Source organism: Bacillus rossius, chromosome 1, assembly GCF_032445375.1.
Source record: "Bacillus rossius redtenbacheri isolate Brsri chromosome 1, Brsri_v3, whole genome shotgun sequence".
Lineage (NCBI taxonomy): Eukaryota > Metazoa > Arthropoda > Insecta > Phasmatodea > Bacillidae > Bacillus > Bacillus rossius.
The window spans coordinates 211994184-212060706 of NC_086330.1; the positions used below are offsets into that span (position 1 = coordinate 211994184).

General features: G+C 35.2%; 1 protein-coding gene across 1 annotated transcript; it reads left to right on the plus strand.

Annotated features, from left to right (window-relative positions):
* Positions 1-2789: 2789 nt before the first annotated feature.
* LOC134527269 (mucin-2-like) lies at positions 2790-60647 on the plus strand. The gene is made up of 2 exons (XM_063359797.1): positions 2790-3007; positions 56666-60647. The coding sequence occupies exons 1-2, from the start codon at positions 2945-2947 to the stop codon at positions 59018-59020; spliced, it is 2418 nt and encodes an 805-aa protein (XP_063215867.1). The 5' UTR covers positions 2790-2944; the 3' UTR covers positions 59021-60647.
* Positions 60648-66523: the final 5876 nt, after the last annotated feature.

A 66523-nucleotide genomic window follows, 5' to 3' on the forward strand; every position in this document is an offset into this window, starting at 1 on the left:
TTCATATTTATGTTATTCAAGTTCACTATCAAATAAAGTATAAATATCATCTTATGTATTAATTTCATTATTTTAATCGCATATATGGTTTGAAACGTGGGCATTTTTATTTTCAAAAGATAAACTATGTATTACAGCAGTATATTTGCTTGCGTTACGTTGGCACAAAATCCTTTTTGAGATACTTCATCAAGTACAGCATGGCCAATATAAGTAGTGCTTGTTCAAGTATTACTTCGTCAAGTATAGGTTTATGAATTCATTGCTGGAATAAGTACAACTTGAAGAATAAGCACTACTTCATAAAGTACTGCTTATTCGCCAAACAAGCCTTCGGCAATGGACTCTTCATTCACTACCTAGAACCCTACCACACACTCATAGTTTTAAGTTAGGTTTGGAAAAAAAATCGTGTCCAATATCAGTCCATTTGTGACTAATGACGGGAACAGATGTCAGTTCCTAAACCCTCGCAACTGTTTTAATTGAAAATCTGTGTTCGTCAGTGCTATCGATGTTGTGTTGTACTTGTTTATCTTCATCGCTGTTTTATATGTTTGCTGCGTTGTCCAGGTTTATTGTCTGCCTGCATTTAATACGTCTCGTTCTTGTTAGCCCACTGTGCTCGTTTGTGTTGAATTAATTTTTCCATTACTAAGTTCTTTCAACGGAATTCTTGCGTTGTAGAATATTTATATGTGAACATTTTTTTGTCCGTACTGTTGTCTTGTTATGTACATAATATTTGTTTAGTTTCATCGTTAATTACATTTGTCCGACATCGGCTGATTCAGTCTTGTTTTGTGTGAATTTTTATCTTTATATTTTTATTTCTCTTTATTTTCGGAATTTATCAATGAAATACAGTGCAAAAATTCAATGGTGTATATCCAAAATTCTGCTTTAAATAGAAACATAAACAGCCAATAATATATACGGAATCTGCAAGTATTTATATCCCTAGGAAAATTATTAAAAATAATATTCTTCGTTATGTTGGCATTTAGACTTGCAGGCAGTTTCTGCCACCATGCCAGGGATATATCTGCGTCCAACTGCTGAGGCTCCAGCAAGCCCCACCGCGCAGCAGGCGGTCAGAAGTGCGTGTGTTTATACTTGCAGACAGTTTCCGCTACCATGCCAGGGATATATATTTGCGTCCAACTGCTGAGGCTCCAGCAAGCCCCACCGCGGAGCAGGCGGTCAGAAGTGCGTGTGTTTAGACTTTCAGGCAGTTTCCGCTACCATGCCAGGGATATATCTGCGTCCAACTGCTGAGGCTCCAGCAAGCCCCACCGCGGAGCAGGCGGTCAGAAGTGCGTGTGTTTAGACGTGCAGGCAGTTTCCGCCAACATGCCAGGGATATGTCTGCGTCCAACTGCTGAGGCTCCAGCAAGCCCCACCGCGGAGCAGGCGGTCAGAAGTGCGTGTGTTTAGACTTGCAGGCAGTTTCCGCCAACATGCCAGGGATATGTCTGCGTCCAACTGCTGAGGCTCCAGCAAGCCCCACCGCGGAGCAGGCGGTCAGAAGTGCGTGTGTTTAGACTTGCAGGCAGTTTCCGCTACCATGCCAGGGATATATCTGCGTCCAACTGCTGAGGCTCCAGCAAGCCCCACCGCGGAGCAGGCGGTCAGAAGTGCGTGTGTTTAGACTTGCAGGCAGTTTCCGCTACCATGCCAGGGATATATCTGCGTCCAACTGCTGAGGCTCCAGCAAGCCCCACCGCGGAGCAGGCGGTCAGAAGTGCGTGTGTTTAGACTTGCAGGCAGTTTCCGCCAACATGCCAGGGATATGTCTGCGTCCAACTGCTGAGGCTCCAGCAAGCCCCACCGCGGAGCAGGCGGTCAGAAGTGCGTGTGTTTAGACTTGCAGGCAGTTTCCGCTACCATGCCAGGGATATATCTGCGTCCAACTGCTGAGGCTCCAGCAAGCCCCACCGCGGAGCAGGCGGTCAGAAGTGCGTGTGTTTAGACTTGCAGGCAGTTTCCGCTACCATGCCAGGGATATATATTTGCGTCCAACTGCTGAGGCTCCAGCAAGCCCCACCGCGGAGCAGGCGGTCAGAAGTGCGTGTGTTTAGACTTGCAGACAGTTTCCGCTACCATGCCAGGGATATATATTTGCGTCCAACTGCTGAGGCTCCAGCAAGCCCCACCGCGGAGCAGGCGGTCAGAAGTGCGTGTGTTTAGACTTTCAGACAGTTTCCGCTACCATGCCAGGGATATATCTGCGTCCAACTGCTGAGGCTCCAGCAAGCCCCACCGCGGAGCAGGCGGTCAGAAGTGCGTGTGTTTAGACTTGCAGGCAGTTTCCGCCAACATGCCAGGGATATGTCTGCGTCCAACTGCTGTGGCTCCAGCAAGCCCCATCGCGGAGCAGGCGGTAAGGAATGCGTGTGTTTTGTATACTCGTGTTTACGTGTGCGCGAGAGAGTGTGCCATCCTCGATAAGGCGATGCGCTTGGCTGAGGGTGTAAGACGGGGGGGGGGGGGAACATATCTCTGTCAGATAGCCCCTGTTCGTGTCTCTAAACGTAAACCACCGCTTGTCGTTCGTGAGTTGTGGATCTTTTGGAGAAAAGCTGCCCCCCCCCCCCCCCCTTCTCACCACAGCCACATTTTTCACACTCTCTCAAAAATTAAATCTTCTTTTTTTTTTTTATTGTTGTGAGTCGATCAATATCTGTTCTGGCCCCTGCCGCAGGAAGTTTCCCAACTGTAGGCCGGGAGGAAGCACTGGTGAAACAAGGCCGCCAGTAACTAACCTTATTAAGAATATCGGCGCGTGCGCCGCGTATCGCGCCCCCTCCAGCCGCCCGCCGTGGCCTTGGCCGTCGCTCTGCCCGGGGCCGCTGGAAGCGCTGGTGGCGGGCTGGTCCTGGAGGGGGCTACTTATAAGAGGGCGGGGGGCGCTCAGCCACGCACCCCGCGGCGAGAAGTGACCATGGCAGTCCACGAGGCGCTGTTGCTGTGCGGCGCGGCGGCGCTGCTGCTGGGCGCTGCTCAGGTGAGGCTCCGACTCTCGCCCCCGGCTACATCTCCGTCATGGCTTCCGCAATTCTCACTGCGACAGAACTGAGTCCATCAATTGTTTTACGTTCAATTTATTTCAAATTTTAAAACATTTATGACAGATATTCTTTGTAATTTTAATGACAAGAGATTTAACATTGAGGTTTTTCGATATTTCGTGTCGACATATTTTTATGTATACCTTGATCAGTTTCAAAGTAATATCGGCTTAACGACAGGCAAAGCTCGTCGAAATCGTCATTGACAAGTGGACTTGTCTCACGGCCTGAGTACAATAGCCGCGCGCCTGGCGGTGACTGTCGTCAATCCCGAGTCTTCGAGCGCTGTCCTGTCCACGGTCATATAGATAGGTCTGTCTACTTCCTATCCTTTGCCTGGGCGTATCTCGGCTTAGTGATCTCGCGGCGGCCTGCTAGTAGCAGTGGAACCCGGCATTAACATTGTGTTAAATGGGAGTTTCGTAAAATATATTATTTCTAATTCCCTTGAAAAATATTTATTTTATTTTTCCCAGGTTACCATTTTTTTTTTTCGTTTGGATTCTTGGTAAATGCCTAATCTGTACCAATGACTTGAATTTTTTCCCGCATTTGTAAGGTAAGTTGAAGTGATGATTATGTAATATGTTTTTTTTATTTATGTCATGTCAGTAGCGTGGCGCAGTGGGCAAGAGCTTGGCCCTGCAATCTGCAGGCTCGGGTTCGATACTCATTGGCATAGTTATTTCTACATTCTCGTTTTCTTGTTCTCACAATATTACTCACTGAAATTCAATATGTTCAAACAGTTACATCACATAATTATGTGAGGTTTTGAATAAAATTCGAAACTGTATCTTTTAAAATAATTCCTGTTTAAATATATTAATTAACTAATTTACAGTAAACTTTACTATATTGAATATATTTACTTTGTATATATATGTATGTAGTCTAATTGTTTATGTATATTTTATTTCTGTAATAAATAGTTTAATATTGTGAGAAATAAAAAAATAAGATGTAAGAAAAAACACTATCAGTGGTTATGAACTCGAGTCGGAAGATTGACAGGCTATCTGTTTGACTACTGAACCACGCCGTTGACTTGACAATAATATAAATAAAAATTCCTGAAATAACATTTCAACTTAACTAACAAATGCGGAAACATTTTAAGTCATTGGTACAGATTAGGCATTTACCAAGCACCCAAACGAATTTAAAAAAAGTAATCTAGAAAAAAAATTACGAAAATAGTGACTGAATTAGGACTAATATATATATTTTTGAAACTCCCATTTAACACAATGGTAATGCCGGGTTCCACTGCTACTACCACCGTTAGTTTGCAGGCCGCCGCGAGCTTCACTAAGCCGAGATACGCCAAGGCAAAGGATAGGAAGTAGACAGACCTATCTATATGACCGGGGTTCTGTCAGTTACCCAGTCAGCTGTACTGTCATATTTCCTGTCAGTTGCTTAGTCAGTTGTGCTGTTAGTTGTCCTGCTAATGTACAATCAATTGTACCGCCACTAGACATTCGGTATACAATTGTGCTCCGCGGAATTTTGAAAGCCTCTAATCTAGAACAGTTACCATTTGAACACATGGATTTTTCCATAATATTATGTATGCCAGAGTTTGTTCAATAAGTGTTTCCTTTTGTTATTTTCATTGTATAGTGTTGGGGTGTTTAGCCATGATTTCAGTTTAATTCATTATATAACTTTTTATTGGTTATTTATTTACTAGGGTTTTAAAAAATTTCATTGGTCAAAAAACATTTAAATTCCGTCATGAACCGAGAGCATCTTTAATTTTATTTTATTAATTTATTAATGTGAAACACAATTTTGAATTTTATTTTTTATGTAGCTTTTTACGTAAAGCAATACATTTTAAAGTATTTATTCATTCATTTCTAAAACTAATTTTCCTAAAATCTTGGAAACATACTTTTTCCTGGGTACAAACAAATCAAATTTTAAACTTTTATAAACAAAATTCAAATAACGAAAACATTTATGACAAACAATTAATTCAAAACTGTATTCCAAATGATTACACGTGTCCATTCCATGCCGGAGTCCAATATTAATAGCTCATCAAATATGTAAAACCATTAAACAAAAATATTTTTACTTTATAAAAAATAATCATATATATCCATCATATTAATTATAAATTAATTCAAATCACGAGAATATCATGAAATTATAAATAAATAATTATTCGTAATTAAGTGTGACCGCTGAACCCAAAAAAACCTTTCTGTGTTTGTGCTACATGTTGTGCACAGACGGCATGGGTTTTTGTTGCTCGGGCAGAAGGTGAAGTTAATTCATTGTTGCTCGGGTAGAAAGTGAAGTTAAGCATTTTTGCTCCAGTAGAAGTTGAAATTAAGTTATTGCTGCTCGGGTAGAAGGTGAAGTTAAGTCAGTGTTGCGCGGGAAGGTGAAGTTAAGTCATTGTTGCTCGGGTAGAAGGTGAAGATAAGTCATTGTTGCTCAGGTAGAAATTGAAGTTAAGTCATTGTTGCTCGGGTAGAAGGTGAAGATAAGTCAGTGAAACGCGGGCAGAGGGCGTAGTTTAGACAAAGGTGCGCGTGCAGAGAACGAATTTAAGTTCTTCTCGCGTCAACCATTCAAGTCTTACAAACAAATGCATGGAATGATTTAGTCATAATTTATTTAAATTGCTATAGATAAATGAGTAACGGATTTCATGGGTCACGAATACAATCATTCAGGAGGGGTTCAAGACATGCATACAGAGTCCGTAGATCTTTTTCAGGTTACTTGAGTGTACATAAAGCAGTTTGTTGGTAAATTCGTTCACAAACTGAACCGATGTGTCCGTGCGTTGACTTTGCAAATATTCACATCAAAGTGAAAAATTATAAAAATTTTAAAATTTACACTTACATTTAAAAAAAACATATTTTTCTGTACGTGCGTTTATAATCCTATAGTATTATGCTTATATTTAAACGAGCATATATTTAGTGTCATATTATTCGTAATTTTTGAAATAATTTTATAGCGTAGAGTAAAATCCTTCAAATTTCAAAATATCTGTTGGATTTAATTATTCGCGTACATGTGTGGTTACTGCACTTGCGTCATAGTGTTGATCGGTTCTGTATTCGTGGGCAAATGTGAGATGAGTATGAAAATTCTATACACAAGTTTTGCTCTTCACAAAGTTTTGATCACAAATGTCCGGTGTTGTTTGCGGGCCGGATGGCGATCCCTCCCGCCGAAACAACACCCCGTCAGCTCGGCTTGGCCTTGCTCACACTGAGACAAACCAGTTACGAGTATGTAGAACTTAACATTGAGTGGTCATTATACTTAACACTTAAGTTTTATAAGGCTCTTTGCGCTGTTTTTCATATACGTAAGCTACAATTTTTTTTAATGAGACAAATACGTGCCACTTTCGACTCGATCTCAGAGCTCTTTTAACCATAAGGACGCCCTAAGTAAGGAACAGTTTTTTTCCCTAATTGGTCAACAAACTTTGATAACTGTTCATTTTTTTGCAAGAAGTTTTAATTCCAGCGTTTAGATTCAAATTCTCATATTGTTTTCATCAAAATTATGATTACAATAATAGGTAAGTGTAAATTCATGTTGGAACAGTATGGATTATCATAAAAGCAAATTCGCAAGTTAGCGTGTGCTCCTTAAAATTTATCATTGGAAATAAATCTTTAATCATAAGGCAGTCACTATCCAAACAATAAAACTTGCATATTTATCAGCTTTAAATGCTTTTAAAACCGTACAGGCCACCACAAATAAAAATAAACATTTAAAAATCAGTAAATATCACCAACTTATTATTTATATTGAAGTAAATAAGTAATTAACATGGCTACAGTTGAGAACTATTTCAGACGTTATGTATGCTACAGATTTCCTCCAGTGTTGCATGTTACGAACGACTGGTGGTATTTCTATATGCCTGTGATGTTATACTGTTCAAAAACTAATTTTCTGTTACAAAAATCACTCCGAAAAAATCTCTGTTTTGCCTTTATAACACTTAGTGATGTACGTCTTTGTAAGAGAAATTATACGTATAATTGTTCGTGTCAAAATATGCCAACCAGAATGTTAGAAATTTTTTTAATAAGTTTTAAAATTTGAAATCCCGTGTGCCCTTAATTTGACAGGTAGACTATCGTCATATTAAATAATAATTTTATAGGTGGACATACTGTATGTATCCATATAGATGACTAATGTTGCTTCGCATTTATCAGAAAAGTGATTTTTTCAAGTTATGATAATCCGATATCGCTATGTACTGCTATGTTGATGAGCTTAAATATGATTGTTTCTAATGCACTCTATTTCTTGTAAGCTGTTAATTTGTTTTAGTCCACTGAAGTTATTTTGACATTCAACCAAATAATTAAATATGTCAATTCTTCGTGTTCAAAAATATTTAAACGTTTAAGGAGTTTTAAATCAAAATAAAGGACAGTACAAAATATTTGTGTAAGAGAAATTATGAATATCTCACTAAGAATACCCACATGAAAAACTTTTGAATCAAAAACAATTTTTGGGTCTGTTTTATTTAAATAAATTTTATGAGCAGGTTCGTAAAATGTTTAAAACGTGAATCTGACGGAAATAAATCTCATTTTTCTTTATTTATTTGATAGGTTTGTGTCACTTAAGATACTTTATATTTTACGATAATGGTTAAGAAGAGTTAACGAGGCCGGCGCTTGGTTGGCCGGCTACGCCCGGTCTCCAGCGCACGCTGGCCATGTGGACGTTTACGAGCAAGGCCAGGGCTCGTGTTCGAAGCCACTTCCTTCTCCACAGCGCGTGGACTGTTGATCGTGGTCGAGTGAATATCACTGGACATTCACGATCGGTTTCCTGCAGTGCGGATGTAAGCCCTCCATCGCGCGGGAAGTGCTTCCTACTGCAGGAGGCTGGAAACAAACCAGAGACCCCCGAATATTATACGTGTTTTTCTATATTTTACTTCTTAAATATTATACAAAGAAAACCTTCCAAATTTTCCCCACGTGATAATATTCTTTAAATGTTTAGACATTCTAACAGAATATTAGGACGTACTCAAGCCTTCTTAAAAAATACATAGCAAATACAAAACGGGAAAAGAATGATATTGAGATACAAGACTTAATGATTGTTTTGAATATAAGCTTTCAAGCTTTTTTATTATATTCGAGCAAACATCTTAACAAATTTTGCAGTGATATGTTAATAATCAGGATAAGTTATTCCTAAATTTACTAACCAAAAGTACAAATTGAAATGTCTCTACTGCAGGCTTATGGTATAGTGCAATAATATCAGGGAATTGTGTTTCATCTAAGTCTAGTCACAGAATTGAGTAGTTAAATTCAGTTTTGAATAAAAGTAACTATTAGTAATCAAGTATTTTAATCCCCTTTTTTTCTATGTTTAGTAACATAACAATTCTTTTAATGTTAATTTAATTTAACTACGCCACACTGCATCATTTTGTGTATAAGATAATATGTTTTAATTTTTCTCGTCGTGGTATAATAAGATCCAGGAATAAGGCATTAATTTGAATTTTTATCTAAAATTATGAAAATTGTGTTTAAGACTTGTCCTTACATGAAACATATTATAGTCATTCAGTCCATGTTTATATAAATCAGTAAATTATTAATAAATGGCATTTGCCCGGCCAAGGTGAACGTCCTGGTGTCATTCTGTTACCGTGACCCTTGCCAAATTGAATTATAAAATGCTAAACTTGCAACCTGCGTGGCTGGTCACACTTCTCTGGAGGGAAGGGCAACTCTGCCGCCCGTTGAGACTTCAGGCTGAAGTTACAAGCCTTGTTCCAATTCGCCCTCTCCAACACAAAATCCTCTTCTATGCTCACATTGTGGTCTTAAATCACTACAAATCTTAGAAATTGGCGCTTTATTATTTTTAGACTTAAAAACTTATGAATTAGGCAATACTAATAATTAAACAACCAGTAGTTTAGTTTTAATCTCAACATGCACTATAATCATAAAGAAACCAATTTAAAGAATTGACAAATATTATTGGTGTCGTAATTCTTTCGCTGTAAAATATTAATAATAGTTTTTTTTATGGATGTGTAACTTCACTTCGAATGATTAATAAACTACTAAAGTCGTTAAAATTAATTATTAGTTTGAAAATACAATAATTTAAAACTATTTAATATTAATTTCATTTAACAATGACTGATTTTGTGAAAAACTTACATATAGTGTTCTGAGTTTAGGAGGGCTAACTTTAAACATATAACGTATCAAATAATAAGTTAAGAATGTTACAAAAAGGAAATCGTAATATAAAAATCACGAAACCCCAGACTAGTTAGTTGCACAGGTAACTCCACCACCCTTTATACAGGCAAATATTTATTTCATGGGCCGATAAGGATGTATTCCTATGTTTAGCGAAGGTCAGCATGCTACCCACAAGACACTAAGTTCCCGCAGTGTGAAACTGCCAAGAGAAAGTAGCCTGCTCGCTAAATATTTGACATTTTTGTTCGTGAAATATCAAATTCTTTAATGAACGATTTATGTTTTTCTAAACGGAATTTCCGTAAGTAACAAAACTTTTAAATAAGGCGTAATTTTTAACAAAATGTGAGTTTACCAAGTATTTTCAACTTTACATACTACATTTTCGTAATTATTTTGTTTATTTAGGAAATGTTGCCGTCAGTTCTATTTTTCGTAGATGTTTTTAAACGTGCTGGAGAGGGGACATGCACAGTAGATCGGGCCGGGGCCTCCGGTGCTCAAAGAACTTGATGCGCTCCAGGACACTTGTAGCGACTCAACTGCGGGGGTCGGCGTCACCTCATGAGCGCTCATGGCTGCTGAGGACCCACGATAGTTGCTGCTCAAGGTGTGCCACACAAACGGCAACCAGTACAGCATCGTAGTCATGCATATACACGCACGCTTACTATCATTCTGTTACTAACATGTGTAAAAATAACTGTCGCTAAAATTTGGTTCATTTGTACATCAGAAGACTCAACTTAAAATACGTGTTTAAGACAGTAAAAACAACTGCATTGATTAAATTGTGAATAAATTATCAAATCCGTATGTTCAAGTAAAGCAATTTTAAATGATGTGCATTTAAATATAACATATTTGGTGCAGTTTTAATAATTTAGAATTTGTGATGTAGGGTTGTTACGCATTGCATGTTTCTACCTTGTTTCTAAGGATATTTCAGCCCAAGTCCTTCTTCCGCGGTTGTCATGGACTGAAACATAGCTGCCTTTTATAAACATCTAGAAAACCTGATTTTGCAAGATACACCTCAAAGTATCGGTTGTAAACTGAAGTGCCAGCAGACGCATTATCTTGGTACGTTAAATAAACGTGAAATGCTGTAAGCACAACCAATAAGATATCGAATTCCCTGGTAATACAAAGGTATGTGTTTTTTCTCTCGTGAACGTAGGTTTTAAGATTTTTAATTTTCAAAGTTAACTTTGAAAACGCAGCAAACACGGTTGGTCCAGGCATCGTGTTTCCGGAACCTAAACGTAACGAATGTGACTAAGCTCACAGCTCAGGCTCAGCTTGAGCTCGTCTAGCTGTCCTCCCCAACCCGCTTGCAAGACTTCCCGCTGGAACCAGTAAGTAGTTTACTATAGGCCACTTCAGGCCAGGGCATTTCTTTTCTTGGTCAATGAGGAATTCCTCTAAACAATTAATAATTTTAAAGTACCTCCTTGTTCAGGAAAGCGTGTCCATTTATAGTTTTAAAAAATATCACTGTAAGAACAGCAGTATGCTAATTTCAGGTGAGGCCTAACAAACTGGACCGTAACCATGCAACAACCGGACAATTTCTTTTCCAAATTATGCTGTTAAAATATCCACTCGTTGTTTTGTGATGGACAAAAGAATACGTTATTTTTTTATACCACGGACTAGCCCCTCGTCTGTAACCCGGATTCGTGTCCCCCCCCCCCCTCCCATAATGGCAGTGGTGTGGCTGTTGGGTTTGTGGGAAGAGCTGCAGGTGGTTGTACACAGCCGTGTAGCTGGAAGCGGAACAATGGGACCACGGCCCCTGCTTGTTGTTGCCGTCCGGAATAAGTGCAGACACCACGGTTTCACAGCCGCGTGCTGGCGAGCGGAATGCAGCACCGGCCCGCTGTGCTGTCGGTTTGTAAACAGGTTCGCTGCGCAATGTGGGCCAAAGTCACCACGCGAATGCTACCAACACAGCAAGCGAGTACGCATTTTTTATCTTCCCAGTATAACGTTTTTAAAGCCTAATTGGTCATTAATGAGGAAGTCCGTTAACCTAATTTATCAGTCGTATGGATTAAAACGTGCTCTATTTCGGTAGGGATATCTGTAATTTGTTTCCGTGTCTTTGAATTCCCATATTATGTGTCTTAATTCAACACGATACTCTATCGCTAGAAAGTAGATGACATGTTCCGGATCTAAGGCATTTAAGTTTGATACGCTAAATTTTTTAACAAGAGTTAATAAAAATAAATTCAATAGTTAGGATAAGAAATGTAAACAAATGTTTTATTTTTTATTTTTACGGATTGCTTTTCCGCGTGAACTTACTTTTTCTTGCGAGTTAGCCAACATTTGGAGTGTCAATATTTGACTTTTACTACTGAATACTAAAATTACATGTTATTTAAATATACGTTTCCCTTACATACGCCAGTACCTATACGCAAGTTTTATCTGCGAAGCATTTCATTCCCTCAATTCATCACTGAACAGTTGTCATGATAGACTTATGTTGAAGCCGCAAAATTATGTTTAAGTTTATCGACTTTCCCCTGCGCCTAGCAGTCAGCATCATTCGAAACTGTCTCACTGAATATGCTGACTGCAAAATGCAGCGAAACGCGACCACGCGACTTCTACTAAACAAATAACTAACTGAAATTTTATTTTCCAGTTGTTATGAGCTACCTTTATAAGTGCACTCATTATTTCATGCTCGATAACAAACCAGACATTATAGTGTTACATTTTGTGAGTGAGAAAGTGAACACAAAAATAAAACTTGAGCAATTAACTTTTATAACAAATAATTTGCTATACGCTTCCGTTACGTCGGTGATGAAGGCATATGGTATGTCTGAAAACTAAGAGAGTAAGCAAAGTAAACCGTTGTAAATGTTCCAAAGAGTAACAGTGACCAGAGTTCGAACTCGGATCTCTCCCCGAGACTATTTGGTGCTTCGAGTGCCTTACGGCATTCGCTTTTTGAGAACAAGTCTTCTTCAGTGCAATCAAAGTATGTGTTTCACACGACGAAACATATATAATTTATCACTAGCTAAAAACAAATGCATTGTTCATCCAACCCAATTTATGTGAAAAAGGTATTTATCTTAAAACTAACAGTCAAGTTGATGCAACCATTAAGAATGGTCGAACAATTATATATCGCACAAAAAAATATTTGCTTTTATCCAATGCGTATATTTTTTAGTAAAAAACAAACAAAAACTGCTTGAGACGAATAAAAGCATGGATCTGCACACAACCCGCCTGCTGGCGAGTCACTGGTCTGGGCGCGGCCTCAGAGATCTTCCTGTTCTACGCCTCAGAGACCACAGCCACCTCCAGGTCTGAGCGACGCGCATCTGGGTGCTTGCTCCTTGCTAGCAAACCACTGTGTACTTTCCTTTGTAATGCGCATTTCTACATTATCTAACATTCTTACGACGCCCATCTCTGTAGACCACTGCAGGATATGCATGTCTTGCACTGAATCAACAGCACAGGCTCTCCTGGCCGGAGTCAGCGTCTACATTTGCCCAGGAGCAAATGTAATTCGGTTTCATCACTGCTTGCCAAGTGTAGTTTTGTCACTGATAAAATGGCTCCGACGGAATATTTTCCTTATGGCTTAATTTAACAAAAATTATGTGTTATTCTTTAACATTAAAGTATTGTAATTACTTTTAAAACGAGGCTGAAAACCCGTGTGCAGTGATGTTCTAGGCCCACCGATTATAAAACCATGACAGCCCACGCCAAGAAAACAGATATGCACGTCATATGAATAACTTGCTTGTAGTTGTGTCAAACGCAGCTGGCGTGTGTGAAGTTGTCGCATTTTTCTCTTCCTCGTGTTTTAAATATTAATTTCCTTGGGTCAGCTGAGTGGGTTTACAGTCAGCTCTGCAGCAAAACACAAAATACGTTGAAATTACTAAATTTGTACAGAAACTACCGGAATATTAACAACACTATTTTTTAATTGTTTATAAGATAAGTAATTTCAATTCTAAATGTTTTCAAATACGTTACCACAAAATTATTTTTTCCCCTATCAACAAAATATTGAAATAAATGTTAACATGATTCACATAACATTGTAAAAATATATTAATTAGTTTTAATATTTATTCTTAAATTTGTTAGTTGAATAATAAAATGTTTGAAACTATATTTGTGAACAAATTTTAATAAAAGTAACCAATACAAAAGCTTAAACACTCTAATTAAATATTAAAATAAAATTTGTAATTTAGTACAAATGGATTTACTTTATTTACAGGTACTTATTTTCATTTCTTTGAAATATGTTAAATATTGTGAGTGCAAATTTTAACGCGTTTAATTTACTTGTGGGAAGCACTTTATGCAGCAATTATAATATAAATAAAAGCTTAAAATAAAATAATTTCAAAATAACAAACAAATGGTTGCAGTATAATATGTACATTTGAAAATCTTGGTTGTTGTAGTAATTTTGAAAGCTGCTGCGTGTTTTGACTCCTAGCTGTATAGCTATCAGGAAACGAATTATTTTTCTACCCTCGTCAAAAATAGGCGGGAAATTTGATATTGCACAGCTGTAAAAAATCAAGAAGATAAAATAAATACTTACACATATTATTTTAAGATGCAACCGATGGTTCATTTTGGCGACGCCTTGTTTACACTCACTCTCGTGCTGATGGCTCGCTCGGCCGCCTGAGGCACGTGTCGGGCAACACAACAACCAACAATCACACAGCTGTTTGCGCTTGCAGCGTGCTGCAGACATATCAGCCACAACAATATCGTCCGTGTTTTTATATGAGCCTAAATCACATCTTAAATATACATTATTGTTGCTGCCGCAGCCTCTGTTTGTTGTCACTGGCACTGATTGTCCGAAGTCTCCACGCCAAACTAACAGCTTCGGTAGTCGTGTTTATACATGAGCATGGTTTAAATTATATTATTTGTGGTTATAGCTACACAACTCTTCAAGACTACCACAATACATATTTCATCACACATAACCCAAGTAGTTCCTATGCATAAAAATTATAAACTCTTGCATTTGCCTCAGTAATTTTCCATTTAAGTATTCGTAATTTTTTCAAAACATATCGGTAATTTTAAATTTTCGATCACAATTTTTTCACATCTAGAAGGTGTTGTACAGAAAATGAGCAGGCGATCTCCACCAGACGACAAAAAGATGGTTTACACAAGATGACTGCCATGATGTCATACTGGCTGGCGTAATATCTCTCTTGGCATTAGTGGTGGGAGAACATACTGCCGGTGGCTTCCTTGAAGGAAGGATCCATCACCATTTTTAATCGAATGACCTTGTCGGATAAATACCGAAGACTACATGACAAAATTATATTTTTCATTAAAATTTAATGGAATGATTTTTTTATCAATATATATATTTTCGTTAAAATTGGATACGAATTATAGATTTTCAAAATGGAGGCCGTAACGAAAACTGCAACCTTCTAGAAGTAACGAAAAGTGCAACGATGACATTAGACACATCCGTTATGTTGGGTGAAACGAAAAATGCAACCTTTTTATAATTCAAGATGACGACATAACGAATAGTGCAACGGCGAGGTCTTAATTAAAGATGGCGGAATTTCTATTAAAATTTTATTAATTAATTTTTGTTTTAAATTTTAATTTTTTTTTCTTGATTTTCTTGCTTAGAAATTACGGATTTACAAGATGATGGGCGTAACGAAAAGTGCAACGTTCCTAGAATCCAAGATGGCGGGTGTGAAGAAAGCGAAGTTTTATTAATTTTTTATTTAATTTTCAATTAAGAATTTTTTTTAATTTTCTATACATTAATTACATATTTACTCTCGCCATGAATCTAATAAATAAGGACTGAGATGTTTTCGCTAACTAAACATTTGACGTAAGTAATTTTTTTAATAAATTTCCGGAATTTTTCGGTAAAAAATTAAAGATTTAAATTTTACGATCAATGTCAAGGTCAAAACTCCCTTCCAGAAACTTATTAGAGGCATGCCCATTGGGAATTTAAGCCTCAATGGGGGCATTTCGAATTTTTGAATTTTTCTGGAGTAAAAACGGGAAATTTTCCCTAAAAATGGGATTTCTTCCCTTGAAAAAATGGAATGTTTTCGGAATTTTGAAGAAATTTGAGTCATTTTTGTCTAGTTGTGATGAAATTTGTCACCAAAAATGGCCGCCGTGACTTCAGAAGTCGGTGTGTCATTGACCCTATCCACTTCGTCACCCGCACGTACTCCTGACTCTGTAGCAGAATATAAATTACTATACTACTATAGATAGATTATAATTAAAACAATTATTTATGATAAAATAGCCGTTTGTAAATATACTGAAATTCGAAGAAAATTTTGTTGGTTTTTAAGGAAACATTTTTTATATGTTGTTAAGTAGTAATATTTTGTATACCGCCAGCATCTTCTAGTAAGATTTTCTAAGCCCAATAAAATCTACACACGAGTTGGGGAAACCGTAGTTGGTTATCGTCTAGGTGATAATGCCAGGGCTGTTATGAAACACACACCTCTTTTCATGAGTGACACCTGTTAGCGACGCAAGACCGAGGCAGGTTTAGTGACAAACTACTGACATTACTTCTAGTATAATTTCATCAAGCTGTATATTTGTATACTAAGAATAACTTTTGGAGAATTACATTAATGCATTTCTTACGCCTACTAGGATTTGAATTGCCGTGGGAATATCGCCTTCGTAAAGTAGAGAGCAAAGGAAAACCAGGGATAGCATCTTGGAACTTTAAGCAAATTTAATGCGTTATCAAATATTAAAGACCAAATTTATATGTGGTGACCGCTGATAAATTGTTATTTAAGAACAATTATAATTGGTTATATCAAAACATGGTTATGTTTCTAAAAATGTCATTAATTTTGTTACCGACGTTTGGAGAGCAGTCACTAGGCTCTCGTGTTACAAGTGATGGGAGAATACACATCTCATGACTCAAAACAACAGTTTATTAAAATATGAGCTTACTAAAGTTGCAGATGAACATCACTCCTTCCAACTTCACCTGCCGAGAAGTTGTTCATTAAATTGTAATATAATAAGTAACTTATTAAACATTTCTATCTAAGTTACCGATCCGACTATACTTGTGTGAATGCAACGGTCTGCATTATTTGGCAAGTTCGCATTACAGGTTCCATTAAAAAAAATACTGCAGTTAAGAATTTAATCACTTAAATGTATGTAAAAAATACGCATATGTATGAACCTGCAGCTATAGTGAAACGTATTGAACTACTGGTTCCAAAATCTTTGTTAAGGTACGCAACATTTTGTTGCGTACTTTATACATACCAAGTACATAAATAACCAGTGCAGTCTTGTTGACCGTACCAACGTCGCTATGTCATTTTTGCATTGCTTGGTATCAGTTCCGACGACGTACTAAACTTGAGGGACTGGAAGTATAGAATACATTTTGATCCAATTCCGTGGCCCACCCTTACCAGCACTGCTTTGTGGTTGAAGCAAAGCCAGTTGGCTCCAAGGCCCACCAATCAGTTCTTCTTCGGGCGTGCCGAGGAATCACTCTGAGTGTCCACCCCAGCCTGTGACGACCCTCGCGGCCGCACCACGACTGCAGCTGTCGGGAAGACTCTGACTTGTGTTTGGGACGGCTGACAAAGCCTGTGGGTCACCAGGTGGAAGCGTTACACGAGCTAGGCGCAGTGCGGGAGGCTTTCTGAATGCCCTACTCCCTGCTATCATCCCTTGCATTGCTAGGCCAGTAAAATAAAGGTTTTGGTGACGAATAATTAGAGGAAAGCTGGAATCTGTTTTAATATACGAAGTTCATTCGTAGTAAGAGTATCCTAAGTTTGCGTTGGCCGCCATTTTGAAAAATACTGTAGATTTTTTTAATTTTTTCCTGATTTTTCTCAAATTATCCGAAAACGAATTTTCCAATCAAAAAAATTGTTCCGAAGATAAATGTAGCTTATTAAATTACGATTCGAAAGAGTACAAATTACATTCAAATGAGTTATTTTGTTACTTACTTAACACATTTTGAAAACCACCTTTTAAAAAGTATTTTCTAAATATTTAATTCTTTAGTTTTATTACTAGCAATATATCCGAAATTGCCCATCCTTACCGAAAAAGTAATGAAATAAAAGTTGAAGAACATTTTATTTTGCTTTTTACGAACACTGAGTTTTATTTAGTACACATACATTTTTATATAAATTAATAATTTGAGCCACAATTGTAAAAAGGTTATGTTGTGAGAAATCTTTCTATTCGAGTAGATTATTTTTGATAAGCAGATATTTCTTTGGTCAAACATAACATTTACCATCTAATTTGATTTGGTAGGAAACGCAAACTTTATACAACATAGGATTAAAAACACTTTAAAAATGATCACACATGCTAAACCACTTAAGTGATATAAACTTTTATTTTACTTCATATGTTGTATTGAGAATAAGAAATGGTTTTGTGACTTAATAAATATACATTAATCACTGAACATAAGGTAATCAAAATCAATGGAAGGCTGGGTGCCCACAAAGGTAAAAAATAAAATAAATATTTCCTAATCCGAAATAATTTTGACATTCGAAAAAGTTTTATTGTTACTAAAATTGAATTAATAATATACATACTTATTCGTTTACACACGATACATACAATCCATTGAAAGTTTTAGCACTTAAAAATTATCATATATGATGGATTTATTGGATAGGTACTCGTAACATACATACTACCGAAAATATAGAAACACAGGGATTAATAACAGCATTAAAATGTTTTACCAGTAACTTTATAAATAAATACAACATAGTGATTATCAAATATAACATTATAATAAAACAAAAAGTTAGAAACTGGTTCTATAAAATATATTCAATATAATGTACTATGGCTTTAACAGTCTCATGACAACATCATCAGAAATTTGTTAATATCAATTAGCACTGTGCATTCGTGGAGAACTAAACAGTTTCTCTTTAAATAATAACGTCAAAATAAAATATTTATAACAGAAAATACAATAAACACATATGATAATGATTTTAAGACTGGCCAGTTAACTGGACACTGAGGATATATGACATATTATTACTTATATAACCACACATGTGATTTAAACAAAACACAAATGATATGTTTACATATTTTCAAAATAATGTCACATCAGACAGGTATTCGGAATACATGGTGCCTCTAACTCTGTAGATTTACCAATCTCCCTTCTCATCTTAAATCAAATCATTCAGCAGTGAATCTATGATAACAAAGAGACATTTCATTATCATTTATATTGTACAGTTATAACAAACAATTTTTACAAACAAAACATTACATAACATGTGAGCTAATAAATCACTTTTTAAGTACATAATACACACACTTATGTTTTTTTTTCTTTTAGAACAAGGTAATTCAGGTGGCTGCTCTAAGATCTCATTCTCATAGTCTGATAAACACTTGTCTTCTTGGAGGTCTATATGCTCTTCGTTGCAGACGAAGTTTGGTTGAACAATGTCGTCTACTGGGGAATTGGCACACGATAGGCCTTTGCAATTCTTGCAGATCGTTGTACATTTCAAATTACTTTTTCGGCAAGAGCAGACTCCATTACAGCCTTTGGCACACCTGCAAGCAGGGCCGGCCCTACACATTTTTCAAGTGTAAGCGAACAACATTTTGGCGCCCCCCCCCCCCCCCCCCCGCCCCAAAAAAAATAAATAAATAAAAATAAATAAATCGAAAATGATAACATTATTAAAAGAGCTTTTGATAATTTTGGTTTACAAAGCAGTACCACGTGGTTATCTGTAATATTATTTATACACCCACTACTTTAATAAATTAAATCATGATATTAAATAAAATAATTTACAAACTTGCATCAATTTTTACAAGAATAAAAAACGCACCTATGTTATAACTGTACATAAAATAGAGAATGTAAATGAATATAACTACACTCACATTATAAGAACGTATGACAAAACTAAAAATAAATCATTAAAAAGAGATATTTCTGGGTTTCATTTTTGCGTATTCATTGAGTATGAAATCGGTGTCCATTTCATTAAGCAACTCATTTTCAATGGACATTGTTGCCAGCCCACCCAAACGCTCTTGAGACAAAGTTGATCTTAAATAAATTTTTATCAGTTTTAACTTAGAAAAACTTCTTTCACCACTGGCCACTGAAACCGGAAGAGTCAGAAGAATTCTCAGCACAACAAAAATGTTTAAGAAGGTGTCCATATAACCATTTTTGGTTATGAACGACAACGCTTTAGCTGGAGAACTTTCAGACGGCAGCATAAGTCCAAAAATTTGTAGCTCGCTAAACAGTTCAACTCCGTTTATATCACGATCTGCTCCATCACGTAGAACACTGTCTAGAAAATTACAAGCATCCTTCAACTCATTTCTATCCCAGGTGTGTAAATTTGTAGTATTATAAAGAAATTTGAAACTCTTACTGTGGTTCTCCATAAGTTCAAATCTCTCTTTAAGCGAAGATATTGCTGTGTCAAGTACTACAAAGAAGAATTTAACTTTGAACGATGTCCTCCCAGCCTGAATAGGTTCATCTTCAGTCTCGTAGGAGAATTGCTTTTTTGTTTTCCTTGGACGGACTTAAGTTTCTTTTTCAAAGTCAGCAGAAATACCGACTTTTTCTGCAAGCTGTTTTGCATATGTGATGACGTTATTCAGGCCTTCATCTGATCTCATTTGCTCTAGAAATCTCTGTACACTTTTGACGACATCCATTGAGCTTTGCAGGTCATTCGTAACCTTTTGCAAGACCTTACTTACCATGTTTATTTTGAACAGAATCTCATACCAAGTTACTAAACAACACAGAAACTTGAAACTTTGCAGTTTTCTTGCGATTCCTAAAACAGCGTTTCTGCCAAATGCATCAAGTTTCTGGTCTTGAGAGGCTTCAAAAACAGCATCGTATATTTCCTCAATATGATATCTTAGAGGCAATAAGGCCTCAATCCTACTCTCACATCGAGTGTTGCAGAGAGATTTTACAGTAAGATTTGGCGTGTGTTTCATCAAAATACTCCATCGGTGAGTTGAACATGAGAAGAAATTAAAAATTTCTTGAATATTGCTAAAACAGTCAACTGCAGTAGGGCAAGTCATAGCGGCATCGTTAACCACTAAATTAAGGGAGTGGTTTCCACATGGCACAAAAATTGCTCGAGAATTCAAATCAAGTATCCTTTTCTGAACTCCAACATGCTTTCCTTTCATATTGGAGCCATTATCATATCCCTGGCCTCTCATGTTCTTTTAAGGAATGTTCCGTGTAGATAGCTCATTGAGTAAAGTTTCTGTGAGGCCTTCGCCTGTAGAATGTGTGATAGGTACGAAACCTAAGAAATGTTCTTTAATTGACACTTCTTCATGTTCTACAAATTTAACAAACCTTACCACTAATGTAATTTGTTCAGTGTGACTTACATCGGGTGTACAGTCCAGTAATATGGATTAATATGTAGCCTGTACTATCTCATTTAAATTGCGATCTTGGATTTTAGCGGACAAGAGACCAATAAACTTATTTTGAATATTTTGCTTAAGTAATGAACATGTGTCTTTTCAGAAGTAACTCTCCTAACGTGTTCAGCTATGACAACATCAAATTTGGCAATGTATTCTACAAGTTTCAAAAAATTTCCGTTTGTTGGGACTGAAAAGAGTTTCTTTTGTTCCTCGAAAGGCCAGTCCTTGTTTCCCTAAAAATTGGACAATACAAAGCAAGCGTCTAAGAACTTGGTTCCAATGTTCGGTTTCACCTCGGATAATTCTTTCATTTTCTTTGTCAATAGTTTTACCCGAACGCAAACGTAAGGCTAGTTCCCACCAAGACTGACAAATTTTGATGTGATTATGAGACCTCTCATGACCGGCCAATATTTTTTCCAAGTCTATTTTATATTTGGGGCCGCGGCGGCCGAGAGGTTAGATCGATCGCCCTCCACCAAGGCGACCCGGGTTCAATTCCCGGCCGGGTCACGTAAACTAGGTACTAATATGTACCATGGACAAGGCCGGGGGTTTGCCGCCTTCGGCGGCTCGGCGCCCCCCTTTGACCAGCGCCCTACGCGGCCGCGTAGCTTGCGTATACCTAGGACCGGCCCTGCCTGCAAGACACAGTTTTGAGGATCTGTTCGGGTGCTGCATCTCTATTTGTTGTAACAGGGACTAGACCATGTTTGGATGTCTTCCAGCCCCATAGCAGTGGATCGGTGTGGTTGTTGCTCCACATTTGCACTTGCAAATATGTTCTCAAGGAATGCTGGCGAGCAGCTGCTGGAGTTGGAGGCAAAGAAGCGAGGTTAAATTCATTTCTTTGTTGCGATTTCTGAAACATCTCTTAGGGTATTTCATCTAGTGGTATATCACTACGTCCAGAGTATATTGCCGCAATGAATTTCTGTCCTGCCACATCAATTTCATCTGCAGTAGTTTCGGCTTTGTTAAACACCCTTACAGCTTCTCGCAACTGACTCTCTTTCTCCAGCACCTTAACGAATTTCAGTTTTCCTTTTCTGAAAAAAGCTGATGTAGTGTCGCAACCACTGAATGCATGAAGGAATAGGATATTATCCTTAGCAGGTTCAGATGAATTGAAATTGCGTGGACTGTAAAGTGCATTGCTATGTTGACCCTTTCCTGGCTTCAATAAATATATGTTGGGGGAGTCTGAAGCTAATGCAGTCAAAATCACCAACAGGTCAGTGTCTTCCCCCACAATAACCACACAATCAGCATGCTGGGCGATGACAATTGCACTGGTCACAATTAGAGTGTCAGCATCCTCATTCGCCTGCTTTACAACAAACTGCTCAGCTTTAAATTTCTCAGTCAACATGGAGATAAGACGGTTCTTGTTATGTCCATTTGATAGAAATAATTCTTGTGGCATTGTCACCGACATTGTCTCATCAAACATAACATTTGCTGCTGTCAGCTTATTGCCTCTTCGAAGTCGTTCCGCAGATTTTATACTCTTCGCACTTGTTTCATTTGGATATCCATCGAAAACAATGGTTGCACCTTGTCCAAAGTAATGTTTAAAATACTCGACATATTTATTTAATATTGACGATAAGGGTTCTCGGGCCTGCCACAACACACGGTGTAAGAAGTAGCCTCCATCTATGACGTAAGCAGAGTTACTCATATCAATTGAATCCTTTTCAGGAGTAAACAGGTCGTAGAATGCTGATTTGCGTATTTTACGCACACCAACTTCGTCAAATAAGGACAACGAATACGGAGTCAGCTCAAATTGAAAGTATTGTTTCAGTTGTTCATTTGATTTTTATGAAATGAAATTATGCGGAAAATCGTATCATGGTTGACTGGAACTTCTTCCTTGTGAATTTTCACAGCAGAATTAACACATCGTAGGGGCATCACTCCCTGTTTTCGCTGAAACTTGACAATACCAAAATTACTCCCAATCATTCTCGAAATGCTGGAATTTCCGGCTTCATAAGCTAGGTGGCAGTTAATCTTCTCTTCTCCGGTCAGTCCAGTACTTATGGACATTACTTCTTCCTTAACTGGGAATGGATCATGAGAGGTAAACCAGTCCAGCAATTTCTGTACATCAATGTCGTCTCTTAATATACGTGTTGCCCTGGCATCAACACGCTGCTCAGTTGTTGCAAATGACACTCCACAGAATGTTTCAATTTGGTCTAAAATCTCAATAGTAGCAGGCATTGAAGAGATCCACTTTGCCAGAGTACTGTCTGTAATACCTCTTACTTGTACATGTTAATGGTTTCCATATCCATAACTTAATGAATATCTAATAAAATGAAATGTTTCATATACTTGATTTTAACCTACATATTTACGATGAATAAATGCAAGCATTCTACTGAATAATCTATAAGTGGGAAAAAACCAAAATCATTCACACCACGAAATGTAAAATCGCATATACCTGTTAATGTAAAAAATATTAAAATAATTAGGTTTTGCTAAATATTGAAATAAATTTCCTATAAATGATGTACCTTTTTTTTGTTTTTTTTGTTTTGTTTAATGATGAGCCACTTCAGAGAAGTTGAACATGCAAAACCGATAGATTTGGAATATCCCACAAATCTAAATAAATGAGTGATTTTCAAATTGTCTTCTAAAGAAAACGAAATACCACTTTTCGTATATATATGATATTCATTTGAAGCGAATTTCAACTATCTAAATTTAACTTCTTTACATACTTTTTGATTGGTCACTTCGTTTTGGAGAAATTTGAGAAAAACCTCAAAAACCAACAAAAATATTCAGTTTTTTCAAAATGGCGGATGAAGCTTCACTCGGAAATTGGGGCAAACCTAATGTGATCATACTAGGGGTATGCTGAATACCTTAAAACAGTTTCCAGCTTTCCTCTAATTATTCGTCAGCACTGTCTTTTTTTAGTCTAATTTTGCTGGCCTATGCAGCCTCTTCCGGGCTTAGTGCGTCGGGTCTTCGTATAGTCATGACGAGATAGACCACGCACGGATGTGCAATGTGAATGATTTGTGGACCCAACACCGAGCGGGTGACTTGCCAATAGAGCTTTCATGGCGTATGTTGAGATTATAACATCTCACAAAACTTGGAATATGCGCGTTTCGGCACTGTAATTGTTATTTCTCGATAGGAACACCGTAAGATTAAATTAATATATTTTAACATTTTTATTTTACGCATGTCTTCTGGAAATGCGAATTTAAACAAATATGTGTAGCATTGTTTACAATATATATTTTGACTGTTCTATTGGCGAATCGTCATCCAATAATGGTCATACGATACGAAAATGGATCTATGTCGTCAATCGGCTAGACCACATAATTTTAGGATATTCTAGAAGCCATTAAATAGAGAGTGAAAATCTCGTTATTTGTGAAACATATAGGCCTACGTCTGTAATTGAAGTAAATCCTATTTTAAATGTAAGAGAAGTGGCCAGTTTTACGTTGGAGTATGAACTTGATAGGTAACCAAATATACAGCAAAGCAAATTACAAAAAAATTGTTAATTATTACTAATTGTGTAGTAAAAATATGAGTTAAAAATTTAAAAAAAAAATCCAGTGTTGATTCTTTGATTAAATTTGAAAAAAAAGTATGTTTTTAAGTGGTAAGAAAACATTAACTCCAAATTACTGGAAAGAGTTTGAAGGGGCATGCCTGGCCACGCGGGCTTCAGGGTCCACAACTGTGGTCGTGCAGGCGAGGCGGGACGGCGGTGAGCGTGTGCTGCGTAGAACAGTTCTCCCCTGCGGAGCTTTCAACGTATAATTATAGCATTTCTGTAACAATGTTCAGTGAAGGTATTTGCCTGTTTTGTATGACATAGGTCTTTAGTTCTTGTTTTCTGATACACTAGTTTGAATGAAGTCGAGAATCAGTTGAAATGTTAAAATTTTGTGTATCTAATATGCGTAACTGTGTGTGACGGGTGCATTCGTTACTAGGACGAACAGTTTGCAATTACGGGCACGAGTTATAGTCTGTCTCACTTTTATATGGCAGTACAGAGCAGATGGCGCCCACTGTTGCCAGATTGATACCACCCAGATTGTTAACATTAATATTTTTATTTTGTATATTTAAAATATTATTAATTCACTAATTTTTTAAGACCATAAAATATTGCCCTTTGATAGTTATTACAGTTGTATAGGTACATTATGAAATAAAAAATAACTTTATAAACATCAATCATTAATTTAAAGGACAAACTTTTAGAATTATTCGGTCACTATTATAACAAGGATTCCAACATTTAATTTATATCGTCCATCAGAGCTCAAATTTTTATCATATTGAAAGGTATTCAAAACATTACTGACCAAACGGTTGAAAACTTTCAGATAAATTGTCTTGAAAGAGAGGTAATAAAAATATTATCAGATGATGTTCTTGATGAAATCTCATTCATAATTTTACTCTTTTACTCTTAAAATTATTATTTTTTCTTTCATTTTAAAATTTTAAAAATTGTGTTTAAAACCTTTGTGCTATTTGCATATATTTTGCAATAGAACATACGGAAAAAAGGACAGCGCTAATAGCAAAGAGTAAATATTAAAATGCACATTACAATCTAAAGATGAGAGGCGCTTTATGCAGGAGGAAAACAAACGAATTTTCATGACGTTGCAATACATTTGGAGCTATGGTCAGCCGGGACTTATAGACTCCATAGTCTTGTTAGACGTAGTGGATACCAAGGCCACTTGTCTGGCTGCGTGACGCAGGACGGAGTGAACAGTCACGTGGTCGCAGGAGCTCTCGCTGGCCGCGTGGTGGCAGGACTCATATTCGTGAGCTCCGAGTCGTTACCCACTGCGATCCTGGATGTCCTTGCCTCTGAGCCTCTGCGCATGACATGCGGTGTAGAATTCTGTCAAACACACACAAGGTCGTTATGTTTCAGCGCTGTGATGATGAGCTGCATGGATAGACTTGAAAGCATCCAGTTATGTATGTTGATGTCTGAGAAAGTGTTGTTCTGTTTTGAATTACTATCAGAGAAATATTTTGGACGTTCATCTTGTGTACAGAAATGGTATACTTGAATTTTAGCTTATATAGTCAGAATATTATAGTACAGAGATTTCGAAGAAAAAATAATTGATAATTTATAAATATAAACATGTATTTTAGTGTTTTTGTCTCTTGCGTAAACAATCAGCATCACATTATATTTATTTTCGAGGCGTTATTAAATTAAGATAAATTGTTATCCTTGCTGATATTATTCGGCACGAATCAGATGTGACGAATTTCCTCGTTTAATTCCTGTAACCGCCAATGTTAAATATTCCCAGACGAAGAGTGCGCCATACTAGTTTTCATTTACTTTCGTAGTAATTTTGAAAGCGTGTCTTTGACCCCGAGAGGCTTCACTGAGACACAGGCATGTATGCTCACAGGAAGCACGCTGCTGTCGGACTGGTTGCGAACACTCAGACATGTGTCACTCGCCACACTTGACTTCAAGGCCCACCACATCAGTTCTTCTTCAGGCGTGCCTGCGGATTGAGTTTCCTTGTAGTCTGTGACACCTTTGAGGCTCAGTATAAATCGATTACGTCAAACGGCAAGCATCCATTGAATTGTTAATATGTTTGTTCAATAAAGTGTTATCACTAAAATATTACTTTTTGTTTCATTCATAAATAATTTCTTCTATTTTTTTCATTTCCTTGTTTCAGATAATTAAATTTTTAAATCAAATGTTTTAAAATTATTTTTTTTAAACTACAGTTTTAAAATGTTTGGCTCACAAACGCACTATACTACTGTGCTATTAAAATTCCACACTATTTCCTACTGATTATAATTAAATTCTGTAGCTTAAATTTTAATCGCTTCATTCCACCAACTAATACATATGTGGGATAAAACGTAGCACCGGTAGTGTTGGCTTCTGCCGCTCACGTTGGCTCATGTCACTCATGTCCGTTCATGTCGGCTCACGGACAGTCTTGTATCTCGGTGTCTAGAGGTTCGCCCTCACCTGCGCTGCTAAAAGTTTTTTTCTGCTCATTTCGGGGTTTATGAAGAATTGTTTAAAACATCAGACAATTTCAGATATCTTGTGCTCAACCCGGACTCAGCAACGGTCAATGAACTTCTAGTCAGTGTGACGCAGTGTCAGGCAAATATTTGATAGTTAATATTTGTCTGTATTTTAATGTTTAAAACTAGAAGATAACACGTTATGTTTATATTATATTTCGGAACAAAATTGAATGCTGCAAAACACAAAATGTATTGTTAATTAAGTGGATCATCAGAAAAATTATCCTAGATAACAAATAATGGCATGAACCTGCAATAATGTACCATGACCAAGAGTAGTGTATTTGAGTAATCTGAATAGTAAAAATACAAGAAAATTATAATGTTTATATTGTTTCCTTATTAGTATTAAAACCACTGGATTTATTCAAGCAAAAAATTATGTATAACTACTTACAAATAAATAAACTGTTTCAGGAATAGTGTAGGTACATTGATGAAATTATTTAAAAAACTATTGGAAATGGCTATTTACTTTTTTTGAGAAGAAATATATATAGTTTTAATTTTTTTTTATCTGTTTGTCGGTTTTTCTGTTTGTTTCAGCATCAGTCGAAACTACTTTCCAGATTATGATCAGTTTTTTGAAGTTATACTTCTTTAGGCGCGTTATGAAAACATTATGAGAGTGAAATTTTAAGATGCGCGCGCATCACTGTAACACAAAATTAACAGGTTAAAGCTGCGCGCGCACCATGTGACGACATTTTCAAAGGAAGATGGCGGACCCACGTGTATGAACATAAACCCACATTACGGGACATACCAAACGTATTGGTGTGCCAAATGAAACTATATGATAGTGAAATTACCATGGAATTTATTTTGGTAAACTAAAATAGTCATAGTAAAAAGTAAATTCCAAGGTTTAGAAAAAACCATATTATTTTGGTATTACTTCAGATATAATACACATTTTCCTCGTAAACTTTTGTCATAGCAGTGGTTATACTGCGCAGACAATATGCTGAAGGGCCGTGGTTCAAAACTTAGCGGTAGGTTTTTTTTTTTTTTTTTACTTTTTTTGAAGTTAAACTTTTTTAGGCGCGTTATGAAAAAATAATGAGAGTGAAGTTTTGAGATGCGCGCGCATCACTGTAAAACAAAATTAACAGGTTGAAGCTGCCCGCTAAATCGCTCATTAAGTCTCGAAAAAAAGCTACCAACAAAATAGAAATAGAACCTCTATTAGTGGCGCATGTTGGCACGCTCGTCGCCCCTGATCACTGTTTTCATATTTATAATATTTATCCACATGTTTCTAGTTTCTACATTCACAACACGTGTTTCAGTTTCATACAAGTGCGAATTATATATGTGATAATAAATTATATTCAGTAGTGATTTAAATTGAATATTTTGATTAATATTATTTACTATTCGTAAATATTAGTTAAACAATTGTGCCTTTATACTTTTTCAAGATCTCCAATATAATTGAGGTTAACTATCCGTATATATTATTTATTGATATAAATTAAAATATTATTATTTAATATTATTAATACTAAATATTATTAAATTATTAATGTAAAATATTTATTATTGTTTAATTAATATTTACAAAATAAATAAATTTAATAAAACATTTAATAAAAAATTTGTGATAAATTAAAATCGAACATCAAAAGAAAATATTGATTTTTAATATTTATTATTAAATTGAATAAATAATTAATTTTTATAAAAATAAATGAACAAATTTAATGAAAACGTTTTGATAAAAATGAAAAGTGAATATTAAATTAAGAAAATAATCAATATTTAAAAAATGAAAAAAACTTAAATTAAATTTTTTAATTTATTATTAAATTTATTAATTTTCTTTTAAAATATTAAATAAACAATAATAAATATTTAAAATTAGGAATCTTATAATATTTAGTACAAATTATGTCATATATATTTATTATTCTCTAAATTTTATTTATTTAATTTTCAAATTTTAAACCCAACTTTATTGACTGTGTTGACTCATAAAAAATAATTGGGTGCAAATAAAAAAGATACGTATATTACCAGCCACAATTTTACGAATTGGCGAGATTCAACCTCAGTGGGGTGAAAAAGGGGGTTATACGGTTTTGAGATAAACAATAATAACTTAGAATCTAATCAAGCATAATAAAATATATTGGGTACCAATAATTAACAATAAAATTACGAATCACAGTTTTACCACTTTGCGAAATTTTGTTTCTAAAGAAAGAAAATTGGGTGAAAATAGTTTTAAGATAAATAATTATATCTCAGAATCGTTATAAGAATAATAATATATTTTGCGTATTCATAAGATACATAAGAAAACTACAAAATGCAATTTAACCATTTTGTGAAATTCAAACCCAGAGGAGTGAAAAAGGTGTGAACATGCTATAAGGTTAATGAATATCTCAGTATTAAATAAAGAATAATAAAATATATTGGGTATCAATAAAAAAATTAAAACTACCAGTCATAATTTTACCATTTAGCGAAATTCAAACCTTAAGCAGGTAAAAAAATTAACACTCCCGAATCAATAACAACTAGAGGTAAGAAACTAAGATAACACAACTTGCATCTAGATTTAGCTACGTTTTTTTTTTTTTTTTTCGTTTTTCGTTTTCGTATTGAATTTCTTCTTTTAAGGTGATAAAATGGGGGTGAGTTTTGATTCATTTTAAAATATCGTGTCTCCAAAACTAATTAATTTGAAGAAATTTTGATAGCTAAATAAAATAAACTACTAATAATTATATTTATACTTTGCAAGATTCCGCCCCTAAAAGTTGAAAAAATTTGAGTTTGTTTAATGAAAAAAATGCATATTTCCGAATCTGCTAGATCTAAGGGCAAGAAATTAATAATGAACAACAAGCATGTAGAGTAATGAATTGAATTTTTTTTTTTAATAATTTTGGCTTGTAACGGCAAGAAAGTGTGTAAGTTTCGTTTGATCATAACAAATAAACGTATATCGCTATAGCAAATAAAGCTGGATGTAAGAAACTGAGCATGAATAAATAAAACAACTAACTATGAAAGTTCATTTTACCAATTTTCGATATTCTACCCCAAAGGCAGTGAAACGGGGGCACGTAGGATTTTATATTAATATTTCATATTTCAAAGAAAATTAAGATACAGGTAAGAATCTGAGCAAGAATTATTTAATAGCATTCCATTTGTCTATATTCGACCGCAAAAAGGGGTGAAAAGGCAGTCAACTATTTTTATTATAAAATGGTATATCTGAAGCTAATCAAGCGGGATGTACGTTATGCAGTATGATTTATAAACATGCAAAATCTACCGACTCTTTTGTACTACATGCTGAAGTCAGTGGCGTAGCCAGGATTTGTGTAGGGGGGGGGGGGGGTTAAGAAGCATGGTTCCCCCCCCCCCCTATTAAAACGGGGGAGTCTGGGGATCCACCCCCGGAAAAAAAGAAAAAAAATTGGATTTTAAGGTGTATAATAGTGCTATTTTTAGCAATTTTCGGTGATTACCTTTAAATATTTTAATGGTAAAAACATTATTAATGTTTTAATAAAAAAATTGTTTGAGTGATAAAGTAAGAAATTAATTAAAGGTATTTTTTTCAAATCCAAGTGCCTTGTTTACGTCCACTCAAAATCATAAATCATGCTCGAAGCTCAACAATACAAAAAAAAAAGGAATAAAAAGGGTTGGGTTTCGGCAGAACTGATCTATTCCTGGAAACAATTAGCTTTAGCTTGAAGAGTTACATGACACCATGTCGTCGTCTCAATTCTATACACACACAGCGATCCTTACACTTTTGGAAGCCCAGTCAACACCTTCTTATAATTACCGCGCTGGTTAAATACAATAGGTGTAAGATATTTGAAAGCTTGGGACCAGTCACGGCATCACAACCTTTTAGCTTCTCCTCGCGAAAGGGGTAGGGGAAGGTAAGGAGAATCGGTAGGGCTCGCTTACTCTTCCCCTACAGTGCAGTGGCCGGTGATAGCAGTAAGACACCCAGGCTTTTAGCTAACCTGCTTTCAGATAAGAAAAAATAATTGTGGCTAAGGTGGGGGGGGGGGGATAAAAACCCCTAAACCCCCACCCCCTGGCTACGCCCCTGGCTGAAGTTCTACTTCTTAAAGGGGTAAAATATTGTAAATGAGGATTTAACATTAAAAAATAATATTTTCTGGACAAACTTAATTTAAAATATTGTATATTATAAATAAACATACCTTAAACTTCTTTCTCTTAATTAATGTTCTCCGAAATATTACACCTTAACTTGTAACAGGGGTTAATATGTATTATTAAAAAAATATATTATTAAGTTTTGGAATCCACTAAATCAGTATTAAGATATTAATTTTAATTCAATATTAATGTAAGTATTATAATTATTTTGGAGTATACATCTGCTGTAAAAAAACGGAAAGAGTTTGGTTTTATTTGGTTAACGGTTATTACTATATTTACTTAGTTTTGAATTTTTCATAGGCATCCCTGTGGGAAAAGAGGAGAGGGGTAAAAAAATCTGAAATTTTTTTAAGTATGATGAATTGAATTAGTTTATAAAAGCAGCTCCATCTCAATAGCTTCTACAGTTTCCGTGGAAATAGCTGTTAAAGATGTGTCTTATCAGTACAAGAGCGCGCTACAATAGAGGTTTCTCTCACAAGCTGCCGTCGTAAGAGGAAACAGGGTCGTGTGTTAGATAAGTGGGGTTCTGTCCTGCAAGCAATTTCAAATACATGGCTTCCTTAGTCAACCATAATAATTAGCATAAACATAAATAAAAATAAATAGGTGCGTGTTAAACAATTTTTTAAATTGTCTACCTCATGAAATGAAAAGGAGGTAAAATATATTTCATCAAGGTAAAATATATTCTTGAACACGCTAAAACAGAAGTTATAAAATCAGATACTTGATATATGCTAAACATTAAAAAGGCCTACGCATAAACACAAAAAATATTTTATAATGGTTTGGATATTAATTATGACATTTATGCACGTGACAATTAATTGTGACTATTTATAGTAAAAATGTTTGTAATTAATCACAATGATATTAAATCATCAACATCCTTAAATTCCGCGTGCGAAGTCACCTGTTAGTAGATAGTTTTGAAATAGTTGTAGCTGATGTGTTTAACTGAGCTATATAAAAACCTGACACGTAGATAAAGAATAGAGCACAGAGGTCATACAGTCGTGTGCCTCGCCGCGCCACGAGGGTGCGTTCCGCCGCGACAGCCCGGAGGTTGCACTTCTGGCGACACGTGCTTGGTGAAATAAATTTCCTTAGACACGCATTTCTGAAAACCAGCCTGCCAGTTAGTATCGCGTCTCGCGACGAAGTAACTAGTATAGTCATAATGTGTGGTTAGAGGGAAGTAATTTTTGGAAAGCTAATTTTTGCTGGAAAAGATCCTGTATGTTCACCTACATCTTTGGAAGGAAATCACCTGAAATCCGCAATGGGGAACATGCCGCCATCTTGGAAAAATGGCGGATAAAATAGGTTTTTCATATTTATCTCGTAAACCGTTGCTTTTACAAGAAAAATACTAAAGAAGTAAAATAAAGATAATTAAATTTTACATAAAACGTTTTTCTTCCAATGTTTCTCTATCTTTTACAGTTGAAAAGTTATGGTCAATTTAAGCTAATGCGTAAATGCGAAAGTCTGCATTTAGTAGGTTCATCCTTAATCGCGCCTAAACAGTACGACTGATATATGTGAAGTTTTGTCACCAGATAGACATTGACCTGAAATAACATATTGTTAACTTTTTAACTCAATAGGATAATTCACAAATAAAGGGGCAAAACAATTTTTCATAAATCTTTATAAGAAGATTAAGTCAATGTCAACATTTTAAAAGTTATCACATACCTGGACAAATCCTATGCAGCTAGCCATACGTAATCCAATACTGGGCAAATATTTAAGTGTTTACCCACCATGTTATTTTCTGCATGCTTACATATGTTAATAGATTGGAATGTTAGTATTATAGTATAAATACAGAATTAACACAGTCTTAATGCGAACATAAAGTTTATCGGTGCACTATTCAGTCACAATAGTTCTATTCGGACACCAATTACTGAGCCAGGCTTCTTCGCTTTGGGTTCGTAAGTTTCTTAATGTTTGAACAGTTTTCATTTTGTGTATCACTATTCTACATTTCATCATGAGAGTCATCTTCATCAACACATCCAAGTGCATCAAGGTCATCGTCCACAATTTGCAATCTGTTACTGCAAGTCTCACCAGCACACACACCACACATTGTAGAACACTGAAGACCACTTTTCCTGCAATCACAATTTCTTTTACAACCAGATTTGCAATTGCAGCACACAAATGGAGCAAATAGTCTGGTGCTGGTGGAAGAGTTGTAGGAATTGGTTTAAATGTTCCATTTTTTAACTTCCATCCCCAGTCACCTTCTAGGAGATAATTAGTGCGCCATGCCTGAACTTGATGGTAGACTCGTAGACTGTGCTGCCGAGCTGCTGCAGAAGTTGGTGGGAGGGATGCTAGATCTAGTACATAGTTGAGAGGCTTTTTACCGACACATTGCATGTACGTTTTGTATCTAGTCGTATCTAGACCATCCTCAATTTTACCACCATATAGCTTAATGAAGAATTCCTCACCTGCAGCTGCTATTTCATCTGGTGATGCTGCGGTATCATTGAATTTTCTCACAACAGATTGTAGTTCAACGTTATCTTTAAGCTTACTAAAACCAGTTCTATGTCTCTTTTTGTATGGTCTGGATGTTGTATCATGTTTCCTAATCCTTCTTGCATCTTCAAGCTGATATAAATTTTCTTGTGTGTATTAGAACTGCTCGGAGTTAGTATATGCACCTCCTCGTTTGTACGAGCCAAGCCTGCAATAAGTACAAATAGGTCCGAGTCTTCCCCTACCACAACTGAGTTACGACCTTTCCTTGCTTCCTCCAAGGCTGTACCACCTATGAGTGTATCCGCATCTGCAGGAGCATGTAATACTGCATAATTTGCTTGGCGTAGGTGGTTAGCAAGCTCCTTAACAAAACTTATTTTATTTTCTGTGTTGGCCAAGAATTTATGGTTGGCAACAATTGCATTCGTAGAGGTATTGACAGCGAAGTTTCTGCTTGATTTATCAGAAGCACGTCTTAAATGTGCTACATCCTTAGTACTTGATTGATATTCATCAAACACAACAACTACATTTTGGCCATAAGTCCTCCTTACATAACTCAAGTACACTTCACATATTTAACCATAAGTTGCAGGTTGTGGCCAAGGAACTCTGTGAAGAAGGTCACCACCATCAAGAACAAATATGGGATTTTCTGGTAATGCACAGCTGCTACTACACATCTCTTCAATAACAAGTTTCATTTCTGACTTAGTGCCCTTTCTGAGAGTAATATTATCAAATAATTCTTGTGGGAGAGGTGCCAGTTCGTAGCGCAAACATTCTTTCAATTCTTGTTCGGTTTTTACAACACATGCAATCCTGTGAAATAGTTGATTTGGATTTACTTCAACAGGTTCTCCTGCGAACAGCACAGTTTTTCCCATGTTTGCAAAAGTGAATACTTTTTCTTTGCGTTTGAGAGAGACACTTTGAATGTTTTTACCCACAACTTCCTTTATTGCAGCTTCACCTATTTCTTTGACATTATCGCAATTTACCCTATTATCTGCAATTACCCCTGAAGTTAATGACACAAGGAGATCGTCTATTTGATCGAATGGAGAGTGAATTCTCAACCAATCTGTAAGTTTATTTGCATCAACTTTTTCACGAATCTTGCACGATCTTGACAAGTCTGTATGTTGCTCAGATGACATGTATGAAACACTAGCGAATGTCTCCACTTGCTTTAAGTGTTCCTGGCACAGCATTAATCCATCGGGCAAGAACATTTTCTGTCAACCCACGTCCACATGTAAGGCCTCCTGCTGTCTTAATTCCTTTCATAAGCACCTGTTCTATAGTGAGGTCAGACCAAACACCAGACCAAAATTGGTCCGATCTTCGAATTGTAAAATACCATAGCTTCACGAATCTATCGAATTCGTGTGGAAGAACAGATTCAATTTTAAGCATGGTTTGGAGGTACACGTGCGCAGATTTCGCATAGTGAACCTGTCCAGCAGCATGAAGGTGACACAACATGCACTGAACAGCATATAAGTGTAGCCTCCAATCGCCAGTTCGTTCAGCTCTGATAAAGTCATGGATAATTTCTACTTGATGAAAATATTGTATCCAAAGTCTCGCTGTGCGACTTGCCTTTTCAAGCTCATTGATGGTCTCTTCCATTATACAAAGAATGTCCTTAATGTTTTGTATATCTAACAGTAGACATTAACACATATAACACATAAGGGAGTTTCCAAAAGGAGGAGGCAAATCAAACAGCTGATTGAGTAAATACCATGAGACATGTCAGGGTTTTAATTTTTCAATGACATTACTCATAGAAAACTCACCATAACTTTTCAACTGTAAAAGATAGAGAAAACTTGAACAGAATCATTTTTATGTAAAATTTAAGTATGTATCTTTCTTTTACTTCTCTAGTACTTTTCTTGTAAAAACAACGGTTTACGAGTTAAATAAGAAACACCTATTTTGTCCGCCATTTTTTCATGATGGCGGCATGTTCCCCATTGCGGACTTCAGGTGATTTTCTTCCAAACATAAAGGAGACCCTACAGAACATTTTCTACCAAAAGTTAGCTTTCCAAAAATTATTTCCTTCTACAGCTATTTTTTGACATATTATGACTATACTAAACGCGTTGTGTCCGTTACCAAGGTGTGACCTTTCGGAACATTTTGACGAGACAACGTCTAATAAATCGATGGACGCTGGCTGCACGCACGAAAAAGGATGACTCATTGTCCCGTTACGCACATTGTCCCGTTACGCTTTGTACCGTTACGCTCATTGTACGCTTCCATCGCATCTATCTCTCTTCCACTCGATTGGAACAACCATCGATTTGACTTTTTCGAGGCACATTAAACTTGAAACACTCCCATTCGTTTCCTACTTTTCCTATCATCGTCCTATCCTTAACAGAATAACACAGATTGGAAGAAGTTAAATAGCAAACATGTATAAAAGTTATAGTTAAAATAATCTCTTCGTTAAAGTAATAAACATATTTGAATTAATGAGTGCAATTAAAAGTATATTTATCAATTAAATTGTAGAATTCATTTCACTCCTTCTTTGTATCCATACAAAATAGTGATAATTCAATTAAATTGATACAATTTTATTCATAAAACTATGCAATCATTTCATCAATGTTTTGTTATGATGTTGTCACGTTAAACTATCGTCCGTAAACCGACCTTACAGACAACCAATTTTTTTATATAGTTTTTGGTTTCATGGTCCATATACCCCAAAAACATCGTGTATATACATAACAATTTTGTGGAAAAATAACTGTCGCAATTTTTCACAAATCACTTCAAATTGATACACAAAACCTAGTAGTAGAAAATCTCGGTCGAGTTCGTAAATGTGCAATTTCCGACCAAAGGGGTAGAATGGGGAAGGATTAAAAAAAATAGCTTTACCTTCCATAATATAGAAACTATCACATCCGTTTCAAGGTATTATACTTCCTAGGAGTAATACCTAAATCTTTTGTCTGAATACGTTTTTGATACAAACAACTATAACTGCAAAGGGTTTAAAAAAACAAGGACTGGAGGACAAAAAAATATCATAACTGCCGTCATAGGCAAAACATCGAATTCGTGCGAATTTTGAATTGATCTTATAATTTTTAAGTGTTATTTTAATAACTGTTCTTATATTTTTTAACACTGTTAAATCCGTTCTGTTTTGTTGTAAAACATGAAATTATTATCTACAACATTCGACTGAAATAATTTTTTATACGATCCACCATTAGTGCAAGGGGTAGAATAAACAAAGGTTAGAGGACAAAAAAAACATAGCTGCTTTCGTAGGCACAAATCAAATTGGATATTTTTAAAACCTAATAGTCATTATCTAAAAAAAATTAACTGGAACAATTTTTGATAAAACAAAACATTTCTGCAAGGGTTTTTTAAATGGGTGCGAATTAAAAAAAATTATAACATCCGTGCCTTTAACACTCTTAAACCCATTCCTGTTTATTGTAAAATCTAAAAATATTATCTACAACTTGTGTGCGAAATTATTTTTTATAGGACCAACCATTCCTGTAAGGAGTGTAAAATAAATGGGGTTGAAATACAAAAAAATTCATAACTCCCTTAATATGCACACTATTAAATCCGTTAGAATTGTTTGTAAACTGTATAAATATTGTCTAAAAATTATTGCTGAAATAATTTTCCATACAGCCAACCATAACTGAAAGGGGTGGAAAAAACCAGGGTTGGGAGTCAAAAAAATTATAACTTTATTAGCAAGGACACAATCGAATCCGTTTGAATTGTTTATAAATTTTATAATATTTATCTAAAACTTTTGTCTGAAACAATTTTGATACGATGAGCCATTGCTGCAGAGGGTTGACAAAAACAAGGGTATAATTTTAATAAAATTATATAATTTCCGTACCATGTAAACTATCAAATTCGTCATAATGTATTGTAAAACCTTGAATTATTGTCTGCAACATTTCTCTGAAAAAAATTTTATACGACCTACCGTGACTGCAAGGGGTGGAATAAACAGGGGTTGAGTAACAAACAATTCGTAACTCCCTTAGTAAACACAATAACAAATCCGTTCAAATTGTTTGTAAATCTTATAATTTTCAACTAAAACTTTTGTCTGAAACAATTTTTGATAATACAAACCATTATTGCAAGGGGTTGAAAAAAATGGGGTTGGAATGAGAAAATAAATAAACCTTCCCTACCCCGGTACACTATCGAATCCATCCTTATTTTGGTTTATGTGTTTAAATATTGACTAAACTATTATAAAAATAAATTTTTGTTTACCTAACCATTATTGCAATGAGTGTAAACAGCAAGGTTTGAAAGTAAAAATTAATCATTACTTTTTTTAATAGATATACGTTATAATTTATTGCATGAATCATAAACCTCATTTAAAAATTTGGCTGAAAAAATGTTTGATGAAAGGAATTTTTACCGCGAAAACATGGGTTGATATAAAAATAATTCAAAACTTTCTTATTATCAAATCCGTTTGTATTTATTTTAAACCATCTTAATATTATCTTAAACTTTAATGCAAAGCAAATTTTTTATAACCACGTTATTAGTGCAAGGAATGAAAAATAGTGTTTGAAAGTCAAAAAGAATAAGTAATTAATTGCCTTAGTTGTTATATTGTATGAAATTCGTTTTAACCTATTCAATGCTGCGTTATAAACTATTCAATGCTGGATAGACGGAGTTAAAAATATTGGTAATATTTTCGCTGCATTGAAAATGAGCAAATATTTAATCGATTACTTTGTAATATTGAAGGACATAAATATGTTATGTAAATTAAGTTCTTAAAATGTTACAGAAGTTTATAGAAGTTTCCAAAATATTTCCAGAAAAATAGGTACATAGAAATCTATCCACGCCTGTAGACTGAGCTGAAAAGGATTTTTTTTTTCTTTTTCTTTTTTTGAGGGACAATATAATATTTTTTTGTAAATTGCAAGATGTTAAAAAAGTTTTATTCTGGCGTCTTCTGAAACAATAATCACAACACTTAGCTACGAATTCACAGTAGCTATATAATAAAAGTCACTTACATAAACATTTTTTTTCCGCAGAAAGACCTAAAAAATGTGATATTAAAATGTCTCCAGAAATGTTCACTAATTTGCATACGTGTACCTTATTTTAATTTAATTATAAATACATTTGTAATATTTGCAGTGCTCAAATGGAAGAGCCTGTAAAAAGACACGATTTTGCCTTGCGGTATGCCAACATTCGAGAACTTTCAATTTTGTGCCATAGTTTATCGGACATGCTTTAAAACAAGATAAACCCTTAAAAAATAAGTGTAAATTCACTGGAAACCCAGTCAAGACGTTTCATAAGACAGAAGCCAATGAGCAGGTGACATTTACCCAAATACTCATAGGACCGTTACGACGTATATTCAGAGCGAGCTGTGATTGCTCATTACGGGCGGTCAATCAAGATGAATCTGCCTAGTAGGTTCAGCGCCTGCAGATAATAGCCGTCCACGGGGACATTAGGCACACAGTTATTATACAACCTTGAAGATGGCAGCAACAAGGTATGTCAAAACGTCGATCGCATCATCCTCATGGAAGTGGCCTCGACCAAGTAGCAGTAAGAGCAGGTAGAGCCCGACCCACGCAGCTATCTGCGCAGCCGTTCGTAACACAGTCTCCACACAAGCATAGCCGCCTCTCACTGACATGTCTGCCGGCACGCGTGCAGTGGCTCTGCCGATAACCATTACTATAGAGCATCCCACTCTTAGATTACAGTGTGGAAGTAAATGGGCGCATTCTCTCTCTCTCTCTCTAACACACGCCGATTGCCGTTAGCGCTGTCCTTGTTTCTTCGTGCGTTGTTGCCAAATATCAAACGAAATTAAAATTTTAATTTTTGGACCAAGCATTTTTCATATTGTATAGCATCGAAATACGCATCAGTCAATGCTTATTTTGAATACTAAACAATATTTTAAGTGTCCGAAAAAATTAAAAAACATAACTTATTCACTGCGAACTGTTTTGAAGTATTCCTAGATGTTTCACATTAAATAAAAGCTAAATGTGTATTTCATTCAGATTTTTTTATTAATAAATTAATTCCTTAGGACGCCACCGAACAAATGTTAAGACAAAAACTATACAGGTTTCACTTAAATATATTTTTTAATATATTGAAATGCATTTTCTCACAAACTGACACATCAAAAAGTTGACCAACGGAAAACTTTTTTTCTATTAAAGATAGATGGGGGACGAAAGCGTGAAAAATGTTCAAAATAAATTGAATTAGTTTTTAAAAGCAGCTCCATCTCAATAGCTTCTACAGTTTCCGTGGAAATAGCTGTTAAAGATGTGTCTTATCAGTACAAGAGCGCGCTACAATAGAGGTTTCTCTCACAAGCTGCCGTCGTAAGAGGAAACAGGGTCGTGTGTTTAGATAAGTGGGGTTCTGTACTGCAAGCATTTTCAAATACATGGCTGCCGTAGTCAACCATGTATTTCCTTAGACACGCATTTCTGAAAACCAGCCTGCCAGTTAGTATCGCGTCTCGCGACGAAGCAACGCGTTGTGTCCGGTGACTCGTTCAATTTACAATTTTGACAAATTATATATTAACATACGTGATTTTATTTTCTACGTTTATTTTTATTACGTACATTTAAAATATGGAAGTTAGAACACCGAAAAGAAATTATATCGGTAGGCTACGCGGGAGGGAGCGCAAGATTGTGTTGAATGTATTTGAGTATTTAAAAAAAAAAAAATGAGTGTGTGCAATGCAATTAAGGAAGCTTACCATTCTTCTGGTCAGCTCTGTGCTACTCTTATGGAAGGGGTATCAACATTGGTCAGCGGTAGCGATAGTGATTAAAAGGTATGTTATGTTATTAATTTCTTAATCAAGTTAACGTTACATTTATCGTATAAATTCCTATGAATGAAATGTGTGTGAACAGATTCTTGTTGTAAGTTAAAGTTAAAAAAAATTCCTTATTGGCACAGCCCAAAGGCGCAGGAAGATTTTGATGAATATATTTCTTTACATTAGAACAAAAAGGGATTTTTATATCCTTAAACCCATATTTTTTTCTTCCCCTTGCAGTAATGGTTGTTACAAAATATATTTTAATCGAATCTTGAACATAATATGTAAAATGTATCAAATAAATACGAAGGAATTTAATAGCGATGATGGTACAAAATTTTGAATTATTTTTCTATCCTTCTCAACACCAAGCATCTTATCAAACAATGTTTTAGGCAAAGTTTTGGAAAATATTTATGATATTTACAAACAATTTAAACAGATTTGATAAGGTGTCTACTAAGGCAGTTACGTTTTTTTTTGTCCGGTGAAAATATTTTTCGACCCATGCAGTTATGGCTGGTCGTATCAAAAATTTATTTAGAAAACATATTTTGGCATTAGGTACTCCGAGTTATACGTTAAGTCGGATGCGATATTATTCATATTATGGGAGTTGTTGCGATTTTTCTGTTTTTCAAAAAATCTTCCCCATTTCGACCCAATTGTTCGGATTTTTCCCATAACTGCTCGAACGAGAATTTCCATTACCGTATTTTATTTATCATTTTGGACATGACTTGTCCAAAAATACGGCATTTATCGGGCCCATGAAAATGTGATTTTATATATATATATATATATTTGTATGTATATATGGGATTTTTAGAACATAAAAGAAAACTGTAAGAAATTTTCGTCTACAATAGGTAGTTTTTATTTGAAATTTACATAAAAGTGGCATTATTAGAAATTTATATGTGTAATAGTATAAAATATTATAAATTACGATATGATTTCTTAAAATGCTTCTTGTTCGATCCGAATTACAAAGACACACATCTCCTGAAATTCGTAATGTGTTAAAGATTTGGCAACAGCGCGCGCCATAAGCCGTGTACTGCAATGTAAGAGTGGGACGGGCTATAATACTTCTTTACAAGAGACAAGGCTACCGCCCCTTCTCCCCTGAGATGATAGTTGACAGTGTTTAATGAGTGCGATTTCACATGACTGTCAACGGAAATTAAAGTTTTAGAGAACATGTTTTATCATGTAAACATCTGTTTTTCAGATACACATTTAATTTTATTAATTTTTGTTCGTTGGTTTCTGGGTATAAACAGCAATGAAATATGTTTTAAACATGAAAATGAATAATGTAATCAACACTTATTTGTATGATTACTATTTAAAATATATATTTATATATCAAAAATTTTCAAAAATTTATTAGATCAATTTTTAAATGAATAATAAATGTCGCGAATGCTAGAGTAATTCTAAATGATGATATCCTACAATTTTATAATTATATAATGAATAAAAGTAGACAAATTGTTTTAAACTATTCATTAATTATAATGCCGAGACAACTTATTACATATATTTCAGTGCTGTGAAAATATTTTAACATTATAAAACGTCTGAATATATATTTTGCTGTACTTTATGTGCAGTTAAACTGGACTACATTAGTGTTTTAAAATAAAATTTGTAGTGCATTATTAAGGTATCTCAAACTGTTTAAATTTCCTTGAAAGCGGAGATGAAATTTAAAACCACTAAGATTCATTGAGCTTCACATTCGCTTATGAATGTACATTTAGAATTAAAATATTCCTTAAAAATTCCTAGGTTTTTACTTCCAGGAAAAAAATAAACACTCTAGTTGAAAAAGTCGTACAGTAAGGCTGGGTTTATAAACCAAGCAATAAACGCATGAACTCAAGAAACCCAAGACGCAAAGCTTAAAAAAATAAGAGCGCGTGTAACTCAGTACATGTGATAGAAGTGAAACGTCTTTAGCAATTCATCAAACCTCGTCTCTTAAATATATCGTAAGGGGTAAAACTGCATAGAGTGATAAAGAGGGTACCCGCCAGTAGGCCTAAATTAATTTGGCCTAAAATTAGGCTAAATATTTTTAGGCCATGTAACTATGCCAAACAATATTAGGTCAAATATCTTTATGCCAAACGACTTTAGGCGAAATAATTTTAGGTCAAATGACTTTAGGCCAAACAAATTTATGTCAAATGGCTTTAGGCCAAATCTGTTTAGGCCAAATGTCTTTAGGCCAAATAATTTTAGTTGAAATAAGTTTCCGAAAATTATTTAGGTCAAATGATTTTAGGCCAAACAATTTTTGGTCATTTGGTAGAAAGTAACTTTATTTCTGGCAATATGAAGTGCTTGCACATTTAGCTCTCTCTATCTCTATCTATCTACCACACTCTTCGAACATTCAACATGGCTAGAAAACTTAAAATAATTTTAGCGGATTAAACACTGATGAAAAGTTCTGTTCGCAAGTTTTTTGTTTGCTTGTTATTTACATATTGCTTCTCTGGCGGTTATTTTAATAAGCGAAATAAGTGAATGATTATTTTATTTTCAGGTTAATTCGTTTAATAAATAACCCGTCTTTGGAAACGTCAAATAATGTGCACCACATTTTTTATGTGAGTGTCTTGTCATGCTGTCCTTATCACAATTGTGTGGTTCGAGTTGAGTGAACCAGAATAAATGTACATATAACATGAGTAAGACTTGTTTAACTATATTTTACTTAGGTGATAGGTAAATTTCCCTAATAAAGAACTAACAGTATCAGTATCAACTGTAAACATAACATTAATAAACGACACGGAAACTATCTTTGGTCTACCACCTGGCGATCTCGGGTTCGGTCCAGCGAGTGATCCTGTCAAGTTTAGTAGCGTATCAAATAGATGGTGCTGCAGTGCATAAACTTCTATCTTACACTGGCAGAACCATATTTACCGGGTTCTGCTAATTAGCTATAAAATGATCTAATCAGGCTTTAAAAAAATTTGATCGCCACACAAAAATGACTTGCTGCAAAAAATTGTTGTAGATATCAAAAACATTTTCCAATACAAAGTCAGTAATTGTAGCCAACTTTTTTCCAAGTGAGATGCACCAACTTGTAAAAAAAAATCTTTCACTCATCCAGTATTTTTTGTGTACTTATTTCAATTTTTTCGTCATACTGAGTGCATGCACTATTTTCTTAACTCGACAAATTATTTAACACTTAAATGGGAACCAGTTGTGACATGGAGAACAAACTGGCGCTACTTTCTAAGCGACACATAGGTTTCATCAGTAGCGGTTGTTAAAATGCATGTTGCCATTATCAACTGTAGGGCACAGAAAATATATCTTGTTACTTTATGTCGGTAATCCAAATATTCTGTTGTGCACACACTGTAACAGCGATAATTAAAAGAAAAAATACAACATATAAGCGTAATAAAAGTCTCATCTAAATGACAGTACAATAATTAACTGCAAACATTACGAGCTATAATTTAACCCAAAGCATCTCGAAAATTATTTCTTTTAGATTTATGGGAAATGTATTTTATGCACGCACTAGTAATTTCACATTAATTTGTGTTTTCTTGTAACCAAAACAATAATAATCTATATAAACACAGTGTAGGATAGTACTTAAAAATAACAAAGAATTTGTGCAAAAAAATAGCCTTCCAAAAACTGACTCAACTATTTGCTAAATAAATTGCTTTTTGTTTAATTTATTTTTTAGTATAATTATAATAGTTTACATATATTCTTTAATTCAAAACATAATGCTAACAGTCAGATTTATAAATGCTATTTTCCATCGTCTCTACCAATATGCTATCACTTACATTGTTTTTTTTTACAAACGAAAAACAACTTTTATATTAGTGAGAAAATTTGCAATTTACAGCTATAATAATCTTGTAAACTGCAATTCTGTGTGCATTTTAGAAATTTTTGTATGTCTAAATAAAGGGATGTAAATTATTGCTCTATAAACGCTACAGCTCATTTTATGCCAAGTGACTTTATGTCAAACAATTTTAGGTCAAATGACTTTAGGCCAAATAACTTAATGCCAAACGAATTTAGGTAAAACTGTTTTAGGTCAAATGACTTTAGGCCAAACAAATTTATGTCAAATGGTTTTAGGCCAAATATGTTTAGGCCAAACGTCTTTAGGCCAAATAATTTTAGGCCTAATGACTTTAGATAAAAAAATTTAGGGCAAGTGAATGTTCTGAAACAGTTTTAGGCCAAATATTTTAGACCAAACGACGCGCTCCCGATAAAGAGAGGATGAAGACAATTTTCTAAATAAACATGAATTAAGAAAATTATTACTCACATCAAAATAACTGCTCAGGATATAAATAACGATTGAGCAATGATGATTAATTAACAATAAATATTACTAACTGTTGAACTAATCACACCATAGAATGTTATATTAAGATTTTCATGATCCCAACTATAGCATGTAAACAATTCTAGCTACAATTTGAACACGTTTTAAAACTTAAACCAATTTCTATAAATTTTATTCTCAACATCATTTATAAAATTACTTAGTATTACTCAGCTAAACCATTTATACAATTTAATAACGGCGCGGGGTTTTTGGATTTCATTTGTTTTTCAAGTAATTAATAATCCTATTTTTTGTATTTATAAGAAATTATTTAAAAGATAAATTAATTAATAAACATAAATAAAGAAATTACTACTCACTTCAAAATAATTGATCAGGACATCAATGATTATCACAGGCCAACAATAATTTTGGTGCCGGGGTATTTGGAGCTGATTTCATATGAGTTTGGTGTCCTTAATTCAAATATGGCATTATTTTTGCCTAGAAGTTCAAAGTTTTAGTGAAATGCACGTTTTACGTTATTTTTAGTTAAATCCATGAATAAAATCTTAAAATTAAACATTAAATTCTTATTATTAAATTACAGAGATATTATTATATTTAAAAAAATTAGTTGTCTGTAAAGTCGGTTTACGGACAATAATTTAACGTGACAACCTCATACAAAACATTCATGTAATGATTGCATACTTTATGAATAAAATTGAATCATTTTTATTTTAATAGTAAAATAATAATTACTTGAAATTATACTAGTACATAATCAGATTTTTAAAATGCAAGAATAATTAACCTTTTTTGCCGAAATTGTTGTTGTAATAAGCAATGGAAACCACATAAACTTTTCACTTCACTTTATAAACAGTCGAGTTGAAGAGAGATAGATGCGGCGCAAGCGTACAATGAGCGTAACGGGACACAGCGTAACGGGACAATGTACGTAACGGGACACTTATTCGTGCGTGCAGCCGGCGTTCATCGATTTATTAGACGTCATGTCAAAAATATAATTAAATTATACAAATCTCATAATACTATACATATGTTATTAGTATATAGGCTACCTACTTATATCTCGATGTATAAAAATCAATCGCCGTGCGTTAGTTTCGCTAAACCTATAAAACGGCTCAACCGATTTAAATAATTTTTAATTATTTTTTGTTTTGTTCGCCTCATTACAGAAATGGTTTAGGAAAAAAAACATTAGGATAAACCCAAAGGCATATCCTAAAAATCGAAAAAAAATTGAATTCGGTAATTTTATATAGGAACTAGCTGCAATACCCGGCGTTGCCCGGGCTGAACACAGGGTGTAGTTAGTAATTGTCTTCTTAATTTCAATGTCAAGTGTGAAAATTAATTTATATCACTTTCAGATCCCGACAAACGTTGTTCTGCCAGTTTATAGTTATTTACCTGGTCTGTATGTAATTTAGACTTTATAAAGCAATATAGAAAAAAGCTGAATAATAAGAGATTGCTAATATTGAAAAGATTCCATTATATAGCTAATGCTCGGCCTGCATTGCAATGCATCATTCAGTTTTGTTTTGTAAAATGTTTGAAGTAGTTCCACATATAAAAATCATCGATCCATCTCTCTATATATATTTATATCTTTATATCTACATAAATACTTCCCACTATCTCTATAACTTCTATATATAAGTCTCTATATAGTTCTATACATCTATAGGAATATCTCTTTATCTAACCCATTTCATTCTCTATACCTCGCTCTATCTCAACTTATCTCTCCATCGCTATCTCACTCTATATATATATATATCACTCTATCTCTGTCTCTCTTTTATATTTAAATAAATTGTGTCATGCGTGCGCACTTATACAACAAAAACAGACGAAGTGCCGCTATATAAAATGAAATAAACACATTTTTTGACACGATTCGTGCTTCAACTATTGAAAAATAGTTATACCGTCACAGTAACCTTCATGGGCATGCGCATAACAAATGACCGAAATTTCATCGCAATCGGATGCATCGTATAGGAACGCATACGGCACAAACGAAAATTAAAGATATGACAAACGCATCAAACGATGGTGCGTTTAAAATTCAAGGCACCTCTATCTATTGGCGAAGATAAGAACAAAACTGTTATTAGCGCCTCTAAGCGGATTGGTCTCACCAAGGAGAAAAATATTAATTTGCCAGACCTTACTATGTGTATGATCGTGTGTCAGACATAGAGAAATGACACTAACTCACTATTTGTATGTCTATGACCTATGATTTTTTTTTTTTTGCTTTTAAAGCGTGTTTTTTTAGTTTTTTCTTAACTCAGAATCGAGATAAAATATCCAATTGTGAATCTAAACCATCCTCGAATCCCCGTGAACTCACACAAAAAAATTTCATCAAAATCGGTCCAGCCGTCTAGGAGGAGTTCAGTGACATACACACGCACACAAGAAATATATATATAAAGATTTCTAATTCGAATTACTATTGAATTTTTCTATGTTTGTCCTCTATGCGTTCCTAAACCACTGATCCGATCTCGATGAAATTTTGCACAATTGACCTTCGAAATACGAAGAAGGTCACTGTTTAGGTGAGATTACGATAATATAAGGTGGAGCGCGAGTCGTACAGATAGTTACTTGTAAGTATTTTATAGTATTACCTCTTTACTATAGTCCGAATTATAATGGTGGTTTAGGGAGGGTGGGACAGAGGTTAAAAGAGGGAGGGATAGAGTGAGAAAGGGGCAGAGGGAGGGAGAGGGGGGAGAAGAAGGTAGAGGAATATATAGAGAGATAGAGTTAGGTGTAGAGAGAGCTATACATATAGAGACAGAGTTATTTAGAGAGTTAGAGAGGTATAAAGATATAGCGGGAGAGAGACACACTCACACACACTAAGTTTATGTATACCTCCTTTTTAATATTTGGGGAAAATAATTGAAGAGGCATTGCAACGCATGCCGGGTATTAGTTAGTCTCTGTATATTAAAATCAATTGCAGTACTTTAGTCTCGCAAAAACTCGAAATTGGCTCGATCGGTTTGAATTTTTTGTTCGCCTCAATACTGGGGTTGTTTAGGAAAAAAGTACCTTAGGAAAAACTTAAATAAACAGCCAAAATAATGAAAAAATTGAAATTGGTAATTTTGTATGGGAATTGCCACTTCCGATTACATTCAATATATTGCGTACGTGGAGGACCTTTCGTTTGACAGCTGCGCCATGCATAACTGTTTTCCTCTATGTGTTTTTCATTCCCTACGGTTGTGTGAAAAAAGAAGCCTAAGATGTACATCAAGTTCTGTCCCTGCCCGAACACGCCCGAATATTCACCTCCGGCCAACCTCGGGATTTGTTTTATTTTTGCGCAGGAAAAATGAATTAAAATATTAAAAGTGGTCGGTTTGGTTAGCTACCTTAAAACACTTTAAAACACTATGGATGGTTAGTTAGGTTAGTATAGCGACATTAAAATAAACAGAGAAATATAGATATATTTAAATAAACCCGAGGTTGGCCGAAGGTGAATATTCGGGCGTGTTCGGGCAGGGACAGAGCTTGATGTACATCTTAGGCTTCCCGTGTGAAATCTATTACGTTTAAAATCGTTTTTTTTTGTTTAAGAAAGGTAGTGGATTTCGGGAAAAGATTTGGTTAAAGCGAAGTTAATTACATTTTGAAAACATTCTTTTTATCAGCCATTCTGTTAATGCAAATTGACTTTGCAGGCTTAGACATAACCACAAATTAATTCAAATGTGTTTTAGCAAAACTCGAGGAATAAGATTAAGGTTATAATAAGTTGTAAAGTTCTCAAGGTAAGACAGATTTCAGTGGTTATGAAAAAAATTTCGTGTTGTTTTGCAGTGTTGATTGCAATGCCAAGGAGAGGATGTTTTGATTCCACGCATTCCGATGATTCCAACGGACTTGCCATTCGATTTTAAACGGCTGCAATTCCCCGTGCGTCTGGCCTTCGCGATCACAAGGCCAGTCGTTGGAAGTTTGCGGAATTAACATTGAGTTTCCGTGTTTCGCGCATGGACAACTGTATGTCGCGTGTTCGCGTGTCGGAAAGCCATCATCTTTGTTTATTTATGCGCCGAAAAACAAAACGAAAAAAAAAATACATTTAACCAGGAAGCTTTGCATTTAATGTTAAATGCATTTATCTTTCATGTAAATAAAATACATTCAAATCATTTAAATTACAGACTAGTTTCATTTAATAACCAAACAAAACCCAAACCGTACACGATGCGGTTAAAGTTCTCGATCTCAATGAATTAAAGTTGGAAGGTTGATAATGATTGATAATCGCTTATGAATAGTAACAATCAAATTAATTTTAGGTGGTACGAAGTTCACCGGGTCATCTAGTTATTATATATATACACACAGAGAGTACCAAGTCATCGATGGAACCAAATAGTCACTCAACACTTTGAAAACTTATTTTTCATGAACTTCTTAATTATATCTTGGAACAGTCCTTTTTAAAACTCCAGCAATAATTTGCCATCATGTGCGTATCCCATCTTTCTTGATAGTGGTACTCTATAATTTTAAAATCTTGATGAAATCTTTCACCTTGATTCTCACTGCTGTCTCCTAAATTTTCAGGAAAATGCATAATTCATATTTCCTCCACTGCATATCAAGCTGGGCCTTATGAAACAGTTTGTAAAGACTCTTGATAAGGACGGATCATGCTTTGCATTTATAGGGGGAAAAATTCCTCACTAGAGTAAGAAAAAAATTAAAGCAGGAATATTTAACAGCCCAGAAATAAGAAAATTCATTAAGGACCAAGCCTTCGTAAATTCAATTAATGAGGCTGAGCGAAAATCCTGGACTTCATTTGTTGCAGTTATCGGAAATTCTCAGAGCCAACTTAAAAAAAAAAAATGTTGAATGGTAGATATGCTTAAAAATTTAAAATCCTTTGGTTGCGTGCTGCGACCTTGCGCTCTTGCGTTCCTTCTGTGGTTGAGTGATCCAGCCTCGCATTTCACGCACGGTAAAATTAAAAGTTGATAGAGTAAACCAACAAGTTTATTGAGTGCAAAGCGCTTTAAAATTCGAATTTCAAACATATGAGTGATTGAAATGTTCTTTACAATAGCAGTAGGAATTAAAACTGAACATACTAAAGTGTAGCATCTGGGCAGTTTAAGTCGCGGTGAGTTTTCCCGATTGTCCCCCCCCCCCCCCCCCCCTATGGCAGCATGCTCGCGAGCCGAGTTGCTTGCCTGGCTGTAGGGGACGTAAAATTTTAATGCATTAAAACAAACTAATATTTTATTATACTTAAAACAGATTCAAAATAATCATGCATTCTGAAAAAAAACTATGATGAGCAGGTTTAGGTACACAAATTTTTGCAGGTAGGGCCTGAATCCTCTGCCTATTTGCAGCTCCATGTTTCGAATGCATTTATAGTTACCAACTTCCTTCTCGTGAAACGTGAAAGTGTTGATTTTTGGCCAAATGCAAGCCTGAGTTTTTTTCCGATTCTGCAAGTACTGCTATGAAACTGTATAGGATTGGCTGTCTCGTGCGTCGATATAAAAAGTGTTAATGTGCTCGTACTTGATGTGACGTGGACGAATCCAAAGCCACATCGGCTGCTATTTTTAACAACTTAGTTTTTCTTTTCAAAAGCAAACGAAACTCTTTTAAAGAAAAATTCTCTATCATTTGGTCGTATTTTCCCTTGCTTTCCAACTGATATAATTTTCAAATGATTTCAATTTCATTAAAGGACTCATTTCCACCCTGTGAAATTGGTAGCGTTTAGTTGTATGTAAGTGACTAGAGGTCTGGATCTATTTCGGTATATATATACCTACACATACATACATACATACATACATATATATACATACATATATATACACATATATATACACATATATATACATACATATATATACACACACACACATATATATATATATATAATGTTTGAAAAATTTCCTTCTCGGTTCAAGAATGTTCGTGTTATCGTCTCGTCCACGTGGCTGTGTAGGATTGTTTGATCTTCCCGACTACGCTGTGAGTCAAAGCCGTTTGATCGCACTGATCATTGCGCCAATATCGTTAACACATTATTGTTGATGATTATAGATGACAGTGATATAAATGTTCAGCAGTTAATTTAAGGCCAAAGTTTCCTTCCACCTTACATTCATATTAATGCTTTCGACCCATAACTTATTCACAATAACATGAAACAACGGTTAATTCTGTTAAATAACAGTGAGTTTACGACAAAAACATAATTATAGTTTTGTAGAGGTAAAGTTTGTAACTGGATTGGGTAAGGTGTTACGATAAAGCCAGATGGTAAATCAACTAGGTATATAAGCGATAGTAAATTTCCTGTGCAATTTTTAGTTTAGTTAATTCTATTACATGTTTGTTGATGTTCCTAAAAGGTTTTAGAGTGTGCTATCTATAAGTAATGCAGAATGAGCTCGAGAGTTCCTATTCCAGGTAAGCCTGCCAATGCGTAAGTCATTAGACATCCAGCTAAACGCAGGCCAATTATTAATGATTAAAAGAACGGCGGCTCAACATCCTAGGCAGGCCTACGTGAGTGAAGCTGTCATGGCTGCATTCATATCATAGCGTTGCCAGTCAACCTTACGCAGCTTTTATGAAGAAGACAACATTAAGACTTTGGTAAAATTAAAAATAATATATATATGCGTGGAGCCCATAACTTATATTTATCAATAGAACAAGAGATAATAATTGAGAATAGTAAGGACGTGGATATAATCTCACATTAAACAACTCATGGTAGATTCCTTGAATAAAAAAAGTATTACATTTTTTCTCGTGCATTTAAAACAAACTTCTCATTTAATTAATTCTTAAATATGAAGCTTGCTGACTATTAGGTAGTTTATGCAGCTCATATAATTTTACAAATGGACGTGTGTAGTCTGAGGTAGGTATTTGGCATGTGAAAGTTAAAATATGGCATACGAATAGGACCTAACTCAATGCTACTTTGTTGATCCACAGTCACCCACAGCTACACTCCGATCGGGAAATATTCCGCCTCTTAGTTGAACTTAACATATTTACACACTCGTGGCCTCGTAACTATAACAAGGTGTGTGATTTAGTTAATAAAATAATAATTCGTGACAAATAACGTCAAATTAAAGCGTGAAAAGCATTATACCAGCAGAAATATTTAGTTACATAGATTAAAAAATACTCACATAACACTGATCAACAATACTGATTTACACAAGTAATAAATGAATAATAAACTATGAGAGAACAATATTTTCTTTCAAATTTGGCCTGTGGCACGGTGCACAACAATAAGCTCAAACCCGTTGTGTTGCTCTCCACCCAAATATTCCTTAAGTCGGAGTGGCTTCAGGCGCAGGCGGTTCCCTACCGTTGTGACACGCCGCCACGTGGAGCCCGCTCAAGGCTGCTCCAGCGATCACCGACCGCGCCAATGGCCCCGGAGTGGGGATAACACAACGTTGACCCCCAAGAAATCAGAAAATAAATGTTTCACTTAAAAAAAACCGCGCACATATGTTACGTCTGAGCTATGCAGTGAGCATTATCATAAAACGATTTCGGTTTTTACAAACGTTCCCTTGAATTTCCAGTTTAACTGATTCGCTCCTGCTCACTGTTAAATATTTTAATGGATGATTTCTGAAAGTGATTTGACTTTTTAATATAAATTAATTTATTCATCAACTAATAAATATGCTCTGCTTCGGAAAATAGCATATTTATAAAAAAAAGCAAGGGATTTCCGACTAATTAAATGTTTGCATTCGCTAAACAATATTTTAGTAATACGTATATTCAAGACCAATAAGCAAGTCTTGGTCTGCTCCCGTTACATCATAAATGAAAAACCACGATGTAATAAACCCAGTGAACGATCGACGACAAAAATATTAGAAGGTCTTAAAAACACACATGATATAAGATATACATCAGTGGCGGATCCAGGATTTTGGTTTGGGAGGGGCTTGACCCAGCTGAGGCTAGGCTTTATCAAGGCAAACACTAAAACAATAGTGGACCCAGATGCCTTTGGAGGGGGCTTGAGCCCCTTAGCCCCCCCCTCCCTCCCCCTTCTGGATCCACTACTGATATACATTATATATATTTATACATTAAATCATTATATGTCATAATACATCGTTTATCTTTTTTTTATTTAAATTATATCTTATGTGTTCATAGTTTGGTAAAATGTTTAAATGTAATACTTTCTTATTATTACTTTCAGCACTGTAAGAATTCCCAGGGGAAAAGAACTGTTTGCTCAGTTTCGATCATATTGGACTTTTATAAACGCAAAATCTTTTGTGTCACGTAGTATACTCTGGACTGTCCTCGTAAAAATCTGTATTTATTTGTTGTTTTTTTTTTTTTTTTGCTTCTTCGATCACTAATTTTATTATGTTTTTATTTTAACTTCAGTGTTTTACTTACATGACTGCCTTTGCGAATTTCATAATATATTGTTCTAATTTGCATTAGGAAAAAAAATACTGGTTATAGTTTCTACTCTTTGTGCTGTATAGCCTTTTTATGTGTGTGTTTTTTTGTGGTCCATCTATTCAACATAGCTCTATACTGAGACATAATTGTATTGAGACCTACAGCATCGCGTGAATGCTAGGTTGAAGTTGTAGCGAGGTGCAGCAAGCCTTAAATAAGCATCTTCTAGTGCATACTTGTCTTAAGGTGACCAAGTGATAGTGATTCCCATAACTCGATGAATTGCAGAGGCGCAATCGCAGAGGAAATGTGGATGCACACGGACAAACACACCTGGTACAGTCTGCAAGTAATCGCCACATGTTTCCGAGCGATGGTGAACCATTTCAATTGGTTTGCGCACACGAGTTGATCTAATTAAATGCCCATAGTTGTGTTTATTTTCACTGAATAGTGAAATATTTTACAAATAACTTTTTTTAATCTAGTTTTCGAAACATTTTGTAATTCTACAGTTAAAACTATGAACATTTACGAACAAATGTTTGTAGAAAATACAGAGTTTATTCGGTAGTTACATGAATGTGCTATACGTTGATAATAAAATGTATGGTTGTTTGAATACAGCATTATTTTTATCAATTAAGAATATATGTGCTGTTAAACCAATGTATTAATATTTTTTGAGCAGTTTTTTTCCTAAGAATTATTTTGTAATCATTTAGCACGTTTGTACATTGTGTGTACATGTTTTCAACTGGCAAGCGTATTAGTCCGTAAAAAAATAACACAAAAATGGCGGTGATTGCATACATAAATGATCATATGTTAACAAAGCTAGAATCATAATCCAAGTATATACACACACAGTAAGAAGGTTTTGTACTTCAGTATTTAAAGAAATAATTTTCTGTAAAACCATTTAGGTATCAAAATTTTGTCTGGAAGACTACAAGTAAAACTTTGAAAATATGCAACGCGTTGCTATTAAATGTACAGATTTATATATATATATATATATATATATATATATATATATACAAGTATATGAGTAGTATGATTTGGTATGTTCGCGCGCAATTGATTTCTTATGGGACCACACTTTTGGTGGTGGTGACTTAACAATCGTACGGATTCGACATCTTGGATTCAAAATTCCTCAAAATGACTCTTAACGACTTAAATGTCTAGAACTTTCTCTATTTCGAGGGGGAAAAAATCCTGTATTTAGGGAAAATTTCCCATTTTATTCCAAAAAATTCAAAAATTCAAAATTCGGAATGCCTCAAAGGACTTTAGTCTTTGAAAGAACCCCAATTCCTTAAAGTGGCCTAAGAGTCATAAAATCAAGCCGCCCTAAGCTGTTGAGGCCATGACCTTAACCTTGACCGTAAATTGAAATTCTTTAATTTTTAAAGAAGAAAAAAATCCTAAATTCATAAAAAAAAATTGCTTATTAAAATAATTATGGATTCGATCTATTTACGTCCTTTGATTGATCCTTGTTCGAGGTAAATATTAAAATTTCAGGTAAAATAAAATTTTCAATCAAATATGATACAATAATATATAAAAGAGGTATAAATTCCTCATTTACCAGCTTCCAAATGAATCGATCGATTATTTTCCTTGGTTCTATCCTTGACAAAATGCCAAAAAAAACATTAAAATCACTTATTTAATAAAACATGATGAAAATATCCTAAAAGTTGCTTAAGTTCTTCATTTACTAGCCATCAGTAAGCTACCATCTTGAAAATTCGTAATTATTTCGCTAGAAATTCGGGAAAAATTCCAAAAATCATGTAATTATTAATCATTGAAATAAATATTGACTTGGTCAGTTTCCGTCCTTTGTTCGATGACAGTCAGTGATGAGAGAAATTAAATCTTAAAATAAATGTTCAATTCTGTTTCCCATTATATTTTGTGAAGTTTATTAATCATTCTCTCTACGACAAAGACTCTAAACAAAATACCTGCCCGACGTAACAAATACTGTACGTGTTCACTATGCCTACCATGGAACTCTAATTTTTCAAAACTTGGAATACCTTCCAACCAGGTCTTGTATAATGTTAGGCGTATAGATGTCTCCGTATCACGATACCAATCGACATGACTACTCACATACCGATCCAGAATCGACAGTAGAATACAATCGCTCGCAAGATGCGGTAGGATACAATGAATCCAAATGTATTTTCCTGCAGCTGTCTTTGGCTCCAACAGTCTTTAGCTCCAACAGTCTGTGGCTCCAAAAGTCATTGACTCCAAAAGTAATTATTCTAACAGTCTTTGGATCCGTCTTTGGCTCCAACAGCTCCAAATTATCCAAGTGCTCCATCTGTCTTTGGCTCCAACAGTCATTGGCTCCAACAGTCGATGTTCCAATGCTCCAATTTCTCCAACAGCTCCAAGTGCTCAAAAACTCTAAGTGCGTCAAACTCTAAGAGCGCTAATGCTTAAATTGTTCCGAGAGCTTCATTAGCTCCAATTGGCCAACAGATCCAAGTGCTCCAAAGTTCTGTATGCTACAATTGCTCCAACTGCTTCAACTGCTCCAACACTCCAATTGCTCCAAAAGTTCCAATGCTCCAATTGATCCAAGAGCTCCAATGCTCAAATTAAACTTCATCTTCTTAAATTTTGTTCCCTTATGACACTGAAACCTAAAAAGAAGTGGGCATTTATAACAAATCATACAAATATATTTTACTCTGTGGTTTTTCTCGTTAGTCGCGTTAGGTGATAGGTATTGATAAAAATTTAGCAAGCTGCGAAAATGCACAGTTATTTAATACTTTAAATGTTAATATTAGGTAAATTTTAATTTGAATTATGTTTTTATTGCTTCAAATGACTGCAACCGCTTTACGACAATATTCCAGTCAGGAAGTGCATTACTTAGTTATCTCCTGAGTGAAACTTTAAATAAAATATATTAATCCTTTTATCACTTACTTGAGATTAACTAAATCCAAAATAAACTATATTTGTGACTTACATCATGAAAGAAGCCGTAAAAATGTTGAATTTATAAACACAAAATTAACCATTATAAGGCATTCTATGTTTAATAACATTCATTTTAATATCCGAGCAATTTTTTTGATTATTAAGTACATTAATTTCGGTACAGTCAGTGATATAGCCAGAAATTTCTGCAAAATAAATTATATGTGTGTTAAGTTAAATTCTAAAACGCCAGTGCATGCGGAACCCAGTGCCACTGTAAGTGTCTAACGCAGTTTGCAAACGTGTGTTTCAGGCTTTCACCATCAGGCCTGAGGCGAGAGCAAAGCGAGATTGTCTGGCGGACGAACCAATGGCGGACGTAGGTGATGTGGCCGCCAAGGAAACCATGTATCAGAAGATGTTCCACAACGCATTTTCTAAGTTCCTGGAGGCCATGGTAAAGTGCTCCGAAGAGTACGCCCAGAAGAAGAGACTTGTCAACTGTTTCGACGGCCAATTCGCGGAGAGTAAGAAGCAGTACAGCATGTACGACAAGACCACGCGGGAAGACGCTGAAGTGACGTCTCTGCCACTGAATGCTGGCACAGAAAGTTTTCGGCAGGTGAAAAGCACCGTGTCTCCTTCCAGCGTGAGCTACGATTTGCTGGCAGACAGCAAAAGCCTTACAGAAGTTTCAGAAGAAACGCCGGTACAAACGACATACCAGAAGGAGTCTCCAAAAAAGATTATAAAGTACTCCAAAAACCCATACTCTGTATCCAAGAGCAAGTTCAGTGATGCGGGGGAACCTGTAGGTCAGTATTCTGAGAAACAAACAGCTATTCAACCAGCATCTCCAGATTTTATTCCAAAAGATTTTCATTCTAACGAACAACTTACAGACCTTTTTACCAATCCAGATAACACAGCCTCAGTTGAAAGACACACAGACCTGGAACCCACATTATTAACTGAATCATATACTGCTACTAGTAAACCCCATCCAGAATTCGGGATTAAAGAAGATTCAGAAACAACACAAATACCAACAAATGTAAAAATAGAAAATAAAAGTTACAATTTATTTTCACAAGATGCGAAAGAAATAAAATCCGATTCATTAATAAACAAGCCAATAGAAGAAAGTCAGGAAACGGACCCCCCAACTACAACAGAAACATCAATTAAAAATTTTACTCATCTGAAGAATGTAGCAGAAGATAAATTCGAAAATACTGTCATTTCTCCATCTTCAAGTGATGTACATTTACGAATGCTGCCAACAGATGATAAAAGCCCAAACAGCATTTTTGAACAAACAGAAGTAAATTATAAAAAATCTTCACCCAAACCACAGTTCGAAATTCGATCACAACAAAGCAATAGTGAAATCTCTGAAGGTTCCGACAATACAACTGACACCACTAGGCCTGCAACGCCAGAGAAAGTTGAAAATAGAACTGCATTCCAAATATTATTTAATAGATATGATGAACCTACAGCTGTGACAAATCATGAAGAGGTCACTACCGCAGGACCAAAGTATACAGTTTCCATAGTAAAACCTGTCAAATATGATGCTCATGAGCCAAAAGGCAAGATACCAGTTGCTGAAAGTAGACAAGATGATGTAATACTTGAAGAAACACAAAATGATGAAAGTTATCAAAAAGTTTCGACCTCTGATCAGTTTATCGATAATGGTCAAGCCTATCAAACACCTGAACAAGAACTTACGTATAATGCATCACCAAATTTGTCTAAAAATCTTGATAAAATATTATTGAGTACATTGGAACCTGAATCTACATCTGTGACATTTTCAAGTGTGACAAAAGTGCAATCAGAAGAAACAGTTCCTCCTGAGATGCAGATGTTAACAGTAGGAGACGATAGTTATGAGTCTCCTAAAACGACTTTACAGCCTCCTAGCGATAGGGAAATTGTAGAGTCAACAGTACCAAAGAAAGGTGGACTTGGCAAACCAAAAGATGGTTCACCAGCAAAAGGTACAAATATAATTGAAGTAGGTGAGGATAATCTATCTTCAAGGCATTTAAAAACGCAAATTCCTGATGACGAATCATCTGAAAGCACTATCACTGTACCCGCTATGGAACCAACCATGCCAGTAACACACACAGATCTCGAGTCGATGAAGACAGACATTGTTACGAGCACCGTCGAGACAATGCCGCGTCACACCACCTCGAGGCGCCCCTCCCTGCGGCCACTGCCCAGCGGACCCTCGCAGGAACGCCACTACTCATCCACAGAGCTATCGCCAGATGCGCAGTCGAATGAAGTGCTGAGCAGCTATGGTGAGAAGACTTCTGATCGGTTCGGCAGGGGGTCGGCAGCTTCAGCGGGAGAAACGAACCCAGAAGCCAGCTATTTAGCTTCGGCCTCTCTCAGGTCTGAGGAAGTACAGAACGTGGTCGGTACTGAAGACAGGCGTAGCAGTCTTCCAGAAAGCACCCGCGATCAAGGCGGGGATAGGAAAAGTGAATCTACGGACCCTGGAAGTGGCCTCGTGACTTCGAGTCCGGATATCACTGTATCAAAACCGGCTAAAATAGATTGTATGTGCCATATGACAGATGACTTTTTGAATCAGTTGAAGCAAGGAGTTTGGAAAGCACTCAAATTTGAGATAACGCCTCATTAAACCACAAACAGGGTTATAAACGTTTTGCGCCACTGAACTCACCGCTATGAAAGCTAGAGGACGTATTTTCCTATTCTGTCCACCCGAGAAGTCGGGTTGATGCGAAGTGTTATTGCAACATGTGTTGCAAATATCATAATAGTGATCACCAGAAAAATTTTTATTTTATGCATTTTAAGATCATATTAAAATTATTAAGCTCTAATAGGAATTTGTGTACCATTCTAAAGAAATGCTACCCATTTTTCTTTTTGTATATGTAATTAATTTATGATAATGCGAAATTATGAGTAAGCATTTACTCACCATATCATCAAAAATTTCTCGTGTAAGTTCGCACAGCCTCGACGTTATTGAATTTTCCTAGTGAAGAATGATAAGGAAATTTCCATCATATTGTAAATATGTATAATTTATTGCGATCGTTCGATGTTCGCTCCATGGAATGTAAGAGGACTGGAACGTGTGTTGGTGATGACAGTGAACGTGGACAGTTTTCATTTACCCTTTTTTTTTACATACATATGCTCTTTTGTTGATGGATTTCGAGCCAAAAGTATTTTTAATTATTACATAAAAATTGTGTTTTATCAATTTGTTATCCTCAAAATTAACTTGAATCACCTTTGGTGAACACTTTTCAAGCTAACATTTTTATTGTGTAAAATCACTTATCTGGCCAGAAATGTTATAATAATTTTAGACTTGTAAACAATGAGCCACAAGAAAGTGTTGCCGAAAAATCATTTGTGATTAATAAAACAGGCACCGAACAAATTTTATAACATATTAATTTATAGTGACCACTTTACAAATCAGTGCACACTATCTCTAATCTCTTCACTTTTCCCTACAGAATATGATAGTGCGTTACTGACATTAATGGATCCTTTCACTGGATATGCGTTGATCAAACCATTAATTTCTCTAACCCTTCCTTTTATAATGAACTTTATTTTTCGCATCTGTAACTTGGGAGATTCTTATTACTGCTTATTAAATCAGAGCTCAGACACTGCTACCAAACATGAGTAAATGATGCTGTAGAAATGTTCGACCAAGCAACAAAATTTACAACAATAATATTACGTTTATTTTATTTTGTTTTAAAGACCACAGTTATTTCGTTTAACCTATTTCTTTTTTTAACAATAGAAGCAATTCATTTTATTTCTTAATATTACATTTAATCAAGTAACTTATTGCGTATGAGTTTAAGTTTTGTCAACAAACCATTAGAAGTTCATGTGTTGGACTGCGAAAGTGCCTATTTATATAAATAGGGATAGTGTGTATTGCGCTTGATGTCATTGTAATTCGTAATTCGTAACATCATTTTTCCTTACGTTGTGCTTTTTTTTTAATTTTTGACTGTCCACATTGTGTATTTAATTATTTACTTGTTTATATATTTATAGTGAATTGAGAACATCAACATTACAATTTTTCTACTCATAACATTATCATCTTGTAAATTAATACTCATATTACTTTTCCACTAAAGTAAATGATTATTTTAATATTATGAATAGAAAGATACAAGTTTTGTACATTACATGATTTTGTATTTTTATTGTTATATATTTAGTTGTAGATTTTTACTGACATTAAAATATTTACTTTCAAATGTTCGTTGTCATATTTTCCCTTGCTTCCACTTCGTATTTATTTAAGTTCCTAGCTTGAACATTGATAAAGGATTAATGGTATTTTAAGAAAGAGGATTGTGCACAATCTGAACCATAAACTTAACTGTTTCTAAGAAACTTTAATGAAAAAAACTATGATGAGTCGACTAGAACTTTAGATATATAAATATATTGCTCATCTGAGGAAGACGATGATATTCGAGATGGTTTCAGAAAACAGTTGCCCGCCATTGGAGTTGTGATCAAGAAATACCAATTTATTTTATCGTAATTTGTATCACAAATACTAAGTGTTTTCCAGGTTAAATGTATTTAATTCAGTAATACAAAAGTTAAGTAATTTTATTCGTTTTATTGTAACCCTCTCACTGAGAAAATTTAAGAAAACCTGGTCCCTACGAATCACTGCATGTTCATAAACAAAAGCACACATTTACTAGCGGCACAGTAGTACCTATAATGTAAATACCAAACCGAGGACTGGTACCGGTACGACGGTACGAGGAGCCTGGGCCGATGTCTGCCATCTTGGATGACGTTACCGTTGCAATTTCCGTTACGGTCACCCTCTTGGATTGTGACGTCAGTGCGACCCTCTTAAATTACCTGTACCTTTGACTTTGACCTTCAAAATTTGCCAACAATTAACTGTTATTACTGAAAATTCCTCAATATTGCCGAAAATCCACCAAAACCCCGTTTTTTTTCAAAAACATCCGCCAAAAATTTTTTTTTTTTTAATTTAAAAATTGTAAATTCCATTTTTTAGGGGAAAAACTTTGTAAAAAAATTCTAAAAGTCAAAATTTTAAAACCCTCTTAAGACTTTTGTCTTAGAAAAAATAAAAATTCCTAAAAAAAGGCTTAATTTTCCTAAAATCAAGCCATCCTAAGCCGCTTATATCAGGACCTTGACCTTCACTGCCATTATTGCAATTTTCGTTACGGTCGCCATATTGAAAATCCTTAAATACTATCTGATTTTAACAGAATAATTTTAAAATTTATGAAAATATTTAATAAATAAAAAATTAATTTCAAAACTTCCGCCATTTGAAAAATTGTCTACCAAATTGAAAATACATAATTATTATACAATTTTAACGGAAACAATTTTAAAATTTATATAAAACAAATGCGATTTTAATAATTTGACAGCTGACCTTTGACTTGGACCTCTGGCATGGACATTAAACTTTGACCAGTTGTTATTATCCGAATTTAATAGAAATATTAAAAAAAATCATTAAAAAATTTGAATAATAAAAATTTAGTAATAATATGTATGGGCCCTCGGTCCGAATCCAGCAAAGTCATTCTATTAAAAATGGCAATGAATCCTCCCTCAATGGTAGCCACCGGCAGACTGACACCCACCACTAATGCCAAACCAGATATTACGCAAGCCAGTATGATGCCATAGCAGCCATCTTTGGTTCGCCAACCTTTTGTCGTCTGGTGGAGGTCGCTGCCGACATATTGTTTTCATTCTGCTGGAAGATGATGCCGCTACATTAGTTTAATTTTTACTTGCTAGAGAGCAGTATTCATTTATTGTCAAAGCGTACCGCCATCTTGGCATTTGGTCGCCATCTTGATATTTAGGCACCATATTGAAATTCTTTAATTAAGCTAGGATTTCGGAAAAATTCCATAATTCATTAAAAAAATATATATAGGTATATTTGTTAAAATAATGGTTGATTCAATCGACTTCTGTGCGCACAAAGTTAGTTAAATTGATTTATTATAATATATTAAACTAAGTTCCGGGATACAATAACAAAAAAAATCATCAATATTACATGAAACAACAGGACAAAGGAGTTAACTTACACGCCAAGTGCCAGCCACTCATGTAGTAAGGATCGCGTGTTCATTACCTACCCATTACTCTGTATTATTTTCTTGCATCATGTAGAAAAATAAATAAAAATACATGTGAAGTTCAAATAATTCACGCCCGACCAGTCAAAGTACCTAAATGCTAGCTTGTTTACCACAAATTAAATATATTCACGAGGCTAAGGCCACCCGAACGCGCCGGGAGAGATTCGCAAGCTTACAGAAGTGTCAGGTAACCAGCCATCTGGCCTCAACACGTGGCTCACAGTCCTCGGTCTCCGGCAGTGTCGCTTACACGTATAAAACGTCGCTGAAATCATAACCCTATACATAAAAAGTACTTGTTAAAAATTGCCTCAAAGTACCTAAACAAGCTAGAGTAGAAAACAGAATACCAAAGAAACATTTGAGCCCCAAATATTGTGTAGTGCTTGTACCAGAGTCGAACCCAGGCCATATGCCACACAAAAAAGACTTTGCAACGAATAACAAGAAACAACAAAGCATAATGGTAAGTTTTTTTCCCATAAAGTTAGCTCAGACAAAAATTGTAGATCATGTAATTATCTATTAAAAATGTATCAATACTTTTTTTCCTAAGAGCCACCGTTTCTGATATATGTATAACGATTTAAAAAGTTGGAAAAGTAGTAATCGTCATAATATGCACAAGTTTCCACGCCACCTATTAGGTAGTGTACTCAGCGAGTATTTTTTAACGTGGTTTCTCCTGTATGTCTATTCCACGGTCTGTTGTGATTCTGTTTGATTTGAAACTATTGTATTAAAACAGACATTAGCAAGGATTGAAAATGATAATAGCAATTAAAATTTTAAAAAAAGTACAGAAATTTATTCGTCTGATTCATAACTTTCAAATACTTCTGCTTCCTCTTCTTCTTGATCTTCTTCTTCTTCTTCTTGATCTTCTTCTTGATCTACTTCTTTTTCTTCTTGAATATCTTCTTCTTCATTCTGGGTGCAAGTAAATTGCCTCAATAGCGATGTATCGCATGTCTCCTCGTTGATACCAAACGAATCCTCTACTGTTGGTGATTCAACGTTAGAGCACGACCGGCCATGACAATTTGTACATGCCAGAGATCAAAACAGTACAACCTTTTTGCAACTACATCCCTTTTTACAGTTTTTACAGTTGCAGGAAATTGTGTTGAGCAGTTTTTCAGGCGCAGGTGGGAGTAAAGTCTGAACTGGTTCTAATGTATTGTTGATCAACTTCCAACCCCAGTATTTTGGGTCTAGCTGATAGCTGCAGCAATAGAACACTTTCGAGTGTATTTTTTACGACATTATTCATGTATTGTCACAGATTTCTGATTTTTGAGATATTCTGAAATTTCATCAGCCTTTCGATACTTCCATTGATTAAAGTTTTCATACCACGTTCAACAGTAACAATTTCACTTACAGTTAAAAGTTGAGCACAAATAAAACAATATTCTGACATTTTTTGTTATAAAATTCAAAACAGCACGAAATAGGTTAGAGAATAGGTTAGAATAAACACGTGTTTTCACTACGGAGTGGCGCTATAGACTAGCGGTATTTCATTTATTGAGCATTCTAACATAAATCAGGTATACGACTCTAGCCACACAGACAATTGAATATGAGACAGATGTTTTCTCAAGGTTACACTGGAATGTAAATTGAGGCACTGGGTTTCATTTTACCTGATATTCTCATAGTTATACTTATGTATATTTTATATAGGTAAGTTACAATCACCAATAAAAAAATATTTTTACTTACATTACAGCTTCAGTGATGTATATCGTGGCGTACTTATGCATATTATGATGATTACTACTTTTCCAACTTTTTAAATCGTTATAATCTCAGAAACGATAGATCTAAGGGAAAACATTATTCATAAATGTTTTATAGATAACTACATTATCTACAATTTTTGGCTTGGCTAATTTTATGAAAAAAACTTACCGTTTGGCTGAAAATCGCGAAAACCCCCTTTTTTTTTTTTTTACCTTTGACCTAGAGTAAATTTTTTGACGTGACAACGCCCAATAAATCGATGAACGCCGGCTGCACACACAAAAAGGAAACTCATTGTCCCGTTACGCACATTCTCCCGTTACGCTGTGTCCCGTTATGCTCATTGTACGCTTGCGTCGCATCTATCTCTCTTCCACTCGATTGGAACAACCATCGATTTGACTTTTTCGAGGCACATTAAACTTGAAACACTCCCATTCGTTTCCTACTTTTCCAGTCATCGTCCTATCCTTAACAGAATAACACAGATTGGAACAAGTTAAATAGCAAACATGTACAAAAGTTATAGTTAAAATAATCTCTTCGATAAAGTAATAAATATATTTGAATTAATGAGTGCAAATAAAAGTAAATTTATCAATTAAATTGTAGATTTAATTTCACTCCTTCTTTGTATCCATACAAAATAGTGATAATTCAATAAAAATGATTCAATTTTATTCATAAAACTATGCAATCATTTCATCAATGTTTTGTTATGACGTCACGTTAAACTATCGTCCGTAAACCGACTTTACAGACAACCAATTTTTTTCCAGGTACCGGATCGATGAGGACTTTTTAAATTTTATTTATAATTATGTTTTAAACAATTTTACCGACTTTCAGCTTTTTGTGAATTTATGTATCTTCATTCCTATTTTAGGTACTAAATCGACCGGACTAAGGAGTCTCCGAACCACGAGGTAAATTTTACCTGATTTCAGTCTTGACTGCACACATTTAACGAAACGACACACATTCAACAAAAGAAAAAAACACACATTTAACGAAACTACACAAATTAAACAAACAAAAAGGACACACAATATGTGCAATGAACACGCAATTCACACACTGTACACACAATGGACACGCAATGCTCACACTGGACACGCAATGGACACGTAATACACACACACACTCTATGAACATGCAATGAACAAGCAATGAACATGCAATGCACTCACCAAACACGCAATGGACATGCAATATACACACAGTATACGCAACGAACACTCAATACACACACACAGGACACGCATTTATCGAAAAGGAAGTAAATGTGCACGAGCATTGAAATCAGCGGGGATGCGTTCTCGTCGCAGGGATACATTCTCGCCACAGGGATACGATCTGGTAACAGGGATACCATTTGGTCACAAGAAAATTTCTCGTCCCAGAGATAGGTTCTCACCACGGGTATACGATAGGTCGTAAGATGCGGTATGATACAATTCCAACAATCTTAGTAGTATATATTGGTACGCCCTGTCACAGCCTTCAGGGTGTGAAGCCTGTGGTGCCGACCACCATCTGCGATTAAGACTTCATGGCCACTATCTTGGTGTCAAATTTCCTCAAAAATTCTCAAAAATGACTCAAAATTCCTCACAATTTCCCTATTTCGAGGGAAGTTTCCCATTTTGGGGGCAATTTTCCATTTTTCCAGGCAAAAAATCCAGAGGGGCCAAATTTCCATTGAGAGGGGCCAAGTTTCCATCGAGAGGGGCAATATTCCATCGAGAGGGACAATTTTCCACGAAAGCCCATTAGAGATCATGACATTGACCTTGACCTTTGACATTTGACCTTGACCATGAACTTTGACTTTGATCTTGACCCCGGCGACTTTTTTGTATTTCGAAATCTTGGAATCGAGCGCCAAAAAACCCGAACATTTCAATTTTCGTTATGGTCATCATCTTGAATTATAATATGTCCACCGTCTATGATCTGATGTCACAGCAACTTTTTTTAGATTCTGATGACACAGCTGCCATCTTGGGATCGAACTCCCCACTTCCTAATGCTGTAATTTTTTATGGCCGCAATCTTGAAAATCCCTACCTAATTATTATTTTTAATGGTAACAATTTTACTATTAATAACAAATTTAATTTATATATATTTTAATTAAAAACATACATAATGGAGTTAGGAGTTCTTGGTTCGAATCCGACGAGGTCATTCGATTAAAAATGGTGACGGATCCT

Coding starts and splice junctions, on each gene's coding strand:
- LOC134527269 (XM_063359797.1), top strand. CDS start 2,945: ATGGCAGTCCACGAGGCGCTGTTGCTGTGCGGCGCGGCGGCGCTGCTG. Junction 3,008..56,665: donor TGCTGCTGGGCGCTGCTCAG/GTGAGGCTCCGA, acceptor CGTGTGTTTCAG/GCTTTCACCATCAGGCCTGA.